Source organism: Chrysemys picta, chromosome 4, assembly GCF_011386835.1.
Source record: "Chrysemys picta bellii isolate R12L10 chromosome 4, ASM1138683v2, whole genome shotgun sequence".
Classification (NCBI taxonomy): domain Eukaryota; kingdom Metazoa; phylum Chordata; order Testudines; family Emydidae; genus Chrysemys; species Chrysemys picta.
In genome coordinates this window covers 128835805-128896372 of record NC_088794.1, presented here as the reverse complement: position 1 = coordinate 128896372, position 60568 = coordinate 128835805, and the positions used below count along the sequence as shown (strand labels likewise).

The 60568-nt window shown below is 43.0% G+C and overlaps 1 protein-coding gene across 2 annotated transcripts; it reads right to left on the bottom strand.

Moving 5' to 3' along the window:
- Positions 1 to 338: 338 nt before the first annotated feature.
- Positions 339 to 60336, bottom strand: AK7 (adenylate kinase 7). 2 transcript variants are annotated; one of them, XM_005307018.4, is made up of 18 exons: positions 60095 to 60336; positions 53280 to 53468; positions 50934 to 51042; positions 49125 to 49219; positions 48428 to 48538; positions 43280 to 43363; positions 34412 to 34500; positions 33490 to 33580; positions 32585 to 32662; positions 31259 to 31408; positions 28075 to 28203; positions 26686 to 26827; positions 24862 to 24990; positions 19902 to 19970; positions 17968 to 18165; positions 14310 to 14530; positions 8160 to 8318; positions 339 to 1416 (listed from the first exon to the last, which is right to left on the bottom strand). In XM_005307018.4, the coding sequence occupies exons 1-18, from the start codon at positions 60197 to 60199 to the stop codon at positions 1378 to 1380; spliced, it is 2187 nt and encodes a 728-aa protein (XP_005307075.2). In that variant the 5' UTR covers positions 60200 to 60336; the 3' UTR covers positions 339 to 1377. The 2 variants fall into 2 exon arrangements, with proteins under 2 accessions (XP_005307075.2, XP_065449642.1); XM_065593570.1 differs by lacking the exon at positions 339 to 1416 and adding an exon at positions 4689 to 5023 and having other exon boundaries at positions 60095 to 60292.
- Positions 60337 to 60568: the final 232 nt, after the last annotated feature.

Here is a 60568-nt window from a genome sequence, read left to right as displayed (position 1 = left end):
ACGGGATTTTTAGATCCACAAAATGTTTATCTGGTTAGAATACACACATTGTTCCTGCTTCTGTCACTGACTTGGCACGTGACCTTGTGCAAGTTATGTAGCATGCATGTGTTTGAATAGGGACACAGAATTAATAAAGTTCTATATTAAAAATAAAATATTTTGCAGTTATTATATGTAGTATTAAGAGGTCATCATCCTTTTTAGAAATGTTAGATGTTTTTGTTTCTCTTTTTCTTTCCAAACAGCCCTCATAGGCACGCTTTCTGTTTTGGGATGATATTATGTTACATTTTCTATAATAAAAAATATTTGAAGATGAATACTATCAAAACCTCATCAGCTCAAGATAGATGGTTTATTTGGCCTTTTCTTTGACAATATACATTAGGTCAATACAAAATCAAAATAACCAAATGAAAGCCATCCAACTATCGTTGAGAAACTAACTGTGACCAATCCAGGAACTCTTTAGATTCTCCTTCAAGAACTGCCACTATGGGAATCTTAAAGCAATTTAATAAACTTTAATGATACAGAAATATTGAATATCCTTTGACTATTAAACCAAATATTGATAATACCAAAACAACACTGAAAATTAATGGCAGATCCAGATTGGGTCACCAGGCATTTACTCAGTCACTTTAGTGGATTGGTATGCTTCCACATCTGGTACAGAATGGCAGCACTTTGTGTGCTCCACTGTCTGTCTGCTCTTGTGTAACAGGCAGAGGGAGTGAAGCCCAGGTCAGAATTATCCCTTGCTCACTATGCCTCATGTAGGGTGCTCAAACCCCCTGGACTGAAAGCCTTAACAGGCTCCTAATAAGCAGAGGAGAGGAAAAAGCTTTACACTTGTAGAGTAATAGAAAGATAGTCCTTGATGCTCCTGTTTCCTTCCTTTTATCAGTAGCAGCAGCTGCCCCCTTTTCAAAGACTGGGGGAAAGAATCCCATAGCCTTGTTCCTTTCTTTCAGTGTGCAATAGAACCAGAAAAGAATTTGCTGGTGGTGCTAATCATGTCAACTGCACTAGAGAATGGGAGGTAGGGAACACACCCAGCAGTGCTGCCCTTCCATGATGATAGGGTGTGGATTCTTTTGGACCACAATTTCAAATAGGTATATGCACAAATATTCTGATGTATATGTGCATAAATTAAGATGTCATGAACAGAGTATTTAGTGGAGTGCAAATCTATCTACTGTACTATGAGCTATAAAAGTAATGTCAGAAATCAAAGTGAAAACTACACAAAGAAATATAAAGAAAATAGTTTCAATGTAATCAGTTTTTTTGTAAAATACATTAGAAATGTTCTGCCTTTTCATTAGTGTGATGATGTGTTGGGGTTTTACATCTGTCAGTACTCTTTCATTGCATTTCAGGATTGTTCTTGAAGAGATATTCTGCCTATAGACAAAAGATTGACAAAAAGTAAAGTTAACAGTGTTACAGACTCTAAGTGTTCAATTTTAAACTTCCCCAAATTAACAGAAGTTTAGAGGATGACACCACTTTAAACAAAATCCAAGCAGCTATTATATAGCTCCAAGATGGTAAAGCTGTAAGCCCTGATAGATATGCCATCAATTTCTATAAGACATTTTTAATATTATCACCCCTCTTTACACAAAGTGTACAATTACTTCAAGCAAACAAAGATTGTACCACCTATTACTGAGGCCACATTGTCCTTCCCCATAAAGATAAAAATCCAGGAATGTGTACATCTTATCTCCTCATTTTTTTTCCTTAATGTAGATCATAATTCTTGCTAAGATGTTAATAGACTGAGAGCCCTCTCTGCTCCCTATAGATGCATATCATTCTGGTTCTGTACATATTGGGCAATGAGCAACAATGTAAGGACATTATATACTGCCCACAGTAGCACAAAACGGATGCATTCATTCTAAGCCTTAACTAAGCCCTTGTCTACACTGCAAATTTATGTTGGTATAACTACGTCACTTAAAAAGAAGAACAGGAGTACTTGTGGCACCTTAGAGACTAACAAATTTATTAGAGCATAAGCTTTCGTGGACTACAGCCCACTTCTTCGGATGCATCTAGAATGGAACATATATTGAGGAGATATATATACACACATACAGAGAGCATAAACAGGTGGGAGACTCCAAAGAGAGACTGCTGAGCTAGAATTGATATGCAAACTAGACACAATCAACTCCGGTTTGAATAAGGACTGGGAATGGCTGAGCCATTACAAACATTGACTCTATCTCCCCTTGTAAGTACTCTCACACTTATTATCAAACTGTCTGTACTGGGCTAGCTTGATTATCACTTCAAAAGTGTTTTGTTTTTTTTCTCTTAATTAATTGGCCTCTCAGAGTTGGTAAGACAACTCCCACCTGTTTATGCTCTCTGTATGTGTGTATATATATCTCCTCAATATATGTTCCATTCTATATGCATCCGAAGAAGTGGGCTGTAGTCCACGAAAGCTTATGCTCTAATAAATTTGTTAGTCTCTAAGGTGCCACAAGTACTCCTGTTCTTCTTTTTGCGGATACAGACTAACACGGCTGTTACTCTGAAATACGTCACTTAGGGGCGTGGAAAATTCACACCCCTGAGTGATGCAGTTATACTGACCAAACTCCCAGTGTAGACAGCGCTGTGTTGATAGGAGGCCTTCTCCCATCAATATAGCTTAACTAAGGCATAGGCCTTGGCTACACTTGCAGATGTACAGCGCTGTGAGTTAAACCTGACTTCGTGCAGCTGAGTAGGGAAAGTGCTGCAGTCTGTCCACACTGATAGCTGCCCAGCGCACTGTCTTGGCCACATTTGTGGCAATTGCAGCGCTATTGGGAGTGGTGCATTATGGGCAGCTATCCCACAGAGCACCTCTTCCCATTCTGGCGCCGTGGGTTATGGGAAGGGGGCGTGGGTGCGGGGCATTCTGGGTCCTGTCCCAACGCCCCATGATGCATCGCTTCACATCCCAGAAATCCCTTTGTTTCCGTCCACCTTTGGCGCCATCTTTCAACGGTTTCTGTGCAACGCGATCTGTTGTCTGTGGGAAATGGAGTCCGAACTGCTGAGGTGTATGCTGACTTATCTCGCCAGCACGTCACGTTTGGCTGTCGAACTATTCCTTAAGATCCAAAGTGACAGTGAGAGTGAGGAGTCCGACAATGCTATCGAGCCGCGTAACGCGTACGACACGAAATTGCTTATGGCATTCACGGACATGCTCAGCACCATTGAACACTGCTTTTGGGCTCAGGAAACAAGCACTGAGTGGTGGGATCACATCATCATGGAAGTCTGGGATGACGAGCAGTGGCTGCAGAACTTTCGGATGAGAAAAGCCACATTCATGGGACTGTGTGAGGAGCTTGCCCCCAGCCTGCGGCGAAAGGACACGAGATTGAGAGCTGCCCTGCCAGTGGAGAAGCGGGTGGCTATTGCAATCTGGAAGCTGGCAACTCCAGACAGCTACCGGTCGGTCGCAAACCAGTTTGGAGTGGGAAAGTCGACCGTTGGAATCGTGTTGATGCAAGTTTGCAAGGCCATTAATCGCATCCTACTCAGAAGAACCGTGACTCTGGGTAATGTGCAGGAAATAGTGGATGGCTTTGCACAAATGGGGTTCCCTAACTATGGAGGGGCGATAGATGGGACGCACATTCCTATTCTGGCACCACCCCACCTACGATCCGAGTACGTTAATCGGAAGTGGTATTTCTCTATGGTTCTCCAGGCGCTTGTGGATCACCGTGGGCGTTTCATTGACATTAACACAGGCTGGCCCGGAAAGGTGCATGACGCATACATCTTTTGGAACACTTGGCTGTTCAGGAAGATGCAGGCTGGGACTTTTTTCCCAGAGCGGAAGATCACGGTAGGGGAAGTTGAAATGCCCATTGTGATCCTTGGAGATCCCACTTACCCGTTAATGCCGTGGCTCATGAAACCCGACACAGGGAGCCTTGACAGCAGCAAGGAACGGTTCAACTACAGGCTGAGCCGGTGCCGAATGACTGTGGAGTGTGCCTTTGGCCGTTTAAAGACCCACTGGCTATCTCTGTATGGGAAGCTGGACTTGGCCGAAAACAGCATCCCCGCGGTTATATCCATGTGCTGTGCCCTCCATAATATTTATGAAGGGAAGGGTGAAAGCTTCACTCAGGCATGGACCTCCGAGGTTCAACACCTGGAGGCTGAATTTGCACAGCCAGAAAGCAGGGCTATTACAGGGGCCCAGCGTGGGGCTGCAAGGATTAGGGATGCCTTGAGGGAGCAATTTGAGGCTGAAAACCAGCAGTGATGTCTGGGGCCCTGCATGGGAGTGAAGTGCAGTAGTTACAATCTTTAGGAATAAGTGTTTGCTAAGCAGACTTGCAGTGTCTGTTTATTTCCTGGGCTAAGGAGTCTTTTACTTTATGCAGTAATAAAGAATGTTTTCAAAGCCAAAAAATCCATTTATTGAAAAGAAACAAGGGGGTGGAGTGGGGAACAGTACAATCACAGATTCGCGTATGTCCTGTCTGGTGTGCTGTGCAGTGAGTGCTGCACTTCAGGACAGCTATACTGCATGGTGATGGGGGTTGAGTGCAGAGGGTCAGGGTCGTGGTTTTCAGGGCTGGGTGGTGAAGATACTGGTGTTGGAGGCAGCGGGTGGCGTGAAGAACACGGAAGTTGGGGAAAGTGGGTTGGAGGCGACAGTGGGGCACAACGGAAAGAGTTTTGGGACAAGGGCTGTAGGGGGAGTGGTGTTGGCGTTTGCAGTACTGCTCCTCTTTCTGCATGGCTATGAGCTCCTGGATAGCGTCTGCTTGGCGCTCCAGGATGCTTATGAGCCGATCCTGCTTTGCTGCTGGTGCTCCGTGCTTTGCCGCCGGTGCGCTGCATTTTCCTGGCGGATCCTGCTTTCTCTCTCCCTCCAGTCCTGTGCTTTCTCATTCTCTTTAATAGATTGCCGCATCACTTCTTGCAGCATGTCTTCTTTGCTTTTTCGCGGTCTCTTCCTGAGTCTTTGCAATCTCTAAGCAGGCGATAAGAGGGACGGCTGAGGTTTCAAGGTTGATGCTGCTGTATAGGCAAAATGCAACATTTAACAGAGGCAGCATTGTTTATACCAGACAGAGTAATGATTTCCCCCACACTTAAGGAGTAGAAAACACACAGGGTTTACACAATTGCATAATTTTCCCGTCTGAAACAGAGCACACATATCCCACGGGAGCCTCAAAATGGTGAGTAAGGGGGACTGATTGTTTCAGGGCTGCACTGTCCTCTGGGTTTCTGTGCCTTGGGGAGAGCCAACAGCTTCAGGGGGCACCTACACTGAACCCAGTCCCAACATTTTCCACAGGAGTTCGTCCTGGACGATATCTCGCTGCTGAGGGTGACCTGGGAAGCAAGGGAGGGTCTTCTACTGCAATGCGGCTTCCACCCTGGCCCATATGCAGCTTGCCTGTGTGCAGCAATGGTCCCCCCGCCCCTCGCAGCACAGTGGCGCGGACACGTTAGCCTGACTGGGACAAGGACCACGGTGGCTCTCCTGATAAACCTGCGCAAGCACATTGCACACGTTCTGGATGAGACATTCGAGGAGATTACCGAGGCCGATTACCGCGATGTGATAAACCACATCAATGCACTATTCCGCAACTAGGCATGCATGCCTAACCCTCCTCTCCCAAAGAGCCCACACCGAAAAAATTTCTTCCCAAAAAAATAAACACTTACTGGGAACCCGCTCTTCTGTTTGTTCTCCACCAAATACCGGCCGCTGCGACTGGCTACCTTCCTCCTGACTCGAGAAGAGCTCCTGGCTGCATGGCTCCAGGGATTCTGGGGTGTCTCCATCCGCCCCACCACCCTCACTCCTGTTTTCCTCCTCCTCTCACCCACCCCCACCGGCTCTGAAGTGTCCATGGTGGTGCTCGGAGTGGAGGTGGGGTTAACCCCAAGTATCGCGTCCAGCTCTGTAGAATTGGCAGGTCGCGGGGGGATCACCCGAGCGGCTGTTTGTGTCGCGGGCTTTGCGGTAGGCACTCCGCAGCTCCTTCACTTTAATCCTGCACTGCAGGGCATCCCAGTCATGGCCCCTTTCCATCATGTCCTTTGATACCTTCCCAAAGGTATCGTAATTTCTACGGCTGGAGCGCAGCTGGGACTGTACAGCTTCCTCCCCCCAAACACTGATGAGGTCCAGCAACTCACCATTGCTCCATGCTGGGGCTCGCTTGGCGCGTGGAGGCATGGTCACCTAGAAAGATTCGCTGATAGCACTCCATGCCACGCTGGGCTGAGCAAACAGGAAGGGGATTTTTAAAATTCCTGGGGAATGTAAAGGATGGGTCACATGGTTGGTTACCTGAGGCCAGAGCAGTTGAGTTTGAACTGATGACCAGAGTGGCTAGAACAGGCATTGTGGGATACTGCTGAATAATTCGGGTAGCCATTCACAGCGCATTGGGTGGCCACACTGGCGCCGCAGTGCTGCAGCAGCAGCTCAATACTCACTATTCCTCTCGGGGACGTAGAGTACATGCAGCGCTGCAACCACAGACATACAGCGCTGCAAATGCCTTGCCAGTGTGGACGGGGAGTGAGTTACAGCGCTGGGGGCGGCTTTACAGCGCTGTAACTCGCAAGTGTAGCCAAGGCCATAGAGTGGCTGCACTAGTGAGCTTACAGTCGTGTAGCTGTACCAATGCAACCTCTCTAGTGTAGACATAGTCTAAGGGCATGGCTACACTTGCAGATGTAGAGCGCTGTGAGTTAAACCCGCCTTCGTACAGCACAGTAGGAAAAGCACTGCAGTCTGTCCACACTGACAGCTTCAAGCGCACTGGCGTGGCCACATTTGAGGCACTTGCAGTGGCATTGGGAGTGGTGCATTATGGGCAGCTATCCCAGCATGCAAGTGACTGCAACGTGCTTTTCAAGTGGGGTGGGGTGGAGTGGAGTGTGACAGGGAGTGTGTATGTCGGGGGAGAGATAGTATATTTTTGGGGTGCTAAGAGTGTGTCAGCATGCTGTCTTGTAAGTTCAGACCCCTCTCTCTGCCCCCCCCCCCACCTCTCACTCACTCAAAGTAAACAGTAAATGTTTGCTTTTCTCGGAGCTGATAAGCAGCCGGCTTCTTCAGAACGGAGCTTTGAAAGGGCATTTCCACATTCCTGCAGCCGATTTCACAACAATGACAAGAGTGGCCACTTGACTTAAGGGGATTATGGAACGTTTCCGGAGGCTGATCACAGTGCAGTAACGCAATAACTCGTTCACACTGGCGCCGCGGCGCTCCAGAGGGGACGCAGCAAACATGCCACTCGCCGAGGTGGAGTACCAGCAGCGCTGTAGCTGCGGAGTCAGGGTGCTCTAGGTGCCTTGCCAGTGTGGACAGGGACTGAGCTAGGGCGCCCGGGGCTGCTTTATTGCACTGTAACTCACAAGTGCAGCCAAGGCCTTAGCGTTACAAGGTTGCAGCGCTCTTAAGTGTAGACAAGCCCTTAGAGAAAGCATCTATTAATATTTCCCCGTTCCTCCATGCAAATATTTTTTATTTATGGTTTTACTGGAAAATTAGGTAAGATCACCAGGATGGCAGTAATTCTGCTCATCCTCTTTTATGGCTCACTTGGGAGCTTGGCTGTGTGTTTGTGCAGCGTATTAAGGGGGCATAAGGCGCCTCCTTATTTCCCTGTGTGAGCAACCTGCTTTGGAGATCCTGTGTGGTGGGTGGGGAGTGGGAAGGCAGTAGAGGCCCAACCTTCCATCCCAGTATATCAGCCAGTGCAGCTCAGCTGGTACAGAGGGTGAGCCAGGACCAAATTGTGAGAGTCCCTTACCATACTCCTGGGCAGTGCAGCTACATGCCATCCCTTACTTGGGCTATTTCTAAGGTGTCAATCCAGTCCAAAAGATTAGGTTTCTGTACACTCTACTTTTCATAACAACTCTTGGTCTCCTGAACAATAGCAATTTGAGTTTGGGCCTGCTTCTGCTGCCGTTTAAGTTAATGGGAATTTGCCAGTGGTGTCAATTGGAAGAGAACTGGGCTCTTTCTTTGATTTCATAAGCCTTTGCTATCAAAGAGATGCTACTGTTTTAGTGCATTTTTCCTTTGGGCCATGTCAAAGGTATCTGAGAAAACATAATAATTATCTTACCAGGAAGTCAACTGGATCATCAGGCCTGATCTTGCAACATTCATTTAGCCCTTGCATAAGTGTTGGCATGACATTCTTCATTAAGTAGTTCCTTAGAGGAATGGACTGGGCTTCAAGTAATTCCTGTTCCTGCCTCTTCACTTCCTCTAGACGTTTATTCTAGAAGTAATAATAATTTTAAAAAATTTCAATCTTCTGTTAAAGAGCATTTGCCAAAATCTAGAATGGTGGCTTGTAGGAAAAACATGATCAGTTAGTAATACTGGTCATTTCTTTAAAATGTATGAACAATTTGTACCTGTGGTTCTTGCATTTGAAGGATGGGGCGCAAGGGTGGGAGGGGAGGAGGAGAGAAGAAAAGGACTCAGTCCAGTGAAGAATGAGACCATCTCTCTTCTACTGTTTCTTTTGATTTTCCTCTCTTTCTATCATCTAAGATTGGCTGAGTCTGAAGATGTTTTCCATTGCTCCTATTGCCTAAAGGTGAAAACGTTTGCAAGACCCAGCAAAAAAAAAACCCAGTTATTTTTGCATGTGCCAGAAACTTCTTGACCCTTTTTGGGCACTGTTTTGAACTTCATAGAGAACCCTTTGATCTTACTGGATGATTCTACAGAACAGCTCATAAAAAAAAAAAAAAAAAAAAACTTGTAAGTGCCAATGGAAATGCACCTTGTTATAGCTGCTGAAGTTGGCCTTAAGTTTGTTATAGTCCTTTCTTTCCCAGCAGTAACCTGGTTATTGGTGGATATAGCAAACAGTAGAGACTCTGGAGAACTCAGCGGACAGCTCTTTCACATTAAAAAACTGGTGCAAGAGTCAGGTTCAAACAGTAGTGGCTGCTGAATGGGTGAGAGGAGGTCTAGGTGGCTGCCTTCCAAATCAAAGAAGCAGATACTTCAGCTTTCCAAGTCCACATGGTTGATGCACCTTAGGAGTTTGCAGTGTTGCAGCAGTGTTGTTCCCAGCATATGAGAGACATAGTGGGTGAGAATACCTTTTAGTGCACCAACTCCTTTTGGTGAAAGAGACACGCTTTCAAGCTTACACAGACTCTTCGGGTCACAAAAGAGCTCTGTGTAAGCTTGAAAGCTTGTCTTTCACCAACAGAAGTTGGTCTACTAAGATATCACCTCACCCACCTTGCTTGTAATAGCTGAGAAGTGACATTTGATAAACTTTGGATGTGGTTTGTGAGCATGGACATAGATAGCATGTGAACTTTTACCCAGAGGGAAATGGAGGTCTTGGATATAGCCTTCTTCTTGTTACTGTCCTTAGAGCAGATGGATAGTTATTTATATTTCAAAAGTGCTTTTGCATTATATAGGTTAAACTTGATCACTCGCTTTATATTCAGTGTGGAGTTTTCACTCCTGAGTGGTTGAAGCCTTTAGACAGTGCATAGATAAGACAGTGGGTTCATTAACATAAGAGTCCACATTATGCTTTTAGATAAACTCTGTCTAGGAGAAAGCAAAACACTGCTTAATCCTGAAAAAAAAAAAGATGCATGGAGAGATAGCAAGGGCTCTACTTGGTGCTCCTATATTTCAAACTAGAGTTACAGCAATTACAAACGCTACATTAAAAGTGAGTAGTTTTGGGGCATTCTCTCTCAAAGAGTTGGCAACCGGAGTGCCCCAAGGGTCGGTCCTGGGGCCGGTTTTGTTTAATATCTTTATTAATGATCTGGAGGATGGTGTGGACTGCACTCTCAGCAAGTTTGCAGATGACACTAAACTAGGAGGCGTGGTAGATACACTAGAGGGTAGGGATCGAATACAGAGGGACCTAGACAAATTAGAGGATTGGGCCAAAAAAAAACCTGATGAGGTTCAACAAGGACAAAGTGCAGAGTCCTGCACTTAGGACGGAAGAATCCCATGCACTGCTACAGACTAGGAACCGAATGGCTAGGTAGCAGTTCTGCAGAAAAGGACCTAGGTGTCACAGTGGACGAGAAACTGGATATGAGTCAACAGTGTGCTCTTGTTGCCAGGAAGGCTAACGGCATTTTGGGCTGTATAAGTAGGGGCATTGCCAGCAGATCGAGGAACATGATCGTTCCCCTTTATTCGACATTGGTGAGGCCTCATCTGGAATACTGTGTCCAGTTTTGGGCCCCACACTACAAGAAGGATGTGGAAAAATTGGAAAGAGTCCAGCGGAGGGCAACAAAAATGATTAGGGGTCTGGAGCACATGACTTATGAGGAGAGGCTGAGGGAACTGGGATTGTTTAGTCTCCAGAAGAGAAGAATGAGGGGGGATTTGATAGCAGCCTTCAACTACCTGAAGGGGGTTCCAAAAAGGATGGAGCTCGGCTGTTCTCAGTGGTGGCAGATGACAAAGAACAAGGAGCAATGGTCTCAAGTTGCAGTGGGGGAGGTCCAGGTTGGATATTAGGAAACACTATTTCACTAGGAGGGTGGCGAAGCACTGGAATGCATTACCTAGGGAGGTGGTGGAGTCTCCTTCCTTGGAGGTTTTTAAGGCCCGGCTTGACAAAGCCCTGGCTGGGATGATTTAGTTGGGAACTGGTCCTGCTTTGAGCAGAGGGTTGGACTAGATGACCTCTTGAGGTCCCTTCCAACCCTGATATTCTATGATTCTATGAAAGATTCATTAGCACATTCAAAAATGAAAAAGGACCCACTGTGGAATTATTGGCCTGTATTTAAGTTATAAAAAATATAAGAGCTGCTTTCTGGGATATAATATCCTGACTCTACAGAGGACCAAAAAAAATTGCTGGGGCATGCACTTACAGGTTATTCACCTTAAGACCTTTTGTGAATCCTACCAACCAAAACCTGAGAGTGTGCTGAAGTAAACTGGAATAAATGTCAATGTGATTCTCTTGTACCTACTAGGGAAGACATCCCTGATTCCATAGTATGTACTAGAAGTGGACTTCTGATTGCATCACATACTTTACACTGTCCACTGAAAAGCCTTTCTATAGCTATCAGAGATGCTTATCTTTATAGGCTGTTAGAGATAGATGGTCTGGACTGCAGTATTGAATGGATCTTCCGGTTAGATTTAAAGATCTTGTCTGAAAGTTATGTTCTATAAATAAAGACAGCCCACTCATGATGTCAGAGAATGAAGGATGTCAAGGACGCTTGGGCAAAAACAAAATTACATCCTGCCTGACTTTCCATAGTATCTTGGGAATCTGAAGAATGGGTGGGTGAGGAGCAGTCCAGGTCCATGCTCCAATCCTCAGATATTCTAGGTAATTTGCCAAAATCTGGGGCATTTATTCAACTGTTTTGCCTCTAATAAGATATCAGAACTTCGCAGATACTTCAACTGCAGTGTGCTGGGGATGCAAACATTGTTTCAAAATATGGGATGCTTTGCTAAGTCCAACTTCTGAGACATTCTCTTTGCCCCTGATGATGACTGCTATAAGGAAAGCAATATGGGATTCTGCCTAAACACAAAAGCAGAAGGCTTCTGACAGGAGCTGATGGCTGTGAGTGCCCCTTGCCAGTTTACATATGCCACTGGAGCTTGTTTGTCACACTGGACTAAGATACTGTATTGAGCTAGCAGTGGTTCCCAGGCAAGAAGAGCTAAGCATATTACCAGTAACTCCAGTGCATTCAAGCACTAACAGAGTGCCCAAATGGACACCTCAGCCTGGCATCCAAGATTATGCAGATAAGACAAGAGAGGAAGGGGAAAAAGGCAAAAGCCAAGACCTGCTAAAAGTTAGTGGTGAGGAAAGTGATTTTAGCAGGATCTTTCAAGTTCTGTGGGATAGGGAAAAGAATTCCTCCAAGAAAAATCTTCAATGGATGGAGATTAAATCAAGGGCATCAAATACAAAACAGAGAGCTGGGGAATATGCCTGGCCAGATCTGATCTACTGTCCCCCACTGGGGCACTTGAAGCAGCTGAGCACAGTGTGCATGTCTACACTTACCATGGATCGACCCTGTGGTGATCGATCCACCTGGAGTTGATTTAGTGTGTCTAGTGAAGACCCACTAAATCGACCGCAGATCGCTCTCCAGTCGACTCCGGTACTCCACCGGAACAAGAAGCATAAGGTAAGTTGACAGGAGAGTTTCTCCTGTCGACCGAGAACGGTGTAGACACTGCAATAAGTCGACCTAAGCTACGTCGACTCCAGTTACGTTATTCACGTAGCTGGAGTTGCGTAACTTCGGTCAATTTAACCCCGTAGTGTAGACCTGCCCTCAGAAGGGACCAACAAAGTCAGTCAACATAGGGAGAGGTAATAAAAAAGAGTCTTAACACTAGCACAAATACCCATCTTCTGAGAGAAGAGGTTACTCAATGGGTAGCCAATCACGCAACCTCTGAAAAGTGGTGAACTGCCTCTGGTATTCAGTCTAATGAGGCCAGAAGGGAGGAATTGTTCTCTTTGATGCTGCCCTTTTTGACCCTTGCTCTCCTCTTTTCTTTCCCCAATACTTTCTTTGCCCTGATTTTCTCCTTTTTTTTGCTCTTCCTTGCCTGCTTCATTCCATCTTGCTAGGAAAATAAAGGGAGAAGGAGGACTAAGGTAACTGCTGTTCTTTGCTTATTGCATGTAGTAGGCAAAAAAAAAAAAAAAAAAAAGAGGAAAAAAGGCTGGATGGACCGAAAAGGGGATACTACAGTAGGTACACTACAGAGGGTAGAGAATTAAATTACAAGGTCTCAAATTCAAAACTAATAAAAGGAAATACTATTTTAATTCAACACAGTTTAGCCTGCACAACTCAGGACCACAAGGTATCACTGAGGCCAAGCACTTAGCAGGATTCTAAAAATTATTAAACCTATGTAGATAACATGAATATTAGGGTTATAAAAGTAAATATTAAGCAAAAAACAAACAAGGGCTCTGGAAGGGATTCAAGTCCTTAAAATAAGGGCATAATCCAACCTCTAACTCTTGAGAGTTATAAGGTAACTTTCCATGGGGGGCAGAGTGTCCCATAATTGCCTACTAAAGGGTTTATTTTCCTGAAGCAGTTGGTACTGGCCACTGTCAGACCCAAGGTACTACAAAGGACCACTGGTCTGATACAGTATGGCAATTCCTATGTTTCTATAGACAGAGTTAAGTACTGCAAATAATTGACAAATGTTGAATCCTTATCAGTGGAGTCATAAAGATGACAATCAAGACATTAGCAGACAAGATGAGAGAAGAAAGTAAACTGGAAAGTTCCTGGCAGGATGGAGGAGAAGGAGGAAAATGCTCATATTATAGTAGACAATTACAAATGGCAAGATAAAGCAGCTTATTACTGCTACTGTTTGGCTCCACAAAAGGATTTCCCTCAATTTTGTCAGTTCATTTCATCACCTGCAAGAAAGGACATAATGTTAATTAATTTTGATTTCACAGGCTCAATAAGGTGACTGAAAAGTTGGTAAGAGGAAATCTTTGGACTCTCCTGGGTTCTGCCACTTTCAATGGCCGAAACTTGCAGAACCACCCAGAAAGTTCACTTGGAGACCATTTATAGCAGCACAAGACAGCTGGAATCTTTATGCCTATTGTGTGAGCAAAGGTAATCAAAAAAGGAGCATGGACAGTCCACACAGGAGATATGTTGATTCAGTGCATCAACTTGAAAGCTTCATCTGGTGCAGCTCCGATGGTGCAGTAGTTTTTGCCCATCTGTGGCAGAATCCCCAGAGGAGGGGTAAGGTGATGGTGTAACTCACTGTGGCACACTTGTGTAAGGGCTAATAAAGCCCTTTTTCTTCAGTTTCTTTCTCTGGAGTGTTCCAATCAATATCTGAAATCTCACTGGACATTTATAGGGCGTTAGGAGGAGGAAGGTCATCAAACTTGTTTTAAGGGTATTTTGGTAACGACACAAGCTTCTCTTGTAACTTTATTAATATTTGAATTCTTTAACAAAGGTCTCAAAATACATCCTATGAAGGAAATATGAAAACAAATATGCGACTTGGTATAGGAAACCACAGAGCAAATACCACGCTTTTGAAATGTAACAACACTGCATAGCTCTGACCCAAGCATCACACGTATGCCCAAGTCAAACATTTTTGCATAAGGACGTCAAATGATAAGATGCTGGAGGTCCCATAACTGCTATTTTCTAGAACAGGTATATAATTAGGTTTGTGCAGAACTTTATTAACTTACCCACTCTTCCCAGTTTGCCAACTTTTCAGCCCTTTCCTCAGTTTCTTTACGCTCCTGTTCAGCATTTTCTTCTGCTTCTTTGGCAAGGCGTGCCTCAGCTGCTTTGCGTTCTAGTTCTTCCTTTTCTTCATCTGTCAAACCATAATTTCGAGGTTCTCCAGTTTCTTTGATGATCTCTTTTACAATAAATTTGTTCTCAGGATCCTCAAACTTTGCTACATCTTTTAAACATAAGAACAAAGAACATAAGTATCCTCATTAATTATGGGGGAAAGGGAATTCAATGATTATTGTGAGACCTTTAAAATATATTTGATATATTCGTTAAGGTTGGCCAACACTTTCCATTATAAAGAACCTGTTTTCAGTTGTGATAAACTGTCAAACTTTAACCACCTTGGCTGAAGTTTTCTATGCCAGGTGTCTGCTTGGGCTGACACATAACATTTCAGCTAAAATGACTGTCATTTCTGAGAATGAGAGAGGAAAAAATATTGTTTTGCCCACTATTAAACAAATTCTTACAACTGTTTTGTTGAGAAACTCTAGCAACCCCATACTTTGGAGCAAGGGCTTGAAATTTGGCAAGGGGGTGGTCTGCTGTCAGGAATGTGTGTTTTCCCATCCCTGCAAAAGTTCATCCATATTTGGCCAAGTGATGAGACTCTGAGGGAAAAATGCAGTTCAGATTTAGGAGAGATTTGTTAACCAGTTCTCAAAGAGGCCAGCCGTAGTGAGGATGTTCCATCCCCACACAGATCCTATCTGTGAGTAGACTGTACATGCACAATCCCCACAGAGTGATTCATTGTGCATGCTGCAACAAGGCCGCAGAGACTAAGCAAGGTGCCTTGTAATTGCTCTTCCACTCTGCTGGGGTTGCTGTGGCAGTGGCCACTGGCACTGAGAGTAGGGTGACTGTCTCTGTGCTCAACACTGCCTCTACTGGTGCCCAGGCAACATGGAGCAGCCTGACATGAACGCTAGGGGGTGAGGGACAGGAGACAGAAGGAGTGGCAGGAGGTGAATAGAAGCAGGAAGGAGAGTGGGTTGCAGGAGCTGGAAGGTCCAAGCAAGTAGGGTTTTTTATGGGGAGGGGGATGAGGGCTGGTGCAAAGGAACTGGGAAGGGTTAGGATAGGGGTTGGGGGAGGGTAAGAAGGACAAGCCGGGGCATAAGGGTTTATAAATACTAGAATACACCTAGAACCTGGAATGGAACCCAGGAGTCCTGAGTCTCTGCTTTCCTCTGCTGTCATACCCACAAGCAAAGTGTGTGTGTCTCATCCCCATCTATTGGCTGGTCCATATAGAAGATAACAGCATACTACTGCTAACAGTTACTCTATTACCTCAACTGGTAGAGGGCTCTATACCCCTGATCTAGAGGTCCAAACCCTGCTGATGACCCAGGATTGGATCAATAGGATACCACAGGATGGAATTTCTCTTTTTTCAGTTTTTTAAATAATAAATTACATTTAAAAAAATTAAAATACTAAATTTACAAAGTAAAGACACTCCAGAACTAAGGTTGTTTACAATCTTAATTTACCGCTTGTGTATATGAATGATGACAGTCTTTAATTAGATGATCACATATTATTTTTCCCCACAGGACCCCTAACAACAATACTGTAGTACACCTCTAACCCGATAGAACGCTGTCCTCGGGAGCCAAAAAAATCTTACCGCGTTATAGGTGAAATCGCGTTATATCGAACTTGCTTTGATCTGCCGGAGTGCGCAGCCCCGCCCTCCCGGAGCACTGCTTTACTGCATTATATCCGAATTTGTGTTATATCGGGACGCGTTATATTGAGGTAGAGGTGTATTAACCATGGATAGAAACTTCAGTATCACATGGTCTCCAGTTCTGCTATTCATCTATCCTTCTAAAGTATTTCTAAGACCTCTATCAGCATGGTATCTAAGTACTACCACTTCCCAGCAAAGATTTTTCTCAAATGGTGAACCATTAAGATTGCAATATAAATGCTACAGAAGTCATACTTAACTGCATAGCCTCAGAAATATACTTGTCTTTTTAAATAAGAGCTGAGATTAGCACTGACACAGAGGATACATCTACATAGCCCACAGCAGTGAGCCTCTGAGCCCAGGTAAACAGACTCTAGCTTAAAAGCAACAGAGGGTTTCTGTTAGTCTTAAAGGTGCCACAGGACCCTCTGTTGCTTTTTACAGATTCAGACTAACAAGGCTACCCCTCTGATACTAGACTCTAGCTTGTGGGCCTCATGCTAGTGGTCTAAAAATAGAAGCCCACCACCCTCTCAAGGCTTCAGAGCCTGAGCTCAGCCCAAGCTGCAACTTCAAGCACCATCTACACAGCTATTTTTAGAGGGCTAGCATGAGCCCTGCAACCCCAAGTCCTTCAACAGGGGCTGGGAGGATCATTGCCCTAGCCTGTGCAGGCGCACCCTTAAGGGGTCACAAAAACTGGGGTAGGAGAGCACCAGAGCTCAAATATTTTCATTATTTCCCCATGTGCTCTCCTATACACTTTGAATGGGAGGGACAATAGAATAGATGCTTCTGAAATACAATATAAGAACCCTCAGGACACACAAAAAATTACCTAATATTACCCTCTGGGACTTCTTAGGGGAAAAAAGAAATGGAATCCCTCATGAGCAACTGCACTTTATGGTCAGTGTGACAGATCTGAAAGGATCAACATGGACACATGGTCTTTTCTACCAATACAAGTAGCACAATCTCTGTACCATATTTATAGAATCATAGGACTGGAAAGGGACCTCGAGAGGTCTGTAGATGGTCTCCCCAAGGACTGAATGGAAGAAAAAAAATATCTGGGGACTCCCGGTATCACCAGTATTGTTTCACCATAACATTCTCATAATCTGAGTCCACAAAAGGGACATTCAAGACAAGGTGATAATTAGTGTGATTATCCATATCAAGGTATAGCTTTTTTGTGCACAGGCTGAAAATAGCTTCTTTAAGCAATGCTGGCATCCTAATCTCACTTTGTTTCTGAATAATCAGGCTAGATTCACCAACCCCAAGAGTTCCAGTGATCAGGTTTTGTGGATGGTATGTTGGAAGAATTTTTTTGGGGTGTGGGGATTTCAAAAATTCCTTATGTCATAGTAAATCAGAAGCATTACAAGATTTCCCTCTCCAGTGCCCTAGCCATCTTCATGTTCGCCTGTTGCAGATCATTTATATATAATCATGACTTGTGAGAACAAAGCTGAGGAAAAGGTTTATTGGGAGTCATGATATTGAAAATCAAGGACTGGACATTACTGTACTAATTCACTAGACCATTGACATTTTTGCATGCAAATAACTGTAGACTAAGAGTGGTGGTCACCAGACCATCAATAGTGGGGTCTGTGTTCTCATTATAAAAGGATAGTTCACTTAGCCTCCAAAAGTGGACCTTTAAAATGGGTACATTGTATGAGCCAATGGCAGTTAGATGTACATTTCCCCAAATTATAAGAGTAAACAAACACTCCTGCAGTAGTGCAAGCACGTTCTTAGATTTGTACTCCAGTGACCATTAAAATATGCCATTTTATCTTTGTAAAAATATTGTATTATTTCCATGGAAGAAAAATATACTATGTTTCTAATGGTTTATATAAAAGTTTGCTTTTATTCCATACCAATAAACTGTGGATGTATTTCAAGTTCATCAAAATAGTTGAGAACAGTCTCATCTTCGGTGTTTAACTCCCTGAAGAGACTGAGAGTTCTCAAGAACCGGTCCTGAGTATAATGAGTTCCAGCCACAACACTCTCTGGAAGATTCATTACTCGGTTTTTTAGGAATTCATCTGAGGCATTCAATGAAACAACATATTCTGTGGGGAAAAAACAAACATTTTTGAGAGTTGGATGCAATGTCATAATTTTTGTTTTATTTTTCTGCTATCACTAGATATCATCTATGAATAACAAATTCCAAATTACTAGTGAATAGAAACAGATGTCAAATCTTTAAATCTCTCCATACAAAATGGCATTACAGAATGCTCTGTCTCCAACTGTACACCTGTAGCAATTCACCAATATTTAACAGTAAAGAAAAGTACTTTGGAAAGAACCCTGATGTTCCAAAGTTATCTCAGTTAAAAACTGTAAAGTTTAACTCCAAACTATGGACCACATCCTACCACCCTTACTTATTGAACTCATTAGGACTATTCGCGGAGTAAGGGACTACTCAACATGAGTAACAGTGTCAGAATCTAGTCCTAAAGCTCCAAAGAAAGCTACTATACACAACAGTCAAAATGTTTTAAATAGTAAAATCTGAAAAGATCTATGTGAATTGTGTGGTCAATGTAGTAAATAGGAATGGAAAACTTAATAACTCATCTATTCAAAAGACCTCAAGGACTGGATTACTATAGACTGGGATTTCTAATCTCATAAATAAATGTACCTATGCTTGGATTAAGTAAACTATCTTGCACCCAAGCAGTACATAAAAATAAAATATGCCAGATGCAATATAATTTAGTATCACTGTTATCTGTAGTACAGTGGTAGGGAAAATACTGGAAGGGCATGTGAAAACATTTTACTTTGTATTAGTTTAACAGTCTCAAATTTTTATTCTTTATAAAATAAAATCTTTATTCATATCTTTATTCAGCTTCAGTGAAAATGCTACCTACGCTGACAGGTTGGCTTCTCCTGTCGGTGTAGGTAATCCACCTCCCTGAGAGGCAGTAGCTATGTTGACAGGAGAAGCCCTCCCATTGACATCACGCTGTCTACACCAGGAGATAATCAGTATAACTGTGTTGCTAGGAATGTGGATTTTCCATGCCCTTGAGCAACATAGTTATACCGACATAAGTTGCGAGTGTAGACTTAGGGCAGCGCTTTAACTTGGCTTTGGCACTGTCTACACTGGTGCTCTACAGCGCTGAAACTTGCTGTGCTAAGGGGGATGTTTTTTCACACCCTTGAGCGAGAAAGTTGCAGCACTGTAAATTGCCAGTGTAGACAAGCCCTAAACCTCAGATAAAACTGCCATTAAAGTCAAAGGAAATAAGGACAAATTTATTTAATTTTATACATACTATTGTAAATTGGTGAAGCAGTTTAGCAAAGTCAGGCAGTCACATCTCTTTTCTCAGTGAGAAATGTATAGAACCAGGTACAGCATAACAGTGAGTAAAACTCAGAAAACGAACAAAAATGCTTCCCAGCTCAGCACAGCCATGGGTTGAGAGTGCAAGAGTCATACAGTCATTCTTCTTTTCTTGGAATAGCTGTGTTTTTAGATCTCCCCTGCAGATCCTGTTGCCAGGGTCAGGATAGTGCATCACAATGATTACAATGATTTATTCGTGTTTTCACTTTTAAAATGTGGACTGCAAGTGTCTCAATTTATGACTAGAAGAAGCTGCTTGGTTCAGAAGTTAGTGCTTCATCATCTGTTGCTGTCTGTCTAGAGGTCTGGACCAAATCTTTGTTCCAATGAGATTAGGGCCATTATATGCTTAAATCCAGCAACAGAAGGAGTGCTTGTTAATGGTGAGCGTATTCTTTTAAAACTCTGTCCTTTGTAGTATAATAAACTTACCAGGAGTGATTAATTTATCATAGCGAGGCACTTTGCTTCTTGTCTCTTCTTCTTCCTCATCACCTTCAACTAAAATGAAAGTACAATATAATTAACACTGACACCTGAAGAAACCATATTACTAACGTTAATTAAAGAGGTGCTAGTAACATTACCTGTCCTTTATGTAGTACCAGTTCTTTATATGGTCAAATGACAGTAACTAATGAATCCTGACAGCACCATTTGAGATAGGTGGGTAAATAATTCAGAAAAAAAGTTTAGATACTTCTAAATAAGAAGCACAAATGAGGCTAGATCTTCATGATTCAGAAGAGTCAAAAGAGTTCTATTGTTTAAAATTAGCTTGGTGCATTCTCCCTCTCTCTCTCTGTATATTTTGCACATAGCTATGGTATATGAACATCTTCTGACACAGAGATTCTGCCAGCCACTGCAGGATTCTGCTATGAGACACACTTTGCTACTTCTCTGTGCAGGAGCAGCATGCACACCCACCATCTGCTGGCCAACTCCTGCTGCTGGCAAGAGAACATATACTAGCTGTTTTGGGGGGCTGAGGTGGACATATCTCCTAATGTGTAGACAATGCCTGCTTAGAGACTTGGGGAAAGATCCTCAACTTGTGTAAATCACATATCTCCATTGACTTCAGTGATTTTCAGTTAAGCTGATTTACATGAACTGAAGATCTGGGCTGCCCCATGAGCTGGACTCTTTTCTTACAGCAGTCCTGTGGAATTCTTACATAGGTGGAATAGGCTCCTATACTATTTCCCCCCAACCACTATACATTAGCTCAGCACACAGAAGGACTGAACCCTCCATGTTTGTATATTTATTTATTCATTTATTTGCCAGGATGGATATTTTGAAAACACTGTCTTCCTTAACTAAAATGAAGTGATGTACAATCCTTTAATTGTAAGATTCTTGGGAAAGGGGCTGTTTTTATATTTGTGTTCTATACAGCAATCAGCACAGTGCTGGTGGTGAACATATAACAAATAATAATACTATGCATAGAATCACAGAACTGGAAGGGACCTCGAGAAGTCATCTATTCCAGTCCCCTGTACTCGTGGCATGACTAAGTATTATCTAGACCATTCCTGACAGGTGTTTGTCTAACCTGCTCTTAAAAATCTCCAATGATGGAGATTCCAAAATCTCCCTAGGCAACTTATTCCAGTGCTTAATCACCCTGACAGTCAGGAAGTTCTTCCTAATGTCCAACCTAAACCGCCCTTCCTGCAATGTAAGCCCATTGCTTCTTGTCCTATCTTCAGAGGTTAAGAAAAACAATTTTTCTTCCTCCTCCTTGTAACCACCTTTTACATACTTGAAAACTATTATCATGTCCCCTCTCAGTCTTCTCTTTTCCAGACTAAACAAACCCATTTTTTTCAGTCTTCCCTCAGAGGTCATGTTTTCTAGACCTTTAATAATTTTTGTCGCTCTTCTCTGGACTTTCTCCAATTTGTCCACATTCTTCCTGAAATGTGGTGCTCAGAACTGGACACAATACTCCCGTTGAGGCCTAATCAGCACAGAATAGAGCGGAAGAATTATTTCTCGTGTCTTGCTTACAATACTCCTGTTAATACATCCCAGAAGGATGCTCACTTTTTTTGCAACAGCATCACACTGTTGACTCATATTTAGCTTGTGGTCAACTATGACCCCCAGATCCCTTTCAACAGTACTTCTTCCTAGGCCAGGGGTCAGCAACCTTTGGCATGCAGTTCACCAGGGAAAGCACTCTGGCGGGCCAGGCTGGTTTGTTTACCCGCCGCGTCCGCAGGTTCGGCCGATCGCGGCTCCCATTGGCCGCGGTTCGCTGTCCCAGGCCAATGGGGGCGGCGGGAAGCGGCACAGGCCGAGGGACGTGCTGGATAGACTTTACAAAAACTAGACAAGCCATTTACAACACAAACTTTGCCTCTCTACAAAGGAAAAAGGACACTAAACTATCTAAACTGCTACATGCCACAAGGAGCCACTACAGTAGTTCCCTTAACCCACCCAACAATATTGTTAATCTTTCCAGCTATACTCTTAGCCCAGCAGAAGAGTCTGTCTTATCTCAGGGCTTCTCCTTTTGTCCCTCCAGACTCACGAACATGATACAGTTCTGCGGTGACCTAGAATCCTGCTTTCAACATCTCCGACTCAAAGAATAATTTCCAACATACCTCTGAACAGCATACTAACCCACAGAATCCTCCCTACCAGCACAACAAAAAAAAGGATTCTGCGTGGACTCCTCCGGATAGTCGAAACAACAGACTGGACTTCTACATAGAGTGCTTCCGTCAATGTGCAAAGGCTGAAATTGTGGAAAAGCAACATCACTTGCCCCATAACCTCAGCCGTGCAGAACACAACGCCATCTACAGCCTCAGAAACAACTCTGACATCATAATCAAAAAGGCTGACAAAGGAGGTGCTGTCGTCATCATGAATAAATTGGAATATGACCAAGAGGCTGCTAGACAGCTCTCTAGCACCACATTCTACAGGCCATTATCCTCTGATCCCACTGAGGATTACCTAAAGAAACTACACCATCTGCTAAAAATACTCCCTGACAAAGCACAGGAACAAATCTGTACAGACACATGCCTAGAACCCCGACCAGGGGTATTCTGTTTGCTACCCAAGATCCATAAACCTGGAAATCCTGGACGCCCCATCATCTCAGGCATTGGCACCCTAACATTAGGATTGTCTGGCTATGTGGACTCTCTCCTCAGGCCCTATGCTACCAGCACTCCCAGCTATCTTCGAGACACCACTGACTTCCTGAGGAAACTACAATCCATTGGTGATCTTCCAGAAAACACCATCCTGGCCACTATGGATGTAGAAGCCCTCTACACCAATATTCCACACAAAGATGGACTACAAGCTATCAGGAACAGTATCCCCGATAATGTCACAGCTAACCTGGTGGCTGAACTTTGTGACTTTGTCCTCACCCACAACTATTTCACATTTGGGGACAATATATACCTTCCAGTCAGCGGCACTGCTATGGGTACCCGCATGGCCCCACAGTATGCCAACATTTTCATGGCTGACTTAGAACAACTCTTCCTTAGCTCTCGTCCCCTAACGCCCCTACTCTACTTGCGCTACATTGATGACATCTTCATCATCTGGACCCATGGAAAAGAAGCCCTTGAGGAATTCCACCATGATTTCAATAATTTCCATCCCACCATCAACCTCAGCCTAGATCAATCCACACAAGCGGTCCATTTCCTGGACACTACTGTGCTACTAAGCGATGGTCACATAAATACCACCCTATACCGGAAACCTACTGACCGCTATACTTACCTACATGCCTCCAGCTTCCATCCAGGACACACCACACGATCTATTGTCTACAGCCAAGCTCTAAGATACAACCGCATTTGCTCCAATCCCTGAGACAGAGACAAGCACCTACAAGATCTCTATCAAGCATTCTTAAAACTACAATACTCACCTGCTGAAGTGAAAAAACAGATTGACAGAGCCAGACGAATACCCAGAAGTGACCTCCTACAAGACAGGCTCAACAAAGAAAATAAACAGAACACCACTAGCTGCCACCTTCAGCCCCCAACTAAAACCTCTCCAGTGCATCATCAAAGATCTACAACCTATCTTGAAAGATGATCCCTCACTCTCACAGATCTTGGGAGACAGACCTGTCCTCGCTTACAGACAACCCCCCAAGACAACCCCCCAACCTGAAGCAAATACTCACCAGCAACCACACATCACTGAACAAAAACACTGACCCAGGAACCTATTCTTGCAACAAAGCCCAATGCCAACTCTGCCCACATATCTATTCAAGTGATACCATCATAGGACCTAATCACATCAGCCATGCCATCAGGGGCTCATTCACCTGCACATCTACCAATGTGATATATGCCATCATGTGCCAGCAATGCCCCTCTGCCATGTACACTGGCCAAACCGGACAGTCTCTACGCAAAAGAATTAATGGACGCAAATCTGACATCAGGAATCATAACATTCAAAAACCAGTAGGAGAACACTTTAACCTGTCTGGTCATTCAATGACAGACCTGTGGGTGGCAATTTTGCAACAAAAAAAGCTTCAAAAACAGACTCCAGCGAGACACTGCTGAGCTTGAATTGATACGCAAATTAGATACAATCAATTTAGGCTTAAATAGAGACTGGGAATGGCTGAGCCATTACAAACATTGAATCTATCTCCCCATGTAAGTACTCTCACACTTCTTATCAAACTGTCTGTACTGGGCTATCTTGATTATCACTTCAAAAGTCTTTTTTTTCCCCTCTTACTTAATTGGCCTCTCAGAGTTGGTAAGACAACTCCCACCTTTTCATGCTCTCTGTATGTGTATATATATATCTCCTCAATATATGTTCCATTCTATGCATCCAAAGAAGTGGGCTATAGCCCACGAAAGCTTATGCTCAAATAAATTTGTTAGTCTCTAAGATGCCACAAGTACTCCTGTTCTCTTTGGGAATGGTTTTCCAACCAGTTTTGCACCTACCTTATAATAGCTCCATCTAGATTGCATTTCCCTAGTTAGTTTATGAGACTGTCATGCAAGACAGTATCAAAAGCTTTACTAAAGTCAAGATATACCATGTCTACCACTTTCCTCCATCAACGAGGCTTGTTACCCTGTTAAATAAAGCTATCAACTTGGTTTGACATGATTTGTTTTTGACAAATCTATGCTGACTGGTACTTATCACCTTATTATCTTCTAGATGTTTGCAAATTGATTGCTTAATTATTTGCTCCATTATCTTTCTGGGTATAGAAGTTAAGCTGACTGACTGGTCTGTAATTCCCTGGGTTGTCCTTATTTCCCTTTTTATAGATTGGCACTTTATTTGCCCTTTTCCAGTCTTCATACATACACAACAAATACAGCAGAACTCTGTAACTTACGATTAAATAGATCTTTTGCCTGGTCATAAGTCTTTGGAAACCCATCCAAAATATATCCTTGATTCTTGCAAGGCATAGACTTTAGCTTTTCTTTCATGAATTTAATCACATACTGATCCTCTAGATGACCTGAAAATTTAATATATGCATTCAAATAGAGTTAACCTATGTATAGTTTATGTGGAAGATGAACATCTGAAAGATTTTACTAACATTTTTATACACTTGTCAGAGAGTCTTTGAGTTAAGATCTTAGAATGCCTAACAATCTGCTTGGGATCACTATTTGATAATACTCAGAATCACCTATGGTAATATGTATTGATATGTTTCAGAGCCTTCAGAGTACCACAAAATTATCAGGTATAAAATGAAAGACTCCTTTCATAAAACTGTTTATGTTTGATGAGTTTAACTATTATCCCGAGATCAAAGGAGTTAAATAAATAAATAAATAAATAAATAAATGAGACATAGTAGTATAACATACTGGTAACCGCCAGGGACTTGCAGTGTCTCTTGAAGCATCTAGAATTAATTTCTGAGTTTACTTGACAAAACAAAAAAACATTTAGAGAGAGGAATGTAGCAGAACAGTTAAGTTTGCAAAATGTTGGATTTTACTAAGGGTCTCAAACAGATTTACAAACACATATTCAATTTGTTATTAAAACACTTGGCAAAACCCATGTGAGACAGGTATTATGCTCACTCAGATGGGTAAACTGAGGCACAAAGTAGTTTTAGTGATTTAGCCCAGGTCATTGAATAAACGTTACAATAAAACCCCAATGTCCTGGGAATAAAACTCAGATTCTTACTTCTTCTGTAGTCATGACTCCAACTCCCTCCCCTTCCCTTTGCTTCATTTTTAAAAAGTCTTAATTAAATATATATAAGCCACTGTAATCAAAATATTTTGATTGTAAAAGGTTTCATTGTTTTAACAATAAAGCAAAGCCACACAAGAGATGATGCAGCAGTGCTCATTAATGCACTCCTTGGGTGAGCTACAAGCATATGACTTTGCAGACAAAGCATGCATTAATTAGGCAAAAGCATGCATCATACAGTGCTTTTTCATGGGAAATCATTGCAGATCTCAGTAGTGTTAAGAAGCACAAGGCCAAAAGCACACATGACTTTAGCCACAAATAATAATTAAAACACTTCTATGGGACTTTTTCCATCCAGAGATCTTAAAGCATTTTACAAATATGGGTAAGCATTATTTACCCTGCACCAAAGGGGAGGGAGGGGAAACAAAGAACAAAAAGTTAATTGTTTTTTTTTTCAAGGTTAGTTGCAATCAAGAAACCCAGTAAGACCTGGCTAGCTTTTTATTTTAAGCGACATTAATTAGGCTCTCACATCTGAAAGGTAAGCATGATATATTAATTAGAAAATATTTTCGCCAAGAATCTAGAGAGACTGAATATAGAGCTGTAAGTAAAATGTCAGTTTGTCGTGTCAAAAGGGCTGCGTAAAAATATAAATAGAAAACAATAAAAACATCAAGAAAGAATTTCTACTATTATAATAGCTTTCCAGTGTTTAAAAATGTATATGACTTTTAACAGGCACATTAGGTCAAATTCTGCCCCATTACTCTCATACAACCCCAATCATTTCAGTGGAATTGCACAAAGGTAAGTGAGGTTAAGGTTCATAATGCTGCAAAAGGGGGCATGACCCTTGCCTTCAATGGGAGCTATAAGGCCTAAAGGAACAGGCACAAATCAATTTCCTGATTTTTCATTTGTATAAAAGTTATATCTATTAACTAAAATCCAGGCTACCATTATCAATCCTTTCATGCCTTACCTCCATTCTGCTCCATGTTTTCTTTGACTCCATCTAAGAGTTCTTGTGCCTCTTCTATACTGTCCCCTTCTTCATCATCTTCTTCTCCCTCCTCGCCCACCTCTTCAGTTTCCACTGTTTCTTTAGGAGCAATAATTTTCTCCTATATACCAAAAAAAAAAAGGTTCAAAAATAGTTTGGCTAAATTCTGCCTTTGGTATTAGACAGGTATAATTAAGGACAACATTTGGGCCACTGTCTGCATATTAGTATCAGCCTAGTAGCTGAAAGCCTGTGCTGTCACACAGGTGTAATTCATAAAGTTATGTATGTAAAAAAGCCAATAATGGGTCAGAATTTAACAGGTAGATGGTAACAAACCATGAATCCCAATGGTGATTGAACCTGGTGATATTTTAAACCAAAAGCGCTCTCAACCATGCTTGTAGCTTTTTCCACTGATTCAACAGACATTCTAGGCTTAAGAGTGATGTTTGGGGTTACTGTGTGTGCTGACTGTGTTGTGTGGCTGATGTGTTGATTTGTGTGTGGGGAGTGTTGTGTGGGTGGCAAATGAGGGGAATGTGCTACAGTGACAGTCTATGTGTATTTGGGGTTTTGTGTATGCTGGTTGTGTTGTGGAGGGGAGGCTGCGTTGTGTGTAGGGGGAGTTGTGCAGATTCCTTCATACAACCATTGACATTTTTGCATGCAAATAACTGTAGACTAAGAGTGGTGATTGGGCTGATATCACAATGGTCTAGGACCCTTGGCATGGCATAGATACATTCCTTACTATAGGTGCACACAGTACAGGTGTAACTCATAAAGTCAAAATGGCTGAGAACTTAAAAATTAGATGGTAACAGGCTCCAAATCCTAGTGATGATTGAACCTGGTGATATTCTGAATAAAAAGAGCTTTCAACTGTACTTTTCTAGCTTCACAGTGACTCAGACATTCTAGGAGTGACACACATAAGACACACAGAGTGACAATCCTGGAATCTTATTATATAGATATGCAGCTGATCTAAGGCCCTAAGCTGTGTGGTGGTGAGCCATCTTCACTAATTACAATCAGTTAAAATAAGGAGTGCTCAGTACTCAGCATGTCACAAGATCATGCCTTTACAGCCTAGGTTAAATCAAATATGTTTTGGCTTTTGCAGATACTGAAGAATGGAAAAGGCAGGGATTAGTTTCAACAGCCACAGTTGGGCATCTACAATGGAGTTAGGATATTTTTAATTCCTCATTGCAGTCTACTAGAAGAAGGTTATTTCCTATGGTCATTCTTCAACTTCTAAATCACAGTTTTCTAACTAATTCTTAAATTATTTCAAACATTTTACATTTTAAGACTATGAAAACCAAAATAATAAATCCTAAAGAAGAGTTACCCACGTACCAGATTTTCTATTGCTTCAGAAATTACATCCTTTATTTTAATGTGATGTAGCTTGTAGTGTTTGCAGAGTTCTTCAGCAATGGTAGATTTCCCAACTGCAGGAGGACCAAGAACACAAATTTTGACTGGCTGAAAGAAAATGAAGATAAAAAGGAATTAAGCAAAGAGTGTGATTTTTGTTTTAAATGACTGGTCTTTCCCCTACGACCAGTAGAAAATATATGAACAAACAAATTAACATAAAATTGGATACCTATTTTAGATGAAATTTCAGTGTATAAATTCTGCCCTTGGATGTCCTCCTATTTCTGGAGCTCAGTATCTCCTACAATTCTTGACATCTGGGCAGCTCACAGAGATGGATCAGAGTTTTGGAGCCACATGGTCTGGCCATGCTCCCTCAGCTCCTGCTTTCCTCCAGTTTCTCTGACTCTGAGATGTGTGGAGAGCGGTTTTTAAAGCTCCCACCAGGGGCGGCTCCAGTCACCAGCGCACCAAGCGCGACCTGGGGCGGCAAGCCGTGGAGCGTGGCCTGCCAGTCACTGTGAGGGGGCAGTCAGGCTGCCTTCGGTGGCATGCCTGCGGGAGGTCTGCCGGTCCCGTGGCTTCAGCGGCAATTTGGTGGCGGGTATGCCGAAGGCGCGGGACCGGCGGACCTCCCGCAGGCATGCCGCCGAGTCTGCGTTACCAGCAGACCTCCCGCAGGCATGCTGCCGAAAGCTGCCTGACTGCCATGCTTGGGGCGGCAAAATACATAGAGCCGCCCCTAGCTCCCACATTGACATCTGCCTACAGTTTGGGGTTTTTTTGGGGGGAGGGGGGAAGAGTGTCAAAATTTGGGGTAAGAAGCAATCATCCTCCCTTCTCCCGTTGGCCAGTTTTTTAGCCGGGTGTTGGAACCCCCTGGAGCCTGAGCTGCAGTGCATCCTGCCAGCTCCTCTGCACCTTCTGGATATGGCAAAGCACCCTAGAAAGCACCAAATGAAATCCAAATGGTGCTCCATCTGTGAGACTGCCTTCCCAGGCTCAGCAGACAGTGATGTGTGCCCAGCCTGCACTCAGCCTTCTGTCCCCAATTCTGTTAGGTCCCAGTGCTATGAGTCAGGCAGGCATGTGGTATCCCCTAGCCACCAGAGCAACTGTGACTCTAACATGGCAAAAATGGACCAAGAATCTATAGGCAGAGCAGGGATAGGCTCCAAGAATGAGGAGGGCCCAGTGACCCAACTCAGGGGGTAATTCCCAGTGGGCCCCTGGAGAAAAGAGAGAGCAGATTTACAGGGTCACAAATCCCCCCACTCCCCACCTCCTGGCAAGTTCTAAAAATGGATCCTGAACACTCTGGAAAAAGAAACAGGGATCATAAGTAGGGTGACCATATTTCCCTATGCTGAATACGGGACATATGGTAAAATTACTCGTATTCAAGTGAGTTCAGCTGCAATCAATAGTACAAACATTCAAATTAACATCAAGTTGACTGAGCCCCTGTTAAAAAGAAATACTGGGTAGCTGGATTCTTTTTATTTACATTCTTATCTTTAAGGCTTTAGGGTTCACACAGGGAGAGGTTACACACACACACACACACACACACACTCCTACCACCCCCACACACACCTGGGGAGGCGTGACACACACGCACTCCCATTCATCTCTCTCACATGGGGTGGAGGATTTGACCAACCAACCCGACCCTCCTTGCCCGGCACTCTCCGTCCTCTATGCCTGGCTGAGTCCCCGGGACTGACCCGCCCCTGCTGGTACTTGGCACCACATCTTCTTGAGGCAACACATGGGGTGTGTGCACACATGGTCACATGTCCCCCATCCCCAGATTTCTGCCACCAGGGTTCACACCAGAATGTGGCAAGCAGCAGCCTTCCAGCTGCAAGGGAGAGGTTGTGGTGGTGGGGGGTCCGTGTCTTTGCAGAGCTCATCTCCCCTCCACCCCACCACTCCCATGTGGCTGGAAGCAGCTTGTCCCTTCCTGCCCGCACAGTGTCAAAAGGCAGCTAACACCTCCAGGCTGCTGCTGGCCACTGACATAACGCAGTCACCTCCTGTCCCCTGGCTACAGCGCGGGCAGGAAGGGGTTAAGCCCTAAGGATGCATTGTGCACCAGGGCTTAGGGAACCTGAGGGCAGGGGCTTCAGCGAACCCAGGGAAGGAGGGGTGGATGAAGAGGGTGCTAAGCCCCTACCCAGGGGGCTGCTGTGGAACCTGCAGGTTCAGGGCGTGAACACGCTGGAAATCGCTTCCCCTCTGCCACTCCAGAGCATAGCTGAGGGGCCGAGTGGCTTCCCCATGCCAGCCACGTGTGGGGCTTTGGCATATGCAGAGCTTGGCTCTTCCTGGCCTGCGCCTCAGGCCGGAGGGTCTTGGGATTTCCCGGGGCATCAGCCCAGCCAGAGGCAGTGGGGGAAGGAAGGAGCCTGCTGGCCAAGCTTTTGGTGAGAGCTCAGTGCTCTGACCAGGAGCTGGTTTTCTGCACAGCTCTTGGAGCAGGACGCGCCATGCTAGGGGGGATATGGAGGAGCAGCAGGGCTGGGGGGGACGAAGGGGCAAAGCAAGGAGAGGACGGGGGGGGGGGGGGGGAGAGCATGGAGGGGCCGATGGGTGGGCAGCAGAGGCAACATGTAACCGTCCGCCACCTGCCACATGTAACTGGAACTATACTGGCAAAAGAATTCCTTTAGTCAATATAGCATATGTTATGTTGGGAGGTGATTTACCTATACTGATGAAAGATCTCCTTATGCAGATATACGCTGCATCTCCACTAAGGGTCTCTGCTGATATAGCTATATCAATGTAGCCACGTTGGCAAAGCCTTTCTCGTGTAGACTAGCCTTAAAATCAAAACACCTGAGTAAACAGATGTTTCTTATTTCATGCCAAAAGTCACCATATTATGGTATATCACATGAGAGAGCTAATTCCAGAGCCACAGCCCTCTGCTGATTTCACCTGCAGGATTTCAGTTCTAGGGACAACAGGAAAAGTATTTCTTCTGCTTAGTTCTTCGGTCCTTCTTTCAGTTTTAGTTCCCAAATATATTGTATTTGTCAGTTTATTTTGCATCTCTTAACAGCATTGCAAATATTGTCACTTAATGTATATTTATACACTCCTCTTAGAAAAATATCAGAGCATTTCAAAACAGCATCCAGGAAATAATTACCAGTAATCCCCGACTTTGCTTGTATTCTTTGAGGACTTGCCCAATATTCTCCACCAGTCCTGTCTGAGCAACCCACTTAATGTTGAAGTTCTCCTTCAAAAATACAGCTTCCATCCGCAGGTTCACAAGTAACATATCCAAATGTGTTTGCTAAAGGAGCAAAAGTATATTTAATTGCACAGGGAGTTCCCTGTTTGATATTAAAGGGACACTGCCAAGTAGCCTAACCCCAAGATGTAGGTCTTATTTAAAAAAAAAAAAATTGGAGGGGGTAGGGGGTGCTGCTTTACAAAACCAAAAATTAATATTTTCAAGATTATTTAACAATTTAAATGAAAACAGGTTTTATTTTTCATTTAAATATTCCCATGAAGTATTAGAAATCCAGTCACTATACCACTGGCTTATGATCATGCATGGAAACCAGAAAGTGGAACTTTCATTTTCTAAGCAGAGTGAAGGGCAAAAAGTAAACAAAGGGCCCTAATCCAAAGTGCACTGAAGTCAATGGAATGACTCCCATTGACTTTCATGGGCTATGATTCAGGCCTAAAGACAATAATTCAATTTTAAAATTTATTTTAGTTTTAATAATCTAGTTTGTTATTAATGACAAAGAGTTAAGGAAACAATTATGATTTTTATCTTGATAGTCTCTCTCCCAGACCTAACTCCACACTGCGAAGACTACCATCTGTGGGCATTTTGTTACTGTAACCAATGAAGCGGCAGTCATTAATTCCATCTCTCTTAACTCCTGAATCTATTCTAATTCATAGATTTTAAGGCTAGAAGGACCTGTATAACACAGACCATATTCACCCAATTATTCGTACACTGAAATATTAAAGGGACACATTCTAAAGTGCCTTTGACAATTCATACCTTGTTTACTCCAAGCTGCTTGCAAGAATACAGAAACAATTCACATCTGCCATATCTTATTGACTAATCAGAATAAACATTTTTGTAGCTCACTATTTACATCTTATTTCCTCTGTAAAGGCTCAATTCTGTGCAGGCCTCCTGTGAGGTGCTCAGCATCCTCAACTCACATCAACTCTAATATGTCACTGGAGAGCCTCAGGATCAGGCTCTACATACTAGCAAAAACGCCTCATAATTCTCTACTATGTGGTTTATAACCTGCTTTTTCATTTACTTTATTTATCTAAATATAGTTTATGCACTTTTGTTGACATTTTTGGTGTCATATATTTGTGATGATGTAAACAATAAGAAAAAAGTACATTGCATGGTATTTCTATTTTCATCTCACATCCCTTCCTTAAAGAAGATATTCAAAAAAGGAAACAAAATACTAACCGTTAAGTCTTTGCTTAAGAAAGCGTTTTCTCTTGGAATCTTTTGGATTTTTCCTGGTCCAACATTTTTGCTAATGCACTGCCAGAAAACAATATTGTACATTAAATTGGGTTCTCATCTAATCCATACTTTTGAGTTGCACAGCAATCTGAAGAACATGTGTGTACTAGTTCAAGTTTAGAGACAGGGTAGAATACCTCTGCTGGGCTGTATACTAAAAAAGGAGTGTTGCAAGCTTTCTATTTTATGGACCACGACATAAAGCCAAGAGCCAATCATGGACCTGCTTTCTTTCCCAACACTCCCACTACATGATTCTCAAAATATTTCATTCTGCAGACCACCATCAAAGGCTCTGCAGTCCATGGATTACCATCTGAGAATCTCTGTTCCAGTATGTTCAATTTTCAGTGACAGTAGGCAAATAAATTGCCAATTACTTCGAAAGCACTTTTAAATAATAGAGAGTTAAAATCACCAGATTGCTACTTCACAGCAGCTTCCAGGTTACTTTGCTGGATTTTGCTTCAAGGCATGTGATTAAACAAAGGAACAAACTATATTCCTACAATTCCAGGGAAAAAAGAATTTCAAAAAGACACTGCCTAATTACAGTATATATGAACTGGATGAAAACATAAGGTCTAATCCATCAGCCCTTTATCACAGGCAAAAGCCCTTTTGAAACTAATAATTTTGCCTGAAAATGGACTGCAGGACTGGGCCCACATTTTGCATTTCGTTTAAAAGAAGTACGCACTATAGGATTTCAAGACTAGTTTTTATAAAATTGTTGTGCAGAATAATTCACGGAAGATTCAGGGACTTTTGACAGAGTGAGGACTAAGGATTTACAAGACTAAAAAGATACCTAGACAAAGAAACAAAATATTAAGCTGTTTTACCTTAACTATGGCCTGAAGAGTATGTATAGATTCATCCACTGCCACAATGTAGTGGGTCCTTGGCCTATGGTCAGCTATATTTTGTAACACCCTGCAATATAGCAAATGCAATCAATGTCCATTAGTGGAAGGAAAAATATTGTGTCTTTAACATGAAATATAATATAGAAGCAACCCCAAGGCAAAGGGTATGAGGAAACTCTGAAGGTGAATATTCCAAAGCATGCTATTTTCATGTTGATTTTTATTCATAAGATAATATAATTAGATATCTCAGTTTGGCCAAGACACTTCAGAAATATGGAACAATGTCTCTAGAAAATATACACCAAGCTGCTACTTGTCCTTTCTATTCTGGTTTCAAAAACTGTGGTGCAGTTTCATGTTGGTTCCATTCGGTTTATGGTACTATGTTCTGGACATGGTACTTCTAGGAATTTCTTGAAAGCATGGCCTCAATGTGACTGTAAGTTATTACTTCCAGAAGGCCTATTTCTTTTCTTTTTTTTTTTTTAATATGGAGATATACCTATCTCATAGAACTGGAAGGGACCTTGAAAGGTCATCGAGTCCAGCCCCCTGCCTTCACTAGCAGGACCAAGTATTGATTTTGCCCCAGATCCCTAAATGGCCCCCTCAAGGATTGAGCTCACAACCCTGGGTTTAGCAGGCCAATGCTCAAACCACTGAGCTATCCCTCCCCCCGATATATCCCTCCCTTCCGACATATCATGTTGGAAATATTTAAATCTCCATTTGCCTGAAAATGATGTGCCAAAGTCAACTGTAGTCCATTTTAAAAAATTAAAATAAAAAAAAAATGGTAGCAGCTGTCTGAAATCTCCACTGGTAGGTATGGTTTTGGTATATATATGGATACTAAGCATTTCCAGGGATGGCCATCCCTAAAAAGCATACTTACGCTGCTAAATCAACAACATGAATGGTTGGAAGAAAATTGTTTCCATCACCAAAAACTGGTATTGCAGGAGTCTCACCAAGCCAAGCTGTCTGAAAATAAATACAAATGAAGCAGGAGAGTTATATTTAATTAGAGTTGCAAAAAGGAACATATGTACGGTTGGTGAAACTAGGTACATCCTGGATTTTAATGTTCAGTTTCTTGTATGTGAGTATGAGCCGCAGCTGAGTAATCAATTCTGCGAGCTGCTGATTGCCAGCCTACAAAGAGCCTACAAAGGTAGTGGCATTTTTGACAGAACTGCTCAGTTTGGGGAAAGCTTTATTATTATTATTTTATATCCCAAAGGATATAAAATGAAAACAGAAATGAAGAAAGCTTTGGGGGGAAAAAAAATCACACTATACTGAAAAAAACATTGTTTACCTAATCCCAACAGGCATGCTGCACACTCCATTGAGTTCAAAAACTGTGGAATGACTGAATATGTTTTAAACTAAAAATCTGCTAAATGACTCAATGTGGCCATGTCCACACTACAGATGCTATGCTGGCATAGCTGTATTTATAGGCTGGGCAGAATTTGATTTTTTAAAATATATAATTTCAAGGAATAATATCAGTGTTTATTTTAAGCATTTTTTCTTTTGCTATCGATTGAAATAGTCACAGTTGCGGGAAATTAGAGGGTGGGGTCAGACAATTATTTAATGGCAGTCTCTAATAAGTTCTCAAGCAGCAACTTAATTTCCTTTTTTACAGGGTTACTGGCCTAGTGGTTGGGGGAAGCTGTAGAACTGACATATCTTGATTTTAAGGCTTTTGACACAATCCCACATGACAATCTCATAAGCAAACAAGGGAGATGTGGTCCAGATGGAATTACAATAAGGTGGGTGTATAACTGATTGAAAGACCATACTCAAAGAGTAATTATCAATGGTTCACTGTCAAACTGGGAGGGTGTATCTAGTGAGGTCCTACAGGGGTCTATCCTGCATCTGATGCTATTCAATATTTTAATTAATGACTTTGATAATGGAGTGTAGAGTACACATATAAAAGTTGCAGGTGACACCAAGCTGGGTAGGTTGCTGACCCTTTTTAGGACATGATTAGAATTCAGAAAGACCTTGACAAATTAGAGAACTGGTCTGAAATCAACAAGATGAAATTCAATAAAGACAAGTGTAAAGTACTCCACTTAGGAAGGAAAAATCAAAATACAAATACAAAACAGGGAATAACTGGCTAGGTAGTAGTATCGCTCAAAAGAATCTGGGGGCTATAGTGGATCACGAATTGAATATGAGCCAACAATGTGATTCAGTTGCAAAAGAAGCTAATATTCTGGGATAACAGGAGCATTGTATGTAAGATACTAGACGTAATTGTCCTGCTGTATTTGGCACTGATGAGGCCTCAGCTGGGTCTGGGTTTGGGTACCACACTTTCAGAAAGATGTGGACAAATTAGAGAGAGTTCAAAGAAGGGCAACAAAAATGAAAAAGGTTTAGAAAAACTGACCTGTGTGGAAAGATTAAAAGAACTGGGTATATTAGTTTTGAGAAAAGAAGACTGATGCTGGACCTGAAAAACAGTCTTCAAATATGTTAAGGGGTTTTATAAAGAGGATGCTAGTCAGATGTTCTCCATGTCCATTGAAGGTCGGACAAGAAGTAATGGGCTTAATCTGCAGGAGGTGAGATTTGAGTTAGTTGTTAAGAAAAACTTTTTAACTATAAGGATAGTTAAATACTGGAATAGGCTTCAAGGGAGGCTGTGGAATCTGTCAGAGAAAAACAGAGTTCTCACTCTCAGGTTGGGTGCAGCAAGTCAGATACTTTATTATCTCTAGCAATTGCGTGGAGGGAGAGAGCTAAACAGGTTTCTCTCCAGGTAAACAATTACAGCAAACATTTATACCTTTTGTTACATACAATAATGGGCAACAGCTGCATTTTGTTTATACATGCACCTCTACCTCGATATAACGCTGTCCTCGGGACTCAAAAAATCTTACTGTGTTATAGGTGAAACCACGTTATATCGAACTTGCTTTGATCCATCGGAGTGTGCAGCCCCGGCTCCCCGGAGCACTGCTTTACCGCGTTATATCTAAATTTGTGTTATATCGGGTCATGTTATATGGGGGTAGAGGTATACATCCTCCTGATATCTTATTTTCCTCAACAATTTAGACTATAGTCTGCATTCCATACTTATCTAACACAAGGTCACAACTTCTCATACAGTTCTTTCCCACTCGCCTCACACAATCCTCGCTTCTACAAATCTCATGTTATTAGGGTTACAGCTAGCCTGACTCTTGCTCACACAAGGGGACTGTTTGAATATGAAATCCCCTTCAAATCCTCGTCAGTTCTTTCTCTACTTCCACAAATCCTAGTCCATGGAGGTTTTTAAGAACAGTTTAGATAAACACCTCTCAGGGATGGGCTTGATTTACTTGGTCCTGCCTCAGCACAGGGGGCTGGACTAGATAACCTCTCAAGGCCCCTTCTAGACTTAAATTTCTATGATTCCATATTGGCGTAGCTATGCCAGTATAGACCCCCAGTGTAGACACAGCATGAACTGTCAGAAGAGGAGGTTACTCACCCTGTGCAGTAACTGACGTTCTTCGAGATGAGTGTCCCTGTGGGTGCTCCACTACAGGTGCTGGTGCGTCCCTGCGCCTTCGCCCGGAGATTTTTACAGCAGTGCTCATAGCGGCCACGCATGCTCAGAATCTGCCCCCCCGCTGTGACTCTAGGGTAATAGAACGCATGCGTGGCCGGTCTCCTCAGTTCCTTCTCTACCACGGAGGCCCCCCAACTCCGAAGTAGAGGGGAGGAGGGTGGGTAGTGGAGCACCCACAGGGACACTCATCTCGAAGAACGTCAGTTACTGCACAGGGTGAGTAACCTCCTCTTCTTCTTCGAGAGATGTCCCTGTGGGTGCTCCACTACAGGTGACTTAAAAGCAGTGTATCTTAAGGAGGTAGGGACTTCGGATCTGGTAGGAACGCCGTCGAGAGTACCGCCCTGCCCAAGCGTATGTCAGATAAAGGGCCTTGAATAAGGGCATAGTGTTTAGCAAAAGTATGGTCAGATGACCAAGTGGCTGCTTTACAAATGTCAGCCAAGGGGACTTTGCGTAAGAACGCGATGGAGGCAGCCAGAGATCTAGTGGAGTGTGTTCTAATGCCATCTGGAGGTGCAACCCCTTTCATCTGATAGCACAGTCGGATGCACTGGGAGATCCAGTTCGAGAGTCTCTGGGTAGAAATAGGCATGCCCTTGGAGCGCTCTGCAATAGAGACAAAAAGTCTAGAGGAGTTTCTAAAGGGTTTGGTTCTATCCAAATAGAATGACAAGGCTCTGCGAACATCTAGTGTATGCATTGAGGCTTCAAAGGAGTTTGCATGTGGTTTCGGGAAAAAAGTCGGGAGGTGTATGGGTTCATTAATATGGAATGATGAGTGTACCTTCGGAAGAAATTTGGGATGCAATCTGAGGGTAACCTTGTCTTTAAAAAATATCGTATATGGTGGATGAGCCATGAGAGCTGCCATTTCTCCTGCCCGTCTGGCAGAAGTAATTGCCACTAGAAACGCAGTTTTCATGGAGAGGTGTAAAAGGGAGCACGTGGCTAGGGGTTCGAAGGGTTGTTGAGTTAGGGCAGACAGTACCAGATGAAGGTCCCAGGGGGTGGTTGGTTGTTTAATGTCTGGATATAAGGTTTGTAGGCCCTTGAGGAAACGCTTCGTAGTAGCGTGAGCAAAGACAGACATATCATCAATTCTGTCGTGGAAAGTTGTAATAGCAGCTAAATGGACCCTGATGGAGCTGAAAGAAAGGCCGGCTCGCTTAAGGCCCAAGAGATAGTCCAATATAAGCGGAAGAGGTACCGAGGTAGGAGAAAGGTGTTTGGCAGAACACCAATGTGTGAATCGTTTCCACTTTTGAAGATAGGTCTTGCGAGTAGATTGCGTTCTGCTATGTAGGAGCACCTCCTGAACTTGTTCGGAGCAATCTAATTCGCGTTGGGAGAACCACGTAGGAACCAGGCCTTGAGGTGAAGCATGGACAGGTTGGGGTGGAGAAAACGACCGTGCTGTTGAGATAGAAGGTTCGGAATAAGCGGCAGGGAGACTGGTGGTTGGATTGACATTTTGGTGAGAAAGGGAAACCATGGTTGTCTGGGCCACGATGGGGCAATGAGGATCACCTTGGCTCGATCCGTTCGTATTTTTATCAGGACCCTGTTGAGAACTGGTATCGGGGGAAACGCATAGAATAGGCTTCGGTGCCATGAGATCATGAATGCGTCCCCCAGGGAACGTTTGCCCAGTCCTGCTCTGGAGCAGAAATTGAGACATTTCTTGTTCTTTGCAGTTGCAAAGAGGTCTATTGTAGGGTAACCCCAGATGCTGAATACCTCGTGAATGGTTTTGTCGTCTATCTCCCACTCGTGGTCCCATGGGAAGCGTCTGCTCAGTTCGTCCGCTGTGGTGTTCATGATCCCGGGAAGATAAGCAGCTGATACCCGGATGTTGTTCAGAATGCACCAATTCCAGAGCTTCATCGCCTCTGTGCACAGCGAATGGGAACGAGCTCCGCCCTGCCTGTTTACGTAAAACATGCAAGCAATGTTGTCCGTCATTATGCGTACGTGGTGATGTTTGATTAGTGGCAGGAAGTGACGGCACGCGTTGCGAATGGCTCGAAGTTCTAGTACATTTATGTGCAGGGAGGTCTCGGTTGGTGACCATAGTCCCTGTACTGTGTGATGAGACATATGTGCACCCCACCCTGTCATAGATGCATCGGTGGTCAGAATGCGTGATGGAGCCTGTTGAAGAAACGGGACTCCAGAACAAAGGTTGGAGTGGACGGTCCACCAACGTAGCGAGCTTTTGACTGGAGTAGGCAGGGAGAGAGTCTTGTTCAAAGAATGCACATTCGGTTTGTAAACCGTTGCCAACCACGCTTGGAAGCACCTCATGTGCAGGCGTGCATTCTGGACGACAAAAGTGCACGAGGCCATGTGACCTAGTAGTTGTAGGCAGTCTCGGGCAGTTACCTGAGGGCTGTTGCGAATAGTTGTGGTCAGTTGTTTTATGGAATTGTAGCGATCGGGTGGGAGCGATGCCAGCCCGGTCCGAGAGTCGAGGTCTGCGCCTATGAACTGAAGGTGCTGGGTGGGGCATAATGTGGATTTGTCTCTGTTTATTTGTAGGCCGAGAGAAAGAAAACACTCGACTGTGAGTCGTGTGAACCGGAGCGCCTCGTCGAATGTTGAAGCTTTGAGGAGGCAATCGTCGAGGTACGGAAATATTATTACCCCTTGTCTCCTGAGGTAAGCAGTGACTACAGCTAGAAGTTTGGAAAAAGCACGGGGGGCTGTAGATAGTCCGAAGGGGAGTACCCTGTATTGGAAATGTGTGGAACCAAGGGTAAACCGGAGGAAACGTCTGTGGGCCGGATGTATAGTGACGTGGAAATAGGCATCTTGTAGGTCGAGGGCAGAAAACCAGTCGCCCTGCTCCAGCGCTGGGATTATGGTATTGAGGGTCACCATCTTGAACTTTTGTTTTTTGATGAATCTGTTGAGCCGCCTGAGATCGAGGATTGGTCGCCATCCCCCATTTTTCTTCTCCGTTAAGAAATAATGGGAGTAAAAACCCTTCCCTCTGTGTTGCTCTGGCACGACTTCTACTGCTCCCAGATGAAGGAGATGTTGCACTTCTTGGAGGAGTAGCTGCTCGTGAGAAGGGTCCCTGAAGAGGGACGGGGAGGGTGGGTGGGTGGGAGGTAAGGAGAGGAACGGGATGACGTATCCAATTGTAACTACCTCTAAGACCCATTTGTCGGAGGTAATGCTCCTCCATTGTTGGAAAAAAGGTCGTAGGCGGTGTCCAAAGATTGGTGTGTCGGCTGGAGTGAGGGCATTGCTTTCTAAACCCTCGACCAAGTTTTCAAATCTGCCTATTAGCTGATGGGGGTTGAGGCGCCCCTGTAGAGTTTGGGCGACGTCGCTGGAATCTTGGTCGTGGACGTTGCGGCTGTTGCTGTTCCTGCGGTCTATGGGAAGGTTGTGTAAATGCGGGATAACGTGGCCGGTGGTATGGTTGGTATCGATATTGTCGTCTCCTTGCCGTAGGTGTCTGGAGACCTAAAGACCGGAGGGTTGTTCTGGAGTCTTTCATTGAATGAAGCACTTCATTCGTGTTAGAAGCAAAAAGTTTGTCCCCGTCGAAGGGAAGATCTTCAATCGTGTTCTGAACTTCTCGAGGAAAAAAGGAAGAGGAGAGCCATGAGCCCCGTCGCATGACTATCGCTGTAGCGGTAGATCTTGCCGCTGTGTTGGCTACATCGAGGGCTGCTTGGAGAGCGGTGCGTGAAATGGCTTGGCCCTCAGAAACTATAGCTCTGAACTGTTGTTTTCTTTGTTCTGGAATGTCATCAATAAAGTCCATTAAAGTATTATAGTTTTTATGGTCGTATTTTGCCAGGACTGCGGTATAATTAGCTATGCGAAATTGGAGGGTGGAGGATGCATAGATCTTGCGACCAAACAGGTCCAGTCGTTTGCTATCCTTGTTAGGAGGGGCAGAACGAGAATACTGTTGTCTAGCCCTCTGGTTCGCAGCGTCTACTACCAATGAGTTTGGTGCTGGGTGAGTAAAAAGGAATTCAGAGTCCTTTGGAGAAATAAAATACTTCTTATCCGCTTGCTTGCAGGTAGGTAGGCTTGTCGCTGGAGTCTGCCAGATGGACTTAGCAGGTTCTAAAAGGGCTGCGTTAATTGGAAGTGCCACTCTGGAGGAAGAAGGGGGCTGTAGGATGTTCGTCAGCTCATGCTGTTGTTCGGGAACCACTTCCAGGTTAATGTTCAGGGCACTAGCAACTCTCTTAAAGAGGTCCTGGAATTTTGTATATTCATCAGAGGGAGTGGGGGGAAGGGGAAGTAACGCTTCCTCCGGCGCTAACTCCGGGTCTGTTGGACCGGGAGAAGGGCTAGGTTTATCCTGGGAACGTGGCTGTGTTGCCAGGCGTCTCGTGTCACTAGCGTATGTATTAGAAGACGGCACTGGATCAGTGTTGCGCCTGGTCGAATGGCCACGGGGCATGTGTTCCCGAGGGTATGATGCCCATGGTGTCCAGTATTGCCATGGTGGTGGGTAGGGCATTGATGGTGCCATCCAGGGGTTCATCCCCCAAGGGGCATGGTCCTGAGAGTGGGATGAGGTAGTATTTCCATAGCCCTTACTGCTCTGGGTCCGGGGCTGGGAATCATGATATGGGGAAAAAACTCCCTGTGGATCTGCTTCCTCCTCACTGGAGGAAAACTGCTCAGATCCTGACTCAGGCATTGCCACAGAATATGCGTTCATGAGCGGAGACTGCAAGGTAGGTGACACTAGAAGATCAGCTGTCTGGGTAAAATGTGTGAAAGCAGCTGCTGCAGGAGATGAAAGCTGAGCCGATAGAGGCTGCTGCACAAGAGCATTCCTGCGATCGGGGCTTCTGGCTGTGATCTGAGTGTCAGAATGCCCCGCAGGCGTCGGTGCTGCTGTCGGAGCCGGGCGAGAAAAGTCGGGCTGCCCCGGGTGCGGTGTGCCGAGGAATGTCGGCACCGTCTCATTCGCGGTGCCGAACGGTGCCGTCACTGAGGCAGGCAACTGGAAGCCTGATGCCTCGGCACCGGAGCTTCTCGGCGGCGCTGAAGCCTCCCGCGGCTTTTGCGCTGCTCCGGAGGAGCCTGCCTCATGAAAAGTGCTGAGGCGAGGGATCACAGGCAGAGAGATCGTTGATCTGCCTGGAGAAATTGTATGCCTCCTAGCCCTGCCTGGTGAGGAAAAATGCCCCTTCTTCGTAGACTTCTTTATCTTTTTTGAGGGGGGGGGGCTGTGTCGGGTAGCGGAGCCGGCTTCAGTGCCTGGGTCTGAAACTGACCCGATAGATTTTTGAAGCAGGAGCAGTTTTAGTTTAAGCTCTCTGTCTTTGCGTGCCCTGGAGCTGAGTTTAGAGCAGTGGGCACATTTTTGGGGAATGTGACCTTCCCCCAAACATTTTATACATTTTGAGTGCCCGTCCGATGACGGGATAGCCTCCTTACAGGTAGCGCAGCGCTTGAAACCGGTGGAGCCCGGCATAGCCGCGGCTGACAGGAATTTTTTTTTTTTTTTTTTTTTTTTTTAGGTAAACTGGGTAAGTAACTATTTGACCAGAAAAAACTGACAGAAAAATGGTTTCTAAAGGATAATTAAGGGAATAGTGAAGGAATCTCTAATGAGCCTGCTGAGCTCCGTCTCAGGCCGGGGACGGTTGAGAAGGAACTGAGGAGACCGGCCACGCATGCGTTCTATTACCCTAGAGTCACAGCGGGGGGGCAGATTCTGAGCATGCGTGGCCGCTATGAGCACTGCTGTAAAAATCTCCGGGCGAAGGCGCAGGGACGCACCAGCACCTGTAGTGGAGCACCCACAGGGACATCTCTCGAAGAAGAATGAAGAGTTCTTCCGGCATAGTGATACCATCTCCACAAACAACATTAGCTATGACAACAGAAGTACTTTTCTGTCGGTATAGTTGTCTCTCTAATGGGGGTTTTGCCAAAATAACTATGTTAACTAGTGTATGTATTTTTTTCACACTCCTAGTCAAAACAGTTATGCTGGTATAACTTTTAAGTGCAGACTCTGGGAATGGACTTCAAGAGGCATTGGAACAGGTCCTCTGCCTTGTTAGTAGAGATATTCAGAGTACAGTAATACTGCTGTTATTAAAATCCTTTTCAATTTACCTTTAAGAACTGTGCAATATTAAACTAAACTTCACCAAAATTGAAAAAGTCTACCTTAAAAAAGTAGTGAAATATTCCTTCTTCAGCTCCATACTGAAGTCCTGAAGCAACAACATAGGTTGAAAATTTGTTTTTGTTCTGTGGAGTAAAACAGGAAAGTTTTAAAAAACACTATGAACAGTGTTATAAATTAAATTTTGTTGACTTACCGTGAAATTGCACTTGAATTCTATATATGGAATAGTTCACTTACATCACTTCAACATGGAAGTGAGATGAATTCCTACATAACTACTAATGGGGTAATAGGCCTTTTGCTAATACTGCCAGCAGAAACCAATAGTGAAACTAACAAGCAGGCTAGGAACTATCATTCCCCAAAGTATCCTGAATCCAAGTGAGATTCATCAAGAAAGACAGACCACTGGTGCCAGTGGGGCTAATTAAATCTGCATGAAAATGATTTAAGTGCAGCTCTTCTTTTGGATACAGAGGATGAGGAGAGAGGGGAATTAAGTATCTTATCAACATGTTATATCCACTTTTTTCAGAGAACTTCTTTCAAGAGACTAAATTGTTACATTCCCATCCAACATCTTTCATGACCTGAAAAATCGAAAGCAATTCTATTAAAAGTGGTAACATGGACAAATTGCTAAGGATGAATACAAAAGAATAGTGCAAAGTATGCAGGGACAAAATCTGAAAGGCTAAAGCACAAAATGAGTTACACATCACAAGGAACATTAAAGGAAATAGGTTCTATAAATACATTAGGAGCAAGAGACAGATGAAGGTTCTCTTAACAGCGAGGACTTTCAAGTGTTTCCTTTAAACTAAGATAAGTTTTAAAAATTTCCAGGGGAAACAAAATTCATCTTCATGCTGTGAATATCCTAGACATCCTATCTATGTGACTCTATAAAATAGCCTGCAATCATTACTAATGGAATAGAAGCAGAAGTGACAGTCTATTTTTTTCACTATGAGGATAATGTATCTCTTGAAAACACATTTCAGAAACATATAACTAAGACCACTGTCAGTCAATCTTTAATTTTATAGACAAAATACTACATAAAGGGAACCTGATTTACATATTTAAATAATTAAAAGTTTACAATAACAAACAGGAAATATTTCTCAGATCAGTTGACTCTAATAGCTTTTTAATAATCACTGGAATAAAAAGATAAGAATCAGGGGAGATTAAAGATGGAATATTTACCGTAGACCATTGAAATATGGGCTAATGGACCTTTGAAAGGATTTAGGACTTCTAAAAGTATCTTTTTAGTGCCATAAGTCATATGCATGAGAATTTATTACCCACGATTGTGACTATAAAATTCGTATTAACATTTTACATCAAGCTATAATCTTGCAATGTAGGTCTGTTGGAATATATATGTCTATATATAGATATAGATATATATAGTGACGGACTCAAACCAGAAGGAGAAAAGAGAGTGGGGGAAGGCAGGTGTATCAGCCTCAGGATGAGCAGGTTTCAGTTCCCTGGATAGCCAAAAAGGGGCTGTTCCAGGCTACTTGGGACACCTGGTACCAATTAATCTGTTAAGGCCGTTAGGCTAATGGAGACAGCTGGAACCAATCAAGGTCCCATTCATACTGCTTAAAAGCTCTCCTTCCAGTTCCCACAGGTGAGCCCCAGTGAAAGAAGCTAAAGGAGAGGAAGTGTTGCTGAAGCAAGGGTGAAGCTAGAAAAAGCGGCCCATAGGGAAGTGGCCCAAGGAATTGAAGTAGCTCTGGTGGTGAAGGGAAAGCTGCCAACTGCTGCTATCATTAGGGTCCCTGGGCTGGAACCTGAAGTAGAGGGTGGGGCTAGATTCCCTTCCCCACCCCCACCCCAATGTCTAAAGAGACCCCCTTAAGAAGGGAAGCAGGCCTCTGTCCAGGCAGGTGGCTGAACTGCACCTACTAACTCAAAGGAGCAACAGGGTGCATTCTAAGACTATATACTGCAGAAACAGTGGAGAAAATTATACTGGATCAACAGGATGTGTACATAAAGAAGTTTCCCAATGTATAAATTAAAAACAAAGCAGAATATGGTAAAAATCAAAGCATGTGTTAAAATTGTGGGGGACAAAATGCCATGATTAATGTATGTAAACTCTTGTGTGGCTCAGAACAGTAAATTAGAAAAGAAAGATTAGAAAGAAAAAGGAATGCCCAATTGCACTGAAAATTATCTTGTATAGACCTTGAATTTAAAGTGTAAATATGGTGCTACAATTTTTTTTTTGTAATTGGCTAATTGCTTTGCTTTTTAATTTGTGCTTAATAAAAAAAATTGTGTATGTTATAATTTAGGGAAAAAAATAAAGGTTAGTGTAAGTATTTAAAATAATAAAGCTGAAAGCATTGGACACTATTCCTATGAAATAATAGCCATGGCTTCAATATTAAGAATCCTTATAATTAAAAAGAGTAAAAATATGGCTTCTGGCTTGTTTTTTGAATATTTGAACAAATTTAGGGGTACATAAATATACAGATGGAAGCACCTCTAAAATGAAGGTATAAATCAAAGGAAATAATACATTCCACTATTTGTGGAACAGCCTAAAAAAATAGAACCAAATAAAACCAAATGTAAAAAAAAACAAAACCTTTTAAGGTTAAATTTAAAATATGGTAGAAAGATGGCAAAAATGTGACATATAAATATCTAAAGCCAAAGTTTTTTAAAAAGCAATACAGGTATTGGTACATAATAAGGGGGAAGGACATCTAATGTTTAAATTTAGTTATAATAAGAATCTAAATATAAGTACTCTGGACTGTACTACTTAAAGTTTAAAATTTGATGTAGTCACCCTAAATGTGACTAATTAACAAATTGGTTAATACTCATGTAAAATAAGTCATGGCTCTTAAATTATGAAAATGTGGTGTAATGGTAAATCCTTCCATAATAAGATTGTTGCTTTTGAAAAAATAATGGGAAAGCCTATTTTGGGAAATATGGTTTTGTTTATTAATCAAATACCAGTAAACAAGATTGCACCAAAAATCATGGCAGATAAGCACCCATCTAAAAAAAGTAATCAAAGCCCCAACTATTGTAAATGGAACAATCTGGTTAAAAGATGCTCAAGTAAACATAAGTGCACAACATCCGGAGTATATTCCTTGCCTCTATTACAAGCATGGCAACAACAATGGGGAAACAGAACTATACAAAATAAAAAAGTATAGGAAAATATATCGTAGGTAGTATTGGTGCTGTAGTTTTAAACTCCTTTAGTATTAAGACTTACAAGGAAAAATGTCAGCTTTGGATAAAATTTTGAGGGCTATACAGGGATGTGTAACACACTTTTGGTGCATTAGTGAAACAAAAAATTAAAAGTGTAAAAACTCCAATTAAAACAAGCCCAAGCCTTAAAGTCTCTAATTGTAAATCTATTTGGTGTGTCTAAGATTAACAATAAAACTGACTGACAAATAGTACCCTTCAAGGTCTTTTGCAATATTCATTAAAACCACTAGATGTCACATTCTAGCCATTGTAAACCATTTCTGCTGGTTATTTTTCAGACTAATTAACAAAGTTTTCCTATCGCTGCAAAATAATAATGCCATAAGAAAGCTTTTCCAACATTCTTATGATGCATGCACCTATTTAAAAGGTAATTATATACTAACACCTTTAGTAGCCTGGTTAGGCAGAGATTTAGCACATAGGAATGGCCACACAGATTCAGACCAGTGGTCTATCTATTCCAGTATTTTTTTTTTCTCATAAGGGCTAATGTCAGACACTTTGGAGGTCAGGTGTAACCTCCGTCCCCCATAATGGGTAATATTGTGCTCTGAGGGAAATTTCACAACATACATATCAGGGAAGTAAAGCCATTTTTTTTTTTTTTTGGATTGCCAGGTCACTTTATACAACATTGTTGATTGTCTCCTCATGCCATGGCTAATGTTCTGTATTGTCATTAACCATATGAGAACCAAGTATGATTTCCAGTGCCATTCTCTGTGTGCCATACAGAACAAGGGGTACTATACTTAATTCAGAGTATAAATATTCATTTTTGGTGAGGTCCTTATTTCCCCCTCGTGCCAACCCCCTCCCCCCCAACTAGACTGATGTCCAAGCTTATGTACACCCTAACTCTGTAAGATACTGAGTTCCCTCTACAGAGAGATGAGTGCTTTCATGTCTCATGGTGCCCTAACCTAAATACTCCATGGAGGCTCTGAGCAACTTGCAAGGCCAGATCTATACAGAATGAGTGGTTTTCCCTAGAGTACACACTTGCGTTTCCTGATTTCTGCTCTAACCTCTACAATGCTCTAAGGAATTCAGTATGAGGTAGGAGAGCAGGAGTTGGACGACTGTTGTTGTTGTTATTATTTATATGGCAATAGTGACCAAACATGAAGGAAGACAGTATCTTCCCCAAGGAGCTTAGCAATCTAAAAAAGACACAGACAGATGAAGGGTGAGAGGAAATAGATATAACATACATGCAAAGTGATCAGAGTGATGATATGCACACTAGGTGTTTGGGATGAGTCTATGGCCCTGATTCTGCAATGGAGTGCACACAAGCCAAAGGGGCTCCATGCAGACAAAGCAGTCTGGCAACACACAGTCTGTTGCAAGATCAGAGTCTATCTAGGTAATCACTGCTCAGAATTTGTGTCCCATAGCCATAGTATCTATCTGAGAACCTTCAAAGTATTTAAATTAGACAGAACTATAACTTCATAACTAACCAGAATTTATTTGCTGCTGTTCTTTTCAAATTACACATACTAAATTCCCTTTTCCCCCACCCTTCCTTCATCCTTCAGCACCCTTGTCTTCTCCCCATAAAAGCCCCCAGCTCCAATTCTATTTCTAATATAACAAATACATGAACACATCTTATGAAATAAGCTTGATTTATTCATTGATTAAGTAAAAAAGCATGAATTTGTAGTGGAAATAGATTAATATAAAATAAACACACACACTTAAATCTCTAAAGCGTCAATTCCCGTCTCAGTATTTTTACACATTTCACATTATTACCACTGGGAGCTATTCACATTTATCAAGGAGTTAATATACTTGCAGAAATCTGTTAAACATTGTGGACAATTTATATTAAGATGAGAGAATTCTTCAGTTTAAGTAAAAAAGAACTGCATTCAAATAGGTTATTTTGAGATACTTACTGTTTTTCCAAGTTTGATAATCACTTTTTCAGCATTTATATGGTCCATAAAGTTAGGGTGAGGTTTTCTTCTGCGATAATCTTCTTCAGTAAAAGGAATTTCTGAATCATCCTATAGAGGAAAACAACTCTAAGAAAAATGTCTTACTTTCCTGGAAAAACATTCCAAAAGTTCTACATGGCTTAAACCAAGATAAATTTAAAATGACTGTGTACTTTTAAAAAATTTACATTGTATATAAAAAGCCTCAGTTTTTAAACATGTATAAAAAAGAAATTCTCAAAGTCTTGGAGGGGAAAAAAATCAAATGATCAATGCTTTTAAAAATGTAGATGGATCAAAACTATTTAAAAGGAAAACAAGCAAAACAAAATCTTGAAGTTGCTTCTCACATTAGCATATACAGTTTCAGAAAGACGTTAAATTTGTGAATTTCAAAAAGATGCCACACCAGGTTATCTATGCTTCCAATCATATAAATTTTACATGCAACTCCACACATGAATAGTCCTATTGAATCAATTTACAGTGTCTAGATCTAGATATAAACTCAAAGTTTTGTAGTCAATGACGTAGGTGCAAAAATCAACAGTGAAAATAAGTTTGTTTGATGTTGACCATGTTCATTACAACTAGGGTACATGCTAAAAATATTTAACAGTAAAGAAAAAATTCAGCAAAAATGAATATTACTTACTGGGTCAAGAGGTTTGCTTCGTGCCCATGTCATTATTGTTGAAACTAAGATAAATAACTTTGGTTTCTCAAAATGTAGTACCTCTCCATGTAATGCTGTAAAATCAAAGCAAAGTGCTTATTTTACTGTAAGCAGCATTACTGCTATTGTATTTGTTTTCAAGTTAAAATGTTCTATAAAAACAGTTAGTACAATATCAGTGTGACATAACTTTTTTCTGCAAATGACTTTCATTAAGTTTGATATTAAACATATATTTCTTATTGCTTAGCAAATTAAGCTAATATCATAGGATTAAATTGCCAGGAATGATCATCTCTTCCCTTAAGCTATATGCTGTGGAAAAAAATCACTTGTCAATAAAGATGAATCACTTACATATTTTAGTTTGCTATCAAGATCTATTGTTTTCAGGGTTAGAATAGAAACATTATAGAATTATTCCAATAATGCAGCCCCCTTATTTTAATCCAGAGTTAAATAATATAATTAGGATTAAGGTTTATTTGTTTTCCACTCAAATAACATACATACATATATACACACACACACACACTGTAAACATGCAACTATAGTTTGTCTTGCATGCTGTATGAATACCTTCTCATTTTCACTGCAGGAATCTTTTGTAAAGCCGTTAACATGGGTTTCATTGTCAGGTGTATAATACAAAGTGGTGGGTCATAATGGTTCTACTGAAGTTTTAAGTCAAAATATAGTTTACATTGTTTTGCAAAATACTCAGTGCCTTGCATGGTGTCAAGTATCGGGGTAGCCATGTTAGTCTGTATCCACAAAAATGAGGAGTCCGGTGGCACCTTAAAGACTAACAGATCTATTTGGGTATAAGCTTTTCCTCATTTTTGCAAAATACTGAATCTTGATGTTGATATGAATTGCAAAGGGGCAAATCTTCCACCCAGCTACCACCCCAAATAGACTAGCTGGGCAGTAGGCAGTTGTTTGGAGGAAATAAATGTTCCCTTTCAGGTCATGGAGTGGCTACGGAGCCATTCCATGGAGGCTATTCCAGCTCAAGAGGTAGAGAAGGCACCATGTCCCCTTCTCCAGCCTGATGAGAGGAGGATGGTAGGATCTAAATAGCTGCAGATTTCTTCCTGTGCCTTACCCTTCTCTTCTTCTCCTCCCCCCCCCCATCATACCTTCTACTTGCTGCATTGCAGAGTGTCCCCACAGAGTCCAAAGTTATACATGAGCAGTATTAATAAAGGATACATTGTACTGTAAACAGAATGTAAGTTTCACATTTTAATTTCATATCCAAAATAATATGTGGTCCAGATGCTGTAAAGATCTTGGTAGGAGATGCTTCTTTGCTGCTAGGAAACCAACAAGCCTGAAATGGAAAGGAAGCTATCTTTCTGATAATGAGGTTTGAGATATCATCTTGTCAAAAGAGTGCAAAGCAAAATATGACCAGTATGGTGAATGGAGAATTATTATTTGATGGAGTTTTACACTTGGTGTCACAAATATGCTACCCTGTTCACTGAGAATAAAATGTACGTTGATTTAATCTTTCCTTTTAAAATACATTTGTATTTTTGGCTGCCATTATCTTGTTACTTGATCAAAAGTTTACTGACTCCTTTGAAGGATGAATGTCTCCTACCCAATGCATGGTGCAGTAATTAAAGTTTACCATTTCTCCATACTGCTCTTTCAACTAGGAACCTAGTTTCATATCATAGCAAACTACAAATCTCAATTTATATGACTAATTATCTGTTGCAAATTCTGATTGCTGCACAACAGGCAGTTTTCTGTTCAGTTACTGATTATACTAACCAGAAGCGGCCCAAGTAGCTTCTTCAATTTGATTCGCATCTTCAGTGATGTTATAAATAATGACATCACACTCAAGTAGGTGACCTAGAAGTTCTTCTCGAGTAGAGATCTGGAGAGAGAGAGAACCCCAACAACCCCATAATCTTTTATAGAAAGAATAAGTTCCCCTGCCCAAAATTCTTTTTTCTTTTAATTTTCACTTTCCTACTGCAAATCTGGGGTGCAGACTGCTGTAGAGCAGCAGTTCTCAAACTTTAGCAACCCGAGGACCCCCATTTTGATTTAACATTTTCAGACCCCCAAGCTCCCTGCTCAGCCCCAGCCCCCACTCCACTCATTTGCCCCCCCAAGGGCCCACCCCACCTCTTCCTGCCCCTGGCTCCACCTCTGCCCCCTTCTCTTTCCGCTCCCACCCCCAAGCACACCCACTCCTCCCCTTCTCTCCCAGTGTCATTGACTTTATTGGAAGCAGGATCAAGACCTGTGTGTTTTCTATTACCAGTTGGCTAGTTGACAGCCAACAGAAATCATCCTGTTCTTCTTCAGGTTGTGAAGACCTTTGATTCTATAACTAGAGGACTAATGTTCCAGGCCTAGCTCTGCAGTTGGGTGTTCTCTTATAAAGAGAGAGTTTCTCCCTAGCTAAAGTTGCAACCAGTAAAAGGCTGATTTTTTTTTTATCCTCCTTGCAATTCCAGAAAAAGAAAATGAAAAAGATAATCTCTTTATATTAAAGTTGAGAAAATTGCTCCTTTTTTGTAAAAAGGAAACATTTCTGTGAAATGTGTAATGTTCAAGACCCTCTATCTGCCTAGCTAAAGCACATTCAGGCCCCAGTCCTGCAATATACTCTGTGTGGGTACAGGGTTTGTTTAAGAAGCAATTTGCTGGGTCAGGACCAAATCTAGGAACCAAGAGCTTTAGTTCCTTTCCAAAGATTTCATAGGAAACACATGGTAGAATTAAGAGCAGAAATCAGATTACTGAGGAGACACCCTATAGCGAGGCACAAGTGAGCCCCTTTTGTTTCTGCCCCTGCTGCCCTCACCAAAACTAATCAGGAATGCCGCAGGTCGATGCAATCATCCATGTATTTTATGTATAGTTCTTTCCCACCACCAGCGTACTATCTATGTACAGGGTTTTACAGTCAGCAACAGACCACAGCCACCATTCCCTCTCAGCCTCTAGCCTCCCCTCACACAGCCTTTATAGCCCCTGGCTAATTAGGCTGGCAGCTGCTTCTAGTTGCCAAGCAGGCAGGGCTATTCAGCCAGCCCCAATCAATTCCCCTTGATGGGAGCTGGCATGGCAGGGGGCTGATTAAGCACTTCGTGCCCAGCACCCTGTCACAGACTCTTATCGTTCACTAGGCCACAATAAATTTTATAGCAGTTTCAAATTTCTCTATTTAATTAGGCCAAATGTAAAGTGGGGCTAATGTTCACTAACTTTTAAAAATATTTTGAGATCCACATACGAAAGAACACCTTAAAGGGCCTTATTTTCCCAAAGTGACAAGCATCCATGTTCTCAAAATCTGGTCAGTTGGGTGTCTCAAGTTGGGCACTCAACTATTGAGGCATCCAGAATAACAAGTCACTGCTGAAATCTTGGCTTCAGTGAATAGTTAAGGCCATCCTACATTTCACATTGCTCACATAATAAACACATCATTTCCAGGAAGTATAAAGAAATGGATAAAGGAGTGGGGAGGGAAGATAAGGAGTTTAGTTTTGGCCATGCTAAGGTTAAGGTGATGGTGAGATATACAGAAGGAAGTATCAGACAGAGAGGCTGAGATATCTGACTGGATGCAGAAAGACAAGGTAGGAGTAGAAAAGTAGGTGTCATCAGCATACAGATGTCAGTCTATCCATTGTGGACCTGATCCAAAGCACACTTAAATCAACTTAAATTCTTTTTAAGAACCTGATTGATTTTTCCTTGTTTTAAGATCCAAGGGGTTTGGATCTTGATTCACCAGGAGTTGGTGGAAGGAAGTAGGGGGGATAGTTAATTTCTCCCTGTTGTAGATCCCCAGGGGTTTGGATCTGTGAGTCTTTCCATTAATTTCAATGTTCTGTGGATCAGGCCCTCTGTGAGCTGATGAGATCACCTAGAAAGAGGCTGTACAGGGACGAGGGAGAATAAAATACAAATGTAGTACTTCTGAAAGAACATGTAGAAAATAATTTTAGAAATATATAAATCATACCCACAAGTCTACAATATATATTTGTATATTTATTTTTTTATGGTTTACAGTAATCCAAAGTTTGTCGTAAAGGTTACCTAAAAAGACACACATTTATTTACTGACAATTTAACAAGACTGTTACTCACTGTGTAAGTTTCCTGAGCAAAATCTGGTTTCATACTCTGTGCCTTAGCAAGAGTCCCCACTATTTGGTAGACTCCCTCCTTTGGTTTACCGAAAGTAACATCTATAGCTGACATAATTTCATCTTCATCTTCTTCCTCTTCCTCTCCCACCTCTTCAAGTGATGCTCCAACAACACAGTTGGATAAATACTACAATACAGAAAAAAAAAAGATCTATAAATAAAAGGAGAAGCAGTTTAATATCTGTAAACAGGGTAAACAATTTTCCTCTTCAATATCAATGCACAATTTGTGTTTATTTCAGGTACATTAGATCCAGGGGTTCTCAACAAAATTTTTGGTGGCCTCAGATTGCGGCCACCAACTCTTGCTGGTGGCCACACTGACAATTTTTCCTAAAATTCTTAATTAACTTTAGGAAAAATAAATAAATATGCACATACACATGTCCAAATCATTGTAATTTATTGAATCTTTTTGTAGGCTCAATAATAAAAATAATGTACAATTGTCTCTATTCTTTACTGGACCAGAATAGAAACACAAATAAGGTGCTCTGAAGGTTCTTGTCTTTTTTTGTTTCTTTTGCTTTTTTAAAAAGACCTGCTAGCTAGTAAGTCTGCTGCTGTGAAAAGTGATATTAACAAACATATAAATATCACTTTTCACAGTAGCAGACTTAATTTGTCCCTGGGCTTGCCAGGACTGAGTAAGCCTTGGATGGGGAGGTCGATAGGGGGGAACTGAGAGACGTAGAGATGCATGATGGGCCAGCGGAGGCAGCAGGGACCAGGGGTGATGGGGGGCGGGACAGAAAGTGGAGACACAGAATGGGTTAAGATTGTTACTGGCATAAGGCAAAGTTGCATATTATCCCCACTTCTCTTCTGCACTGTCATAGACTTTGTGATGAGAAGAGTGATGGCTGCTGCTGAGGGCAGGATAAGCTGCAAGACTTACATTTTGCAGATGATATATTCATACTGGATATGAAACTTGGATGGAAAGAAAAGACTCTTTATGAGCATAAAGCAATACACTTCATATCAATACACATAAGAACGGCTGTACTGGGTCAGACCAAAGGTCCATCTAGCCTAGTATCCTGGCTACTGACAGTGGCCAATGCCAGGTGCCCCAGAGGGAGTGAACCTAACAGGTAATGATCAAGTGATCTCTCTCCTACTATCCATCTTCTTCTGCATAGTAAAGTTTCAAAGTTGTATTAAATCAATGTTCAGTTGTAAACTTTTGAAAGAACAACCATAATGTTTTGTTCAGAGTTACAAAGAACCTCCATTCCCGAGGTGTTTGTAATGTTGAGGTTCTACTGTAATTTTTAACAGATTCAGATATCAGCTTTTCAATGCTGTCCTTCAGCAATTGCTCACTTTTTAAAAAAATACATCTATGGCAGGAAATCATAGTTGCTCATTTCATTTAAGAAACACTGCTTCAAACTCCTTTAAAAATCTTGACTTGTATTACTTAACACCTCCGTAGTGATGAGTCAAGTGAGCAGTGTTCAGTACTTGAGGTTTGGGATTTATAGACCAATCAATCAGATTTGAAAGTGCCAAAAACCATGTGTGTGGTTCTCATGAGATTTCTGTCATCTTGGATTGAATGAGCTTGATAACATCTAGTCTTGTAAGATTTTGTTCACATCAGACCCTGAACTGGACTCAAGGAGGGACCAGAACCAGAGAACTAATTGGATTCAGGGATTCAAATCTGAATTCTCTCAAATTCCTTTTTATATTTATCTATTTATATCTATATAATCAGGGCATCTATCGCCTTGGTATCCAAGCACTGTACAAAATTAGGCCCCAATCCTGAAGATGACTTCACATGGGTTTACACCTTAACCAAGGAAGTCAGTGGGGCTCTGGGCACAGTGCAGCTGTCCATCCATGTGTAAGAAGCTAAAGGATCAAAGAATTTAGTACTGGTGTCAAGATTCATAATAAAAATTGTTATTTCTCTCCTTCCTTAAGGAACGAAGATATGTGAATTTCTCTTCAGAACTTGTCTAGACTAAAATAAAATAACACGTTTTAAAAGTCTAGAGTAAGCAAGGAATACTGCCTTTAACACATACTAAACTGGTGAGTTAAATCTTGGGGCTAGCTTAACCTATGTACAGCCTTGCCAATGCTAAACTTTTCAAACATATTAGTTAACACCTTTTCACATCACACTTTAAATCCTAGTCTAGGGTCTGTGGTTGTAAAGGGTTTCTATCCTAGTTTTATCACATCTCTACACTGAAGCATTTTAAGACTGAAATAATTTTTAAATATAAATGCATGGTCATTATTTGCACAGTTTGCTTTTTGCATTAGCCTCAGTTAAAACAATTAAAACAGACTAGTCAGTTTCACTTTTGTTTATATTAACACTACTTGGTGTCATTTATTAGCAGCTAGATAACATTTGAGTACCAAGCTGCAACCATTACAGTTGCAAACAATGGCTAGCTTGTGTATGAGAGATGGTGTTTAAATCCAACTAGATGACAAAAAAAATACATGTTTTCACTGAAATATCATGAAATATAGGTTTTGTAAAATTTTAATTGAACAAACCTAAGAATTACACAGTTCTGAGGGTGAAGGCAAATCACACAAAATAAAAACCAACACTGTTATACTTGTGACATATTTAATGTCCAGTATTTTGAAATCCATTGACACTAGAAATGAATGATGTACATTATTGACATCACAATTTTTTAACCATTGTGGCACTGTGAATACCCAAGAAGGTACACTTTTAAACACAAAGGAAGAACGGAGAGCCCACTGGATGGAACATTTCCAGGTTGTGCTCAACCAGATAGAGCCACTAACATACACTGAGGTATGTGAAGAAATACCTTCACTTATATCACTAGAAATAATAACCTTTGAGGTAGTAACTGAGGTCATAAACCAACTGAAGAGAAGTAAAGGCTATGATAAGATAGATGCTAAAATGTTAAAAGTCAGAGAGGAAGTGATGGTGAATTACATGTGCAGGTTGTACGGAATGGTTTGAGAAAAGATCTGTCCTAAAGATTGGAGAAGTGTTATCTGCAAAATTCCAGTGTGCCCCAATGCCAGGTAATGATCAAGTGATCTCTCTCCTACCATCCATCTCCACCCTCTGACAAACAGAGGCTAGGGACACCATTCCTTACCCATCCTGGCTAATAGCCATTAATGGACTTAACCTCCATGAATTTATCTGGTTCTCTTTTAAATGCTGGTATAGACCTAGCCTTCACAACCTCCTCAGGCAAGGAGTTCCACAAGTTGACTGTGTGCTGTGTGAAGAAGAACTTACTTTTATTTGTTTTAAACCTGCTGCTCATTAATTTAATTCAGTTCTTGTATTATGGGAACAAGTAAATAACTTTTCCTTACTTTCTCCACATCACTCATGATTTTATATACCTCTATCATATCCCCCCTTAGTCTCCTCTTTTCCAAGCTGAAAAGTCCTAGCCTCTTTAATCTCTCCTCATATGGGACCCGTTCCAAACCCCTAATCATTTTAGTTGCCCTTCTCTGAACCTTTTCTAGTGCCAGTATATCTTTTTTGAGATGAGGAGACCACATCTGTATGCAGTATTCAAGATGTGGGCGTACCATCGATTTATATAAGGGCAATAATATATTCTCCGTCTTATTCTCTATCCCCTTTTTAATTATTCCTACCATCCTATTTGCTTTTTTGACCACCTCCGCACACTGCATGGATGTCTTCAGACAAATATCCACGATGACTCCAAGATCTTTTTCCTGATTCGTTGTAGCTAAATTAGCCCCCATCATATTGTATGTATAGTTGGGGTTATTTTTTCCAATGTGCATTACTTTACATTTATCCACATTAAATTTCATTTGCCATTTTGTTGCCCAATCACTTAGTTTTGTGAGATCTTTTTGGAGTTCTTCACAGTCTGCTTTGGTCTTAACTATCTTGAGCAGTTTAGTATCATCTGCAAACTTTGTCATCTCACTTTCTCCAGATCATTTATGAATAAGTTGAATAGGATTGGTCCTAGGACTGACCCTTGGGAACACCACTAGTTACCCCTCTCCATTCTGAGAATTTACCATTAATTCCTACCCTTTGTTCCCTGTCTTTTAACCAGTTCTCAATCCATGAAAGGACCTTCCCTTTTATCCCATGACAACTTAATTTACGTAAGAGCCTTTGGTGAGGGACCTTGTCAAAGGCTTTCTGGAAATCTAAGTACACTATGTCCACTGGATCCCCCTTGTCCACATGTTTGTTGACCCCTTCAAAGAACTCTAATAATTAGTAAGACACGATTTCCCTTTACAGAAACCATGTTGACTTTTGCCCAACAATGTATGTTCTTCTATGTGTCTGACAATTTTATTCTTTACTATCGTTTTGACTAATTTGCCCGGTACCGACGTTAGACTTACTGGTCTGTAATTGCCGGGATCACTTCTAGAGCCCTTTTAAAATATTGGTGTTACATTAGCTATCTTCCAGGGTACAGAAGCTGATTTAAAGGACAGGTTACAAACCACAGTTAATAGTTCCGCAACTTCACATTTGAGTTCTTTCAGAACTCTTAGGTGAATGCCATCTGGTCCCGGTGACTTGTTAATGTTAAGTTTATAAATTAATTCCAAAACCTCCTCTAGTGACACTTCAATCTGTGACAGTTCCTCAGATTTGTCACCTACAAAAGCTGGCTCAGGTTTGGGAATCTCCCTAACATCCTCAGCCGTGAAGATGGAAGCAAAGAATCCTCCATTTAGTTTGGTCAGCAAACTGAGTAATTAGAGAGACAGCTATGGTGGTTTGGCCATGTCATCAGAGAATTACAAGGTATGTCTAAGATTGGATTACACCAGGAGGGAAGAGATAGGGTTTCCAAGTTTCAACTTGCACAAAACTAAACACCCTTGCCCTGCCCCCTATGGGGCCCTGCCAGGGCCGGCTCTGGCTTTTTTGCCGCCCCAGGCAGCCGCCGGCCGCAGGGGGAGGGCGGCGAGCCCCGCTCTCCCCCCGGCGGCCGGGGGGGAGGGTGGCCGGAGCCCTGGGAGGAGGGCGGTGAGCCCCGGCCGGGGGGAGGGCGCTGGGGGGGAGGGCGGCGAGCCCCGGTGGGGGCTCCGCTCTCCCCCCGGCGGCCAGGGGGAGAGCGCCGGGGGGGAAGGGCGGCCGGAGCCCTGGGAGGAGGGCGGCAAGCCCCAGCCAGGGCTCCGCTCTCCCCCCGGCGGCCAGAGCGCAGGGGGCAGGGAGGCGAGAGGGTGGCGAGCCCCAGCCAGGGCTCGCCGCTCTCCCCCCGGCGGCCGGGGGGAGGGCGCCGGGGGGAGGGCGGCGAGCCCGGCCGTGGCCCCGCTCTCCCCGGGGGCTGGAGCGCCGCGCCACCCCCCTCCAGGTGCCGCCCCAAGCACAAGCTTGGTGGGCTGGTGCCTGGAGCCGGCCCTGGGCCCTGCCCATGCTCCACCTCTTCTCTAAGGCCCCGGCCCCTGCTCACTCCAGCCACCGTCCCTCTGTCGCTCGTTCTCCCCACTCATTTTCACCGGGCTGGCTCAGGGGGTTGGGGTGTGGAAGGATGTACGGGCTACGGGCTGAGGGTGTGGGTTCTGGGGTAGGCCAGAAATGAGGGGTTCAGGGTGTCAGAGGGTGCTCCGGGCTGGGACAAAGGGGTTTGGAGGGTGGGAGGGCTCCAGCTGGGGATGAGGGGTTTGGGATGCAGGAGGGTGCTCTGGGCTGGGATTGAGGGGGATCAGGGGTGGGGCAGAGGGTTGGGGCATGGGAGGGGGAGCGGGCGGCGCTTACCTCAAGCAGCTCCCAGAAGCAATGGCATATCCCCCCTCCAGCTCCTACGTGGAGGTGCGGCCAGGCGGCTCTGCGCGCTGCCCCGTCCGCAGGCGCTGCCGCCCCAGCAGCTCCCATAGGCCATGGTTCCCGGCCATTGGAAGCTGCTAAGCCAGCGCGCAGAGCCCCTGGGCTGCGTCTGTGCCTAGGCGTTGGAGGAGAGACATGCTGCTGCTTCCAGGAGCTGCGCGGAGCCATGGCAGGCAGGGAGCCTGCCTTAGCCCCACTGTGCCGCCGACCAGACTTTTAACAGCTCAGGCAGCGGTGCTGACGAGAGCCACCAGGGTCTCTTTTTGACCAGGCGTTCCGGTCGAAAAGCAAACACCTGGTAACTCAAGGAAGAGAAGGTGTGGTGGGCAAAGAATGACTTATCCTAGTACCATTGAAAAGGATGCTGCCATCATGGAGATAACTTACGATGGAGTCAAACATCTTGCTGGGAAAAATGGGTTGCTCTATGTGCCACTGGGCACAGGAGAGATTTTAAGACTAAGTGAATCTATTAACATTGCACCTTAGCATATGGTTCCCATGTGGGAGGACTGGCGGAGGGCACCCCATAGTGCTTAGATCCTTGTAGCCCAGCAAGTGGTTGCTGATGATAGGGGTACTAAAGAGGTCCTATGGTCCTGGTGATGTTGTCTGCATCATAGCTCAGCGTGTGCCTTTCTATTGGGGGTGCCCAAAGAAGCAAGTAGGCTGGCAAAGGTGCCCTGGCACCAGCATGTGGCTCCAGGAGGAGTATTGCCAGGGAGACTGTGCTCTTGATGATGGCTAGCACCTTGTGCTGGGGCACGGGGCCGCTCTCTAGTCTTGGCTCTGGCATCAGCCACACCCCAGCAGGTTGTTCACCCTCGCGGGGGTGGCCAGCGATGGGGCCGTATCCCAGCTTGCGGCTTGAGCGGAGCTCGGAGAGATCCTGCGGCCCAGCCCCCTCCCAGGGACCCCCACCCCGCGGTCACCTTCCCGATGCTGCTGCCGCTGTAGGAGTCCAAATGGTTTAGAAAGACCCTCTGGCTGCGAATGGCCCCTTCGGCCGCGGCCACCACCTCCTCCTCCGCCGCCATGGCGCTCGCCGGAGAAGCCGCGCCGTTGCTAAGCGACCAAACCAAGCGGCAGGGTCCTTCTCCGCACCGGCGCGGGCAGCCACAGGGCCGGGCCAAGACGCGGGCAGGGGGCGAGGCCGCCTCGGGGGAAGGGAGGTTCCCGCTGTCTAGGGAAAAGCCGGGCGAGAGACCACTAGCGGGGGAGGCAGAGACCGAGTCGAACAGAAGGGAAAAGGACAGGAACCTGTAACCGTCCCCTGAAAGAGGGACAAAGATCTACAGAGATAGAGGAGGAGACAGAGCGATAGTGGAGGTGGTTCAGGAACAAGAGGGGAGAGACTCACGATAGAGGCAGAGTTTGACTTTTTAAAATAACACACGCTGTAATCT

Excerpts from the sequence above, each read along its gene's own strand:
- AK7 (XM_065593570.1), bottom strand. The coding sequence starts at position 60,199 with ATGGCGGCGGAGGAGGAGGTGGTGGCCGCGGCCGAAGGGGCCATTCGC. Across the intron at positions 32,663-33,489 it reads CTCTTCAGGCCATAGTTAAG|TGCATTAGCAAAAATGTTGG; the intron begins GTAAAACAGCTT and ends GTTTTCTGGCAG. Across the intron at positions 26,828-28,074 it reads CTGAAGCAATAGAAAATCTG|GAGAAAATTATTGCTCCTAA; the intron begins GTACGTGGGTAA and ends TTTGGTATATAG.